We start from the raw sequence: 72,089 nt of genomic DNA, 5'->3' as shown, positions 1-72,089 counted from the left end.
GGACATGAGGGCAGTAGCATAAGGCTGCATGTCTTTAGCCCTTTGCCCTCTCTCTCCATTGTTCCCTGGTTTTAGGGTTGTTGGATCACACCTGGAATCCGCACTCGCAAAAACATCCAAGCAACGGGCTTTTTGGTTGTTGTGGGTTTTTCGGGCTCTTTGGCCGTGTTCTGAAGGTTGTTCTTCCTAACGTTTCGCCAGTCTCTGTGGCCGGCATCTTCAGAGGACAGAGTGCTGAGCTGGACCGGGCCGCAGAGACAGACCTGCCCCCACCCCTGCACGCACTCCCCTGCACAGCCCATTTGCACCAAACTTTCTCTTGGCTTGTCAGCAGCATATGTGGAAAACATTTAAGGATCTTAGTAAATCACAAACTAAACATGAATCAACAGTGGTCAGATATCACCTGAAACACTTGATTGGGTTCTGAATGCTGCATTTTGAGAAATACAAGGATGTGTTAGCATTGATGTTGGGTTCCTGTGGAGTACTCCTGAAGCCCTCACTAACTGTACAATTCCATAACGTTTCGCCAGTCTCTGTGGCCAGTATCTTCAGAGGACAGCACTCTGGTGAGACACTCCAGTATCTTTGCCACAGAGTGCTGTCCTTTGAAGATGCCAGCCACAGAGACTGGTGAAACGTTAAGAAGAACAACCTTCAGAACACATCCAAAGAGCCTGAAAAACCCACAACAACCATTAGCTCCCGGCCGTGAAAGCCTTCAAGAATATAATGGGCTTTTTGTTTGTTTTGTGAAGAAGGAAGAGTGCACAGGCTAGAGCAGGTGCCTCGACCTGGGTTGGAAAAAGAAGCACCAGACTTTCTCCTGGCTTGTCAGCAGCATATGTGGAAAACATTTAAGGATCTTAGTAAATCACAAACTAAATATGAATCCATAAGTCTATGAAAATAAATTTGTAATAAAAAATTGCCTACCTATTACACTATTGTCAAGGAAAACATTTAGTCAATGTTCCCTCAGGATCAGCACAAGGAAAACTAAGACTTTGACCCACAGACACACACATTCAATGCTGAGACAAATCAGAAATTTAGAAGGAGGGTTTGCCCTTATTTATGCACAATGTAAAAATAAAATTATTTCTATTCATTTGTAAAAAAAATCATCCCATTCCATTTGTATGATATAGGACAAAGCAAAGTGTGCTGCATATGTGCTATCCCATAATGCTTAAAGCACTCTCTGGGCGGTTTACAATCTATTTACACAGGCTACACATTCCACACACACCCATGACTACTCAGTTTACTTACTTGGAAAGGGTGGAAGGTTGAGTCAACTATGAGCTGGCTGCCTGAGCCCATGGTCAAACTCAGGCAGTGTGCAGAATCTTCGCTGCACTACTGGAGTGTAACTATTGCAGCATGAGACTCCTTCAAATCATCCAGTAACTGGTATTTAAATTTGTAGTTGTTATACAGTTATGAGTTGTATGCAGTCTATCTGCTGCCCTTTTCTGAAGCCAACTCTTTATATCCATGTGCATGGGCTGTGGGCAATTCCTCCCTAAGCATGTTGTGATATATTAAGAACATATTTACAGATACACCTATGCATTAAAAGTCCACTATTCTTACAAATAAAATGGACAGTGTGTGTATGTGTTTGTTTACATCTTGAAAGCAGGCATGAAATTTTCATTTTTTAAATGGCAACTCCCAGAATTTGCCTAAAATTCCCCCAGCCAGAATGCTGGGAGATACTATAAAAAAAGGAAGTTTGCAACTGAGGACTCATCAACTACATGTGGGTTTCCTGTCCATTATTCAGCTTTCAAGTAGGGCCTTGTCAACTCAATGTAGGTATAATTCCTATATGTTATAATTCAAATAGCGAATTGTATATGCAATTGAATTATATTTTATTCCAGAGTTTTTAAGACTCTTCATGTGGAACTGATTCTTCTGTGTAATGAATGCCTCACCTTGTTGAGTAAGATATCTTCTATCTTTTGTCTGAATTTGAATTCAGAAGGACACTTGAATGTTGCAGTTCTACAACCAACATCTTTATCGGTGCTGTTGCCACGGTCTTGGGTGCAAAAATTTGTAGAAATCTGTTGTTATAATTGTTCGTGTTGTCTGTTATATAACTGAAAATAGGAAGATATTCATTTTGTGAAATTGTGTTTGCAGGGTTCATTAATAGATGAAGCAGGACTGTGATATCTGGAGGCATAGGTTCCAAGCCCCCCTCCTGCAGATATAGAAACCCTATACAGCAGTGGTCCTCAACCTTGGGCCTCCAGATGTTCTTGGACTACAACTCCCAGAAGCCTTCACCATCACCTTTGTTGGCCAGGATTTCTGGGAGTTGAAGTCCAAGAACATCTGGAGGCCCAAGGTTGGGGACCACTGCTATACAGTATATAGCATAGACTCTTGTTCCCTCTAGTGGCCACTTCTGGTAATACAGCTTGGAAGCATGTATTTCTAGGTTTTTTCATTTAATGAAAAAACAGGCAGTGGATAAGTGGAACTGTGGGTACTGATCCACAGATACAGCAGTCCTACTATATTTAAGTAAACTAATAGACCCATAAAACCTAAAAGTGTTACACCGTAGAAACTGAATCTGCTGCACAACCACATTATAGGAGCTTGACATTTGATGAGTGCAAATCTCTTGAGTATGGCTCGATTCAGTCTTTAAGCCAAAGTGTCCTTCCATTGATTTCCCGATTTGACTATTAATGGCCTTGAATAAGTAGAGATCCATAAAATACAAAGGAATTTTTCACAGCTGGCTTCTGTAACAAAACCAACATGTGTTTTCTTCAGCACAGTGAGTGTATCTTGAATGAATGACGAATTACATTAACCATGGTGTTATTGTTTAGAGCTGTAACTTTCATAGAGCTCCAGCTTTCCCAGTAATCATTTTGGTTGCAGTGACATTGTGTATTATAAAATGATCCCGTTTTGATTTACTTCTAGATATCCTAACGAGAACGCCCGCGCTGTGCATTCATCTCTGGCTGAAATACTGGTCTGTAGTAGGGGTACAGAGAGGATGGTTTCATTTATCCTGGGCCGTATAAGAAAATAAGAGGGGAAATCCCCCACTTTCCTTTGTCTCTGAAATTACAAGTTGCCAAGCATTTCATCTCTCTTCCCTCCCCCCCCGTCTGTGCTGCACACTAAATGCTACTTCTGAAAGTTTCAAAGGCTGAACGTATGACATGCGTCTATTTTGTCATTAATAATTCATCACAAAGCATTCAATTTGCACAGGGGGGGAAAAAGGAGCTCGCCACTGGTTTGTAAATTACTCCAAGGTACCGAGCCTGATTAGTTGTGAACTGGCTTGATCCAATTAAGACCCAGAAATGTATTTCATTGCACTTTGGGTTGGGGAAATGGGAAAGCATTGATGGTGAAGGATGCTAATTTCTGTGTACTATGGGAATGCTTCAGCTTTACTGAGCCACACCATCTCACAGCTTTAGTGGTTCTGAAATATTTTTTTCTTGAGCATGTTGAAGGAGTAGTTGGAGAAAAGAAATATATATAAGTAACAATTTATCTGTATTGACTGAAAATACACCTCCTCTCAGCCAGTCTTAAGAGATAAGGTGAGAACAAAATAGAACATTCAAATATTGTAGTACTTGGTGTGAACTAAGGGGGAGTGGAATAAGACATTTTCAATCAGATTATTGCTAAATGTTTTACTCTAGATACAGTAAATTCAAAAGGAATTGCGTGGTGCCAAAACTCATTGGCTGAAATCTTACTAGTGTCTGCTGATGGTTTGCGGAAGGTACTAAAGCTGACGGCAGCTCATTGGTGAGGTGCCACAGCACATCTCTGTTGCACAGTTGGACATGTGATCAGGCACATGATCAGTCTGTTCCCAGCATCCTCATCGATTAGCTGCAGCAAGTTACACAAACCTTATGGCAAAACATGGGGGATTTTGATGGCTAAATACCTCTTATTTTTCAATCTAGGCTGTTTCAGCGTGGGACATTTTGAAATGGCAGTTTCAGGCCTCATGATGTTTCTCATGTCCTACTGAGAGTAAGATAATAAAGCTCCTCTCTTTTTTTATATATTTATGGTCTCTTAAAGCTGGGTGCAAGGTCTCTAGTGTCCTTTGCTTTTGCGAAGCAAAATGCAGACACACAGCAAGCACAGAAGGACGGACTAAATTGTTAAGAAAGTTCGCCCATCTAGGGCTTCAATGACTTAATAGAGGAACAGGTTCTCTTAGTTTAAACAAAGTAGTTTTGTGCAAATTTGCCATTGCCTTTTCTTAAATAAGATACACGGAACAGCATTCTGGCCAACATAATTCGTTTTGGGGTGGCAGAAAATTCCTTGTCAGTGAGAGGAGGACTACTGAATTCCTTATCCTTGCCTCAGAACACAAGACAACCAAGAGTTTGCATTTGTTTGTTTGATTGATTGCTTGTTTGTTTGTTGAGCTTCTAGACCACCTGACTTCATGAAATACTGCTTGAGCAGATTACACAAGTAAGTAAAACATACAAACTAAAAGAATAAAAAAATGCATAGGTAATAGCACAAAGAAATAAAAACAAAACCAGGAAGGCGACCGAGGACTGCCAGCTGGTGGCTTAGGTGAACCAAATTACATAAACCATAGCATAATAATAAACACCCAATAACATAATAAAATAATCAATCGCTACTCATGTCTAGAAAGACACCTGAAGACACCTGGAAGGACAGATCTCTGAAAAGAATTTGCAGCTAACCCCCACCAGGCATGAGAACCATGCAAAACTTTTAATCTAGTCTGTACAATAGGACCCCTGTATTTGTGAGGGATCAGTTCCAAGCCCCCAACCCTGAGGATGTTGAAAAACACAGATTATAGTGAACACTGTTTTAATAAAGAACACTATACATGGCATGGTGTATGGCTCCCTCTTGTGGCCAGCTCTGGTAATTCAATCTTTAGAAATACATTTTTTTTCAGGATTTTTCTTTTAATATTTTATATATTTTCAGAACATGGATAAGTGAATCAGCAGATACTGTTCCTGCAGATAAGGAGTCCTACTGTACTGATAAATAAATAGAGGCTTGTAGATATGATCTTGACTGATAACCTGGCTTGAACTCAGCTCTTCAACCACTGTTTCCTCATTCACACGTCACAAGAAACTGTGGTTGGATTACAAGAACAGAAGCACCAAACCGAAGAAGTCTAGGAATGGAAAGAATGTATCAAGAAGAAGCATATTACCCCTGTTTCCACTACTTTTTCTAGACAAATGGGCAGTAACTAAAATAGGAATGGGAAACAACTAACGTTAATAGGGAGGAACGCACATTAATGGTAGCATAATATTAGACAAGAAATGAATGTATGAGATAAGAATTCAGAAAATCCTACTCTTGCAAAAACAACATATCTAAACAGATCATAAGCATATGGTTACAAATGGGGGTATTTGTATATGAATACGGATATCCCCAGGCAGCTGGATTTAACAATATCCCCGCACAGCTGGACTTAACAAGGGCCTGGCCCCTGGGGCCGGGCCATCCATTCATGTGCCCGGCGGCGGCAGCAGCCTCGCTCATCCTTCCAGTTCCTCCCAGAGCACTGGTCTCTTACAGCTCAGCTAGCCACTCCAGGAAAGGGAAGGGAGGACAAGTCCCCCTGCACAGGTGCCGAGCAGGAAGAGAGTAGGGCACCAGGGGTGATTGGAAGGATGAATAAGGCTGCCACCACTGCTGGACGCAAGAGTGGATGGTCCAGCCCCAGAGGCCAGACCCTCATTAAGTCCACCTGTGTGGGGATATTCGTATTTGTATACGAATACCTCCATCTCTACCTATGGTGTTACTTTTTCAGTGGAATGCAAAAATATCCATAGTCATAATATAAGAAGACACAGCTTTGTAGCTAGGAAATTTTCATTGCATAAAACCAAAGAACACATGTAGCTATCTGACTACGCACACCAAAGCCACATTAATTAAAATCTATCTTTTGAATGTGTGGGGGAATTGTACACACACTGTCAGCTGGGGAAAATACCACTGCAGAAACTGTGTAAATGAATTTATACAAAGGTAAAGTGAATGTCCAAAAGCTGGAATCGGCAGGCACCTCAAATTGATTCACTCACTATATCACTCAAGAGTATGAAAAGGAGCAGATCTTGTATTTATTAAAGGCTCCCTCAATCCATCACTGAAACTCCATCACTGAAAATCTGTGATACAATTTTGCATTATTTTTTTTTTGGGTAGACAGATATTATTCTCTTTTCACTCTGTCTGACTCCTGCCTTCACTGCTACCTTCATGAGTCACACTTCTTACAGTGTTATTACAAATTATGATATCACTCAGCATGGCTGTAGTGCTTTTTCAAAATGGTGTGAAAATCACTGAGGTAAACTTAGTGTGTTATCCATTATTGTTGTTCTTATTTCTGTTTTGCTCTGTGTTGGGTCAGAGCTCATAGATAATGCAGTAAAACTGATGTCTTTGTTCGTTACTTGTTGGGTTTTGAAGTTATGAGAAGCAAAAACATTTTTCAGATTAAGGGAATGAATTGTTTTGGTTTAATAATTGCTGGTTGCACAGAGGAATTCAACCTCATAGTGTGCTATTTACACATTGCATTGAACATTTAATTCTTACTCTATGTATACTCATTAAGACAAGTTCAAGATTATAGCCCTATACAGTTGTCCTCTCCACTTGTGAGCCCTACCATAGCAGAAGAGGAGTGAGACTAGGCATCCTAGGTTGTCAGTCATCCTTTCTGTTTTCAATAGGATGTACATATGTGGGATGACTTTCTGCACAGGAAAGTTTGTCTTACCCATGGGACATCTTCCTATGTTAGAATTCTGCACAAATCTCTTCTTTATATGTAGGATTGACTTGTGAAGAGATTGACTGAATACAACTAGACTCTTACAGCTGTCCTAGGAAGCTCACCAAATATGGAAGAACATGTTCATTGAAATATGTGAATACCCTACATGAGAAAGTCTGTTCATAGAAGTCCTTCTTGTGCACAAGATTGTGCCAAGAACTTAACCACATCTAGCCAAACACAGTTATTATTTCTCTTCAAACCTTTTGTTACTACATGGGGAAGTTAGAGATGGCAGCTCGGAGGGGGGGTGTAGAAATGTGAAGATGGCTACACCTTCACATTTCTCCTCCAAGCATCCGTGTTTTGAATTCTTGAATACACTTATTGCCTCCTTCCATTTCTGTGTGATTGCATATGTGAGCTGGAATCCTTTTTAATCCTGGATACTGATTCTGCTTTGCATTTCTTTCCTCACACCCCAAGCACTGCAATTATGTATCAATTTCCTCTTGAAAAGTTAAGAAGATGCCATGATTTTTAAACCCCTGCACTCTTGTGTTAGCTCATGTCATAAGGCCAGGAAATGGAAAGTGACATATCTTGCTTAAGAACCAGAAATGATTGGTGAAGAAAACAGCCTGGATGCTAACGCGCTGCAGCTGAAGTGAAAGATAAAAGGATTAAAGACGCTGTTCCACTCTCTTCCAGCAACCCACTGCATTTCGACTTGCATGTTTCACATACCACTTTGCAAAACAAATGATAGGTGAGATAAAACTTGGGGGCTTCGTTATCTAACCAGATAATAAGTTGTACAGAAGCACAATAGATGACATTGTGCAGCGTCAGCTGTGATCAGGGGCCCTTTAACAGATACAGATATAGGTCAGTCCTAAAGGTTCAGCTGGCAGGTATCCAGATCAAGAAATGTGTTTTATATCAGAACTATTTTGGTACATTCTGATTTTTTTTAAAAAAAAAATGAACTGTAAGGCAATTCTTATCCTACAATCACCACTGATACCTTTAAAAGGAAGTTGCTATTCAAAAGAAGGGGTGGGGGGAGCCAGCTAAAGTCCAAGTCCTCAGGCAACAGGGAAAAACCAATAGGCCTGACTTCAACTGCCTCACTTTTAGGCCAAATGTTTCCTCATCATCTTCAGAAAATGAAAGCTAAAAAAATTGCCTCAAAAGAATTACTCTGACTAGCTGCCTCTGTAAACACTGGTCTCCTCTTGACCTGCCAGATTCTCAGATTTTTTTTAGCTTATTTGCATCTGTCTCAGCCTTTTGTTCCCCTATTTCAATCCTAAAGTCTTCCTAAAATGGCAGCAGTTTTGAAATCAAACAATTGGTAAAATCAGAGACAGGTTCCAAACAACAAAGAAGAAGACCAAGAGATGCCTTTTTGCTTCTGTTCAATATGAACATTTGTTCTAGGATTGTCTTTTAAATAACACTGTATCTTGGATTGTTTTGGTTTCCTTCCAGATTAAACTTCGTTGGCAGCCAACATTCAACATTTTGAAAAGGCACTTACTAACTGTAAATGCAGTCATTACAGATTCTGGCCAAGAGTACTCAAACACTTTGTTTTCACCTTTTACGACTAAAAGTTCTCCAGTCTTCTTGGATTCCCAGTTTTATGGTGCAATTAAACCGTGGCACTGCCATTTATTGGTTTCTGTGTTCCATTTCTGTCATTTGGAAGCAAGTTTGCAATTAATATTGGTAGTAAAGATGTATAAGGCAGGGGAACAGAAATTTGGCTTCTCACCTATAAATCAAAAACCATTTACCACTTCTGCAGTTTGAATTTCCATTTTATGCCAACAGTCCCCATACAGAGACAGGCTATCATCTTGTAAAATAGCTATACCTGTGGCATGAGAAATTAACAGAGTAATCCCATACATGATGCATTGTTAATTTTTCAGACACATTAAAAGTTCTGAAACAGCACAGAACTCATATCTTTGGCGTCTTCTTCGTCATTATAACCTCTTTAAACAATCTTGTGTTGCACCTATTCTTATCTTTGTATTAGTTTCGTACTACAGCTGAATTGTATGTCCTTAAAGAAAACTGGCCACTGCATCAGAAAACTGTTCTTGGCACAGTTTATTCTAATAAGAAGTCATACCCTGAACAATGAACCTCACATGGTAGATGTGTTTTGTGTGCTAACAATAAGGTGTTAAATCTCGGACACCTGCTGAAGTCTCAGAGGCTAGCTCTACTTCACCATGTCTCTAAACAGAAGACAACCTGAGGGTAAAAGAAGAATGTTTGATTTTTATAGGAAAGGTGTTTTTAAAGCCTGGGCATCTCTCTCCATTCATTCCCAACTGGTACAAGAGATCACTGGTTCAGTGCAAAGGTGATTATATTCGTGTGTGTTTTGTACAAGATTAGACCAACAAAAAGCCAGGGGAGGAGGGAATTTGTGCCATTTGAAGTACAGCAGGGAGTGGAGCACTAAGATCATAATGATGTGCGGTTCTTCTTCTTGTACGAGTCTTGACAACTGCAAAGTGGAATCAAGCGGGGGAAGGGACCCTTCCCATTGGCTGGTAGTGTGATTTCCACCAAACACCAAGAAAACTCCCCCACAAAATGTGTGCTGTTAGTAAGCACTTTGAAGATGCCAGCCCTAGCAGGCATAGCAGGAAACATTGCAGCTGGTTGGCACATATTGCCACTTGGTTGTCCACCCAAAATTTGTTTTTACCCTTGACTCTGCATCTTAGCCAGTCAGTGTGCTTTAATCCGATTCCCTTCCTATCCATTCCACAATCAACTGATCTAGGAGCGATTCTGACCCTCCTCCCAAGCCTTGCCTGTCGCTCCTCTCTGACATCATAATGACCCACTTTTAGGTCCTTGATTTTGGCCTTGAAATCTGAGAGAATGGGATGTGACTGCCATGGCAATCCTAGGTAAAAGTGAATCTTTGGAGTTGGGGTGGGGGAGTATAATGATGAAGTTTCTACTATGTCTTAGCTATAAAGTTTGGAAGCCACAGCTTTAGACAGTAGCCAGTGTCTTTGCTTCCACATTTCATTGTTAATAATATACGTGTGAAGTGAGAGTTTGCATCCTTAGATACAGAATGGATACATTCCAAGGGCAAGCACAATATGGAATTTTCATCACATTTTCTTCTACGTTAGGGACAACACATATCTATCAGTAGATATTGAATATAGATATAAAATGTCCAGTAAATATCCACAAACATATAGCTCCATGGTCTCAGAGCACTCCCAGGATGAGGGACTCCTAAACCACAATTAATTCCGACATACCTAGAAAATCCTGAGAAGGGTCGCCAGAAGATGGCATCAACATGGTGGACACATGAGTATAATTACTAGGGTTATTTTATTGTATAGTAAGTTATGTGCCATCAAGTCAGACCCACTTATAGTGACCCTAATTAGGATTTCAAGAGAAGTGAGATATTTAACAAGTGGTTTTACTAATTTCCACTGCCCCAGTGAGTTTCCACAGCCAAGTGAGGATTTAATCCCTGGTCTGTCTTTCTAGTTCATCACTCTGTCCATTACACCACAATGGGTACCTATTTTATTGTATATTTGTTGTCATTTTGCGATTAATACAATAATTCCTTGATAATGTGATATACTGGAACTGTTACTTTTGGGAACTACAATTCCCAGAATTCCCCAGGTAGTTTACTATCTACATCAGTACAGGAGAAGCAATAGAGCAAAGGTGGATAATAGAGCATATTTGGCCTAAGGGTCAAACAAGTTATGGGCAAGCTTAAAAGGAGTCATATGCCAGCAGCAGCAAAGTCACATCTCTAAATAGTGAGTCCATTAGTGTGTAGCCCCAATATTACTGCCTGGATTCCATGCTCTCCCTCCTTCATAAACAGGCACATACACATTGCCTTCCCTTTCTTAACACCTCTATTGGTGACTCTGTAAGAAAAATTTAAGGTCTTACTGCAGAAGAGAGGGAGAGGGAAGAGGAAAATCCCTGTTAGAACAACTAGCTATTTAATTAGTTCCTTTGCCTGCCCAGCCCGGAATAACAAGACAGATACAGGTATATGGGATAACAAGGGCCACAACTTTATTAACTTATTTATAACCCAAACCTTCCCTTTCCACAAGGGGGCCTACCATAGTGCAAAAGATTTGGTCAAGTTCCTGTAATGAAAGTGCACTGTCTTACCGTACAGTATGCTTCCATGTATCCCAGCTGTGGTACCCCAAGTTTGCCCCATCCGGGTCTCAAACCCTCGCTGCTCCACATCCCCTGGGGTCCCAGCTTCCCCTCCTCTCAACTAAAGCTCTGCTGGTGCCCTTCTGTGAGGAGGGATGCTTAGCACTCTCTATGTGCTTTCTTGGGAACTGACTAGCCCCTTATCCTTCTGCACTCCCCACTGTTGTGACCTATTTAAAAGGGGATGTTAATATTTCTCACATAGCCTCAAAACCACCCTCGCAGGAAAGAATGGGATGGGTGAAAGAACACTCACACTCGGTGCCAATTTGAGTGCAAGTCAAAAATTACCATCTGGCCCCTAAGCGACCAGCTAATCTCATTCTTACCATAAAAGGGTGGGTGGGAGGGCCATCGAAAAGGCAAGGGAGGGAGAGTTGAGTCTGGGTAGCCTTTTTTTAAGGCTCCTCTCTCGCCCAACCCCTCGCCCGATATGACACAGCTTCTTGCTGCTTCTGCCTCTTCTGGCTGGGTGGGCAAAGGAGCCTCGCCCCAATAGCTGCACACCTCACAAAGAGGCACTTCTCAATAATTAAGGTATAACTACATGACATTATGATTGTGACTTAGTAAGGTGTAGTCACTGGTTATGTGGTGCAAGTGTACAGTTCTAAATTGTTGTTGTCACTATTGAGAGTGTGGGATTCAAATCCTGGTCTGCAGAGTCCTATTAGCCTGCTAGAGGTTAGAGGACGAATACTATAAGATTTAGCTGCTGCTTCATGGCATTTTGTGGGTGTTTACATGACAGTGAGGCAGGGGATGAAAATATGTTTTGTTTCACAGGCCAGTGAATTGCAGCATTCAACATGGTTTTTTAAAAATTAACTAAAAGAAACTACTTTTTAAGTATTTTTGAGAAATATGGAAGCAAAAAGCCAAAGACAAGGTTGGGTGATACCTTTATGAGACCACTAGAATCATCCACAATAGGACCTTCTTAGAGATGTAAGTTAAAAGTTTCACCTCTGGCAATGTGGCTTAAAATGCCCCAAACGTGTTGACATAAAACAGCCAGTCACTAAGTTTCTCACCTCCCTCATGGCATTTATGGAAGCACATGGTTCGTTTCTGGCTGGAGGTGGCAGACCTTATATCGGAGAAATTGGGATAAAATTTAGTCCACACACCTGGTAAGCCACTTGCAATCAAACTAGAAGTATTACCTCATGGTTTGAGAATACTTGGACACTTGGACAGTATGAAATGCCCTTGCTGGTCTGTACATGGCGCTTTGCTCAGCTATGAATTGTATCTTGCATCCGTTATTAGACTACTAAAATCTCACACAGAGAAGCTAGCATGAGTCTTTATCAGGGTGTTAGAGAGCTGAGGACAACATCTCCCTCTGACCACCGAACTTGGTGTCTCCCATATTCAAAGTTAAGTGTTTTATCACTAAGCTAGATCTACTTATGATAAGGATCTAAACATTTATTACCTGAAAAAAGAGATGTATATGTGTTTGGGATTAATTATTCAAATTTAAATGATTATTTAATGTACAGCTCTGATTTGTAGACTTTCATTTCTGTGGATATCCAGCATGATGTAGTGGATAGAATGAAGAACTACAACTCGGGAGGCCTGGGTTTGAATTTCCACTCAGCCATGGAAACTCACTGAGGGTGTGGAACTGGTAAAACGGTCCTTAAATATCTGCTTACCTGATAACCCTACCAGGGTTGCTATAAGTTGGTTCTGACTTGACAGCATATAACATACATTTCTGTACATGTAGATTCCATTAGATTGTGAGTATATTTTACAGAATATATATGTATTAGCACATAATATTGTAGCACAGTGAAAATAAATGTTGAGAAGAGTTTGCTGTTTTCATTTTTTAATTTATATGCAATTTCCTTTCAGGTTAATTCCACAATGCTTAGCATATTCTTGACTATGAAAATTAAAATTTAAATGAAGATTGTGCATGTTTGTGTGTGTAAAATGTATTTGCAAAATTTTCTGCTTTCTTGTGGCTCATCCTTGAAAGTGAGACTAATATTCTTTTTAAGCTGTTGAGAAAAGTAAACCTATAATTTGCATGCTAATTGTTATACTCTCTAGTCAAAGAAGCTATAAACTGTTTCCAGTTCACTTAGTCCATTCTTCTCTTGAGTACAGATGTGTCAGATGTTTTGAAAGACTTTTAAAAACAGTTTTGCAGGCTGCCCACCCACCAAAGAGCTGTAAAGCTAATTTATTGCTGAAGTGTTCCAATTGTTTTCAAGATATGCCTCTGTTTTAGATTAGAAACCATTTGGAGTCCACGGAAGATGAGAAATAATTATATGCCAGTGAAGCTAGTTTCTGGTTTAAAACAATGAGATGGAAACAGATGAAGGCATGTTGCTAGGAAGCTCAGAAGAGATGAAAATATGTGGATTCCTCCAGACAAAGCATAAATTATATAGGAATGTCACTGCCCCAAACTATAGCAATGGCTGCTAGCCCAATGTGTCTTTGAAAATGACTAGATTAATCTATGGAACATGGAGCTTTGAAATTGTTGGCCAAAATGGCAGAGCTGATTTGTGGGCCAAGCAGGAGGGGGGGGGGTCCCTCAAATACTGGGGCACTTGCCCATCTAGTGGCTTTCATGATACAAACTTTCATAGGGAACACATGGCGTTACCCTTAAGTCAAGCTGCTATTGCTGACATTTTTTCTTCCTCTTCACACTCCTCAAGTCTTTTATGATTTTGCTTTGCCATATATTTAAGTATTTGCTTTCAAACAGGGTTGTGTCCCCCCACCCCGATTTAAATATATGTGTTACTCTTTCTGGATAAGAATGCCCATATCCTCCATACTGAAACACCTCCTTACAATGTCACAGCAAATATGGACCAGTGAGTATATTTATCCCCACAGGAACATGGCGTCTCAGCAACTAAGAATTTTTTGAACACCAGCATTTCTAAAACATGACATGGAAGACTTCATTACAAAAAAGCTTATATGATAGAATATTTCTGGTTCAAAAAGAAGTCAGTAGTGCCCACTGCTCCATCCTCCTAACCCATCTGCTTGACCAGCCCGGTTCCACCTGATCAAGATTGAGGCAAATCCTTAAATTGTATAAAAATCATCTTTGTCATACATGTTCAATCCTAGAAAGAGCCTTCTTCCTAGTTCCTATGGCTGTGTGCACACCGGGATTTCTAGTGGGGATGTAAGGGGTAATTATGGAAACTGTTATTTATTCAAAGAGGGTTGTTCTCTAGGAGTAGGTGTTTCTAATTTTTTCCCTAAAAAGTGACAGATTTGAAATGAAGTGATGCAAAAATTAAGACTATGGAAAGTCAAAACACACCCACACACCCCTTCATTAGAACTACTGTATGTTGTCAGGAGTGAGGAGGAGGAAAAAAATGGCATGCATGCTGGGGAGATGGGGGGAGGGAAGTAATTTGACCTTAGCTGGAGAAATGTATTACTTTATAGGTATGAGATGGCCTGAGGGCTTTTCACCTATTTTTATGAAGTTTTTTTTTTAAGGGAAATCTGCACCGAGCAGTTGGAAGCCCATGGACTGAAGGGTATGTGCGTGAGAGAGGCAAACATGTTGCTCTCTCTACACTGGCTTAGGAAATGATCCTTCATGGTCATGAAACAATATTTTCCCTCCTCCTATTTTTAATGTATGCAGTAAGGACTATATTCCCCAGATAAAGTTTTTTTAAGTAAAGAAAACATGGGGGATATCAGAAAACATTGTATTACTGCAAGCTAGATAGTACCCTCGGGATGTGGTGGTGCTGTGGGCTAAACCGCAGAAGCCTGTGCTGCAGGGTCAGAAGACCAGCAGTCGTAAGATTGAATCCACGCGACAGAGTGAGCTCCCATCTCTTGTCCCAGCTTCCACCAACCTAGCATTTCAAAAGCATGCAAATGCAAGTAGATAAATAGGGACCACCTCGGTGGGAAGGTAACAGCATTCCGTGTCTAAGTCGCATTGGCCATGTGACCACGGAAGATTGTCTTCGGACAAATGCTGGCTCTATGGCTTGGAAACGGGGATGAGCCCTGCCCCCTAGAGTCGAACACGACTGGACAAAAATTGTCAAGGGGAACCTTTACCTTTACCTAGGTAGTACCCTACACACCTACAAGTCCATCATCTCCATCCCAAGGTCAACCTTCTCTAACTTGGGATGAGTTTTCTCTTTCCTCCTGAAATTGTTCCTGACATTCCACTCTCAGGATGTTTGGATCAGCCCTGTTCATACTCAACAGGTAACAGTTTTGAATAATAAACCCAGTGCCAGGATTACCTGCAGGATTACCTGTGTTTACAAAGAAAAGGTCCCTGAAAAACATTCACTGGGGGCATGGGATAGGAAGCAGAGAGAATTAGGGTGTGATCAGATATTTTGAAAATAACACACTTGATTGCACCAAAAACATAGCTTTAACGGGACCTGCTTTGGGGGAATCCGATGTCCCAAGTCCAATCCTTACCAAACTTGGAGGGAGTGGGGATGAGAATCAGCCAAAGACTTCCTGTGAGTCTGCCATTGCTAACATATGTAGGGGGCCATTCTACCACCCTCAGAAATCCCAAATCACACAAACAACAAAGTGTGTGTTCATTGGCAAGGAAATCTGGCTCCCACCTAGTCTTTCTAGACTGAAAGAAATCTCACTGGTTTTACAGTTTAATTTTTAAAAAATAAATGCACATTCTGCATATGTGTGTACATTTATAAACAGGGGTAAAATGAATCACGTGGGTAAATACCACTTGTGTCAAAGTAGTATCATTTCAGTCCAGCAACCCACTAGCCAAATAAAAAATGTATTCACTTCTCATTCACTCCATATGCCCATGTTCTCACTGTGGCAAATCATAATCAGCCTCTACTACTCTGGGCATGGGTGTCACCCAAAGTATTTTCTCAGGTAGCTTTAGGGAAAGAACAACAGTCATGAACATCCATTCTCCCCTAAAAGTGGCCTGTCATAACTAAGCTATCTTCTGACTTTGCACAATGGGAGAGCATGGCTCATTTCACAATAAGAGGCCAGTTCGAAAAATTACTTTCTGGAAGTAATTTGTTTTGGAAGCACTTCCAAGGGAAACTAGTTGTGTTTATATTATATCATGTTTTAAAACAAGTCTCAAACTGTACCATGTGCTGTCTCACCATTCAAGAGCAACTAGAACAGACATTTTCAGTTACTTTAAAAATACATTGAAGGAAATAGAAAAGACCCAAATGAGCTTGAAACCAGAGCCAAAATTACACATAATATGGTGTATTCCCATTCCTGGTCTATGGACTGAAAAGCAGCTAATGAAGAACGTTGGCAGGAGGAAAAAATCTTTTAAAGTGTGTTGTTGAAGGAGACTTTTATGCATACTCCAGATATCCAAAAGGTAAAGAAGTAGGTTCTAAACTAAATCAAACTTGAATTTTCACTAGCAGCTCACGTGACTTAACTGAGGTTATCATACTCTGGGCATATTTTGAGAAAACAATATTCAGTGGAAAAAACAACACTAGGAAAGGTGGAACACAGTAGGGACCAGGAGGATCTAAAATGAAATGGATTGACTCAATAAAGGGAACCCTTTCTCCTAGTTTGCAAGACCTGAGGAGGGCTGTTGATGACAGGACTTTTGGGGCATCATTTATTCATAGGGTCCATGTACATCAGAAATGATTTGATGGCAAAAGCATATAGTATCAGCAAATTGCCATTCATTACTGTGGTGCAGGTTGCATTCCTAGGCACATACTCAATTGTGCAACTCATACTTCATTAGTGAGTGGCAATTTGCTGCCAAAACTTACATGATTTCCCTCATATTGGTGTAAATTAGCAACTGGATGCTGTCCCCTAAAAATATAGCTTTCTACTCATCACTAAACTTGGTCCATTTTACAATGTGTGTGATATCTGGGAATGGACCAAAAACAAGCCTTCCTGGATGTCAAGCCTCCTTCCAGTTTGAATTTCTGATTTAAAAAAAGGGCAGGGGGAGAAATATCATTATTTTTTGTTTCTCTTCATTTGGATTCATTTGTGGGCAGTTTATTGAGTGGTCCTTTAAGAGAAAGCAAATATTTTTTTAATGATGCAGCTCTACCAGAGTCTTAAATAAATTTTGTTTTCTCTGCCCCTTTGACGAGGAGCAGAGGAAGTGTTCAATTGCCGCTATCCTGAAGTGGCTCCTTTATTAAGCCACTTCATGATATCAGAAGGAGCCAGATCAAATAGAGCCACTTGAACTCCAATATGCCATTTGGATGTGAGGATCACACCAAAAGGCATATTGCACCTCCATATGACCCCAAGCGGTCCTGTTTGGTCTGCACCAGCCCATTCCAAAAGTGCAGTAAACTATGATGCAGTTCTACTGAATGTGCAGTGAGCACCTTCACAATGTTGAACTTTCCATCTGTGCACAATCATAGCACACCATTTGCTTTCACCACAGAGTGGAGTCTGTCTTTTTAGTTCTAAAGTTTTCCATTACAGACATTATGGTAATTGCTGCAAAACAAGGGCTACAATCTGGTTTGCGCCTTTCTCTGTTTGTATCAGAAGTAAGGTAAAGGTAAAGGTTCCCCTTGACATTTTCAGTCCAGTCATGTCTGACTCTAGGGGCGGCGCTCATCCCGCTTTTCAAGCCATAGAGCCAGCGCCTGTCCGAAGACAGTTTCCATTGTCACATGGCCAGCGTGACTAGGGAACATCGTTTTTACCTTCCCACCGAAGTGGTACCTATTTATCTACAAGCATTTGCATGCTTTCGAATTGCTAGGTTGGCGAGGAGCTGGGACAAAGCGACGGGAGCTCACTCTGTCACGTGGATTCGATCTTACGACTGCTGTTCTTCTGACCCTGCAGCACACAAAGGCTTCTGCGGTTTAGCCCACAGCGCCACCACGTCCCTTTGTATCAGAAGTATGAACATACAATTAATAAATATACTTTTAGCCCAATAGTGGGAAGTAGCACTGACAACATTTAGAGCAGCTAGCATCAAATCTTCCATAGCACATGCTTAGGAGTGTAAGCAATTGCATAAAAGCAATCACATGACCAATGAGAGTTCTCTTCCCAGCTGGCCATTATGCTCCAACTCTTCTTCTGGATGGGCAACTGATTGTTCAAAGGACAACCTGCCAAATGTGAGAAAAGCTTTGGCAGATGCCCATATGAAAAACTGCAGCTGGATTTTGACCAAGGATTCAAATAGAATCTTAAGGACTGGGCTTTTTCTTCCCTTTTGTATCTGAAGAAATGAGCTACAATTCACAAATATGTCTGCCAAGTAAAATGAGTGCTTCAAATGTGTGTACTGAATGTTACTTTCAATGGCATGCACATACAGCTATGTATCACAAATACTTAACACCCTGGAGAGCTTCCACATCTGATATGTAACACCAGACAAAGTGGACTGGTCGGAAAGGAAGTTGTTTTAGTGATAATTGCCCACATGAGCAGAATTATAATATTTGCTTTGGGAATGAAACCTACCGGGTGACTAGCATACCTAATTCCAGAAAAAGAAGTCAGACAATAACCCAAAGCCTCCTATTCTGAGCACATTTATCATACAAAAAAGTACACATGAATTCTCAGGAATTTACTTCTGAGTAAATCTGCGCATCATTCCGAGACCCATCCCCAAATGATCTTCCACTATTTGTCTCCTGCTACTTCTTAGCACTGCATTCTTCTATCATAATCACATTATTTATCAACTCATCAAAGAAAGAACTCATTTTAGTAATATATGCAGTATTACACATTCATTTTAGGCCAACAGTTTTCAAAGGCAATATACTGCTCATTTGTTGAGGTTTGTTACAGAGCACATGTAGCTTTAAACATTAAAATGTCATTCTTTGGAGGGGGGGGTGGTCTGGAGGAAATAACCATATAAAATGCATTTTCCAAAGGGTGAAATGGAAATTTCTAAAAAAGAACAGACACAATGTGTACTTCTCCTAAGCAATAATAAATTGCCCATCTAGAATTAATGATCTTCCAACATTTCTTTTAAAAGACTTGAAAAGAACTAATTAATGGAGCACATTTCAGGCTAAGCAAATTGCAATGATAAATGGGATTACTAGAAGCTATGAATACAATTCGTAACTGAAGGAAAAGAGCAAACCATTACTCAGGACATTAAGGAATGCAATTAAGGAAAACATTTGGAGGCACTTAATTACATCTACAGAGGACAGTTAAGTAAGATCTTGAGCCTTGTTGTAGCTGCAAACCAAGCCCGTCAGGAAATTACTTACATATAATGAGAGTAGAATTGTGCTTGACAGGAAGACACCTGTTTTGACATGCAAGCAAAATATTCTTATTATGAGAGACTGAATGTGTACCTCAAGAAAGAAAAGAGATTGTTGGTGCAATTATGAAACTCATACACAGAAAGGAAAATATATGAAAATGTAAAACATCTAGTTGCATCATGAAAATGCACTATGAGAATGCTGATGAGGTCATCACACAGAGATGGAAATCATTAATTCAATTTAAAACTTCTTATCCCCCCTCCTCCTTTAGTTTCTGAAAGGGCTCTTAGGGATCCCTTGTGTCCTTGAGAAATCTTTGGGAAAGTCAGGATGGAGTGGCAAAGCCTTTTATATTGTGATATGTATGGTTGGTGAGAAACTGTTTAAGTTGGTAAGTAGAGACGAGCATAAGCTGAACTCGGAACCAGAAAAACCAATAAACTTGGCCGGTTCGTGGTTTGGTTCATGACCCAATTTGAGGACCCCATTTTGCCAAAGCAAAATGAAATGCTAGACTTCTTCCCTTTGGCGTTTTGTTTGCTTCAGCAAAAGGGGATACCCACCCACCCCTTTCCTGCCTTTTCTGCTGCCCTGGTTGCCTGGGCTACCTGCTCCTGCTGCTACTTCCACTGCTACTGCTGCCACATTCTCCCTGGGTGTCTGGGAGCCATGCTCTGAAGCAGCGACTGGGCTCCTTGCAGGAAAGCCAGTTCCTGCCTCTGAACATGCCCCCTCCTCCCAGCTGATCAGGGTGCATGGCACCCAGGAAGGAAGAGGAGGCACGATGGTGGCGGCACAACAAGAGCAGTTAGGCCCCCCCCAAAAAACCAGGAACAAAACAAAAACCGAATCACAAACTGATTCAATTTTCTCGTTGGTTTGTAGTGGGTCAGCATTTGCGGTTCATGGCTAACCACAAGCTACAAACCATCATGAACCAACATTTTTCATGTTTGTGGCCATCTCTACAGGTAAGATATACCTCACCACCTCTTTTTTACTTTGGTTTCTACCCATGCCCTTGGCCCCATATCTATGTCTTGTATAGTGAGACTTTTCCAAATCTGAATTCAGCTTGCCAGCCAAAAACAGTTCCTGACCCTGCTATATTGTCTTTTACCTTTAAGTATCCTTTTAGCATTTGAGGAAACTCCAGGGAGGCAGTGGAAGACAGGAGGGCCTGGCGTGCTCTGGTCCATGGGGTCACGAAGAGTCGGACACGACTTAAGGACTAAACAACAACAACAAAATCCTTTTAGCAACATTTTAAAGACAGAAAACTGAGTCTGCAGTTTTCTCAATACGATTTCTGTTGGTGAAGATCAGGCCAGTGATTTGGATACAGCTTATTATTTCCTAGGTACATTTTAATTCTCATAATATCTGCACGTAGGCCAGGTACTGCCTGTTGAAACCTCTGAAAGCTGTCTCCGAGACAGACAGATAAAGCTGGAAGGGAATCTCAGAGCTAGTCTCTGGCACTCTCATTATCTCTTTTTTAGCTTCTGTTTCTCCTCAGTGATTAGAAGAGGAAGAATCAGAAACAATTAACTGCCAAGGGGAAGTAAGATAAAAATAGAGAGGTGCTATAGGTGGTCACTGATCTATGAATACCATTATCAGATCTCTGTATTCTGCTTGCCATTTATTTCAAAGTGGATGTTGCCAAGTCTGGCAATGAAACAGTAAATGAGTGCAATTATAGCGTAGTTGGAGCATTCTTTGGCACTGCCCTTCTTTCGGATTGGGATGTAGACTGATCTTTTCCAGTCCTCTGGCCACTGTTGAGGTTTCCAAACTTGCTGGCATATTGAATGTAGCATCTTAACAGCGTCATCTTTTAAGATTGTAAATAGTTTGACTGGAATACCATCACTTCCACTGGCCTTGTTGTTAGCCATGCTTTCTAAGGCCCACTTGACTTCACTCTCCAGGATGTCTGGCTCAAGCTCAGCAACCACACTATCTAGATTGTCCGGGACATCCAGATCTTTCTGGTATAATTCCTCTGTGTATTCTTGCCACCTCTTCTTAATGTCTTCTGCTTCTCTTAAGTCCCTACCATTTTTGTTTCTTATTATGTCCATCTTTACACAAAAGGTTCCTTTAATATCTCAATTTTCTTGAACAGATCTATAGTTTTGTCCTTTCTATTATTTTCCTCTATTTCTTTGCACTGTTCATTTAAGAAGGCCCTCTTGTCTCTCCTTGCTATTCTTTGGAAGTCTGTTTTCAATTTTCTGTAACTTTCCCTATCTCCCTTGCATTTTGTTTCCTTTCTATTCTCTGCTATTTGTAAGGCCTCATTGGACAGCCACTTTGCTTTCTTGCATTTCCTTTTCTTTGGGATGGTTTTTGTTGCTGCCTCCTGTACAATGTTACGAGCCTCCAGCCATCGTTCTACAGGCAGTCTGTCCACCAAATCTAGTTCCTTAAATCTGTTCTTCACTTCCACTGTATATTCATAAGGGATGTGGTTTAGATTATACCTGACTAGCCCAGTGGTTTTTTCAACTTTCTTCAGTTTAAGCTTGAGTTTTGCTATAAGAATGAGTTTTGCTATGATCAGAGCCACAATCAGCTCCAGGTCTTGTTTTTGCTGACTGTATAGAGCTTCTCCATCTTTGGCTGCAGAGAACATAATCAATCTGATTACGGTATTGCCCATCTGGTGATTTCCATGTGTAGAGTCGCCTCTTGTGTTGTTGGAAAAAAGTGTGTGTGATGACCAGCTTGTTCTCCTGACAAAACTCTATTAGCCTTGCCCTGCTTCATTTTGAACTCCAAGGCCAAACTTACCTGTTGTTCCTTTTATCTCTTGACTCCCTACTTTAGCATTCCAGTCCCCTAGAATGAGAAGAACATCTTTCTTTGGTGTCAGTTCTAGAAGGTGTTGTAAGTCTTCATAGAATTGGTCAATTTCAGCCTCTTCAGCATCGGTGGTTGGTGCATAAACCTAGATTACTGTGATGTTGAAAGGTCTGCCTTGGATACGTATTGAAATCATTCTATCATTTTGTGATTTTATCCCAACACAGCTTTTTCCACTCTTTTGTTGACTATGAGGGCTACTGCATTTCTTCTATGGGATTCTTGCCCACAATAGTAGATATGATAATTGTCTGAACTGAATTTGCCCATTCCCATCCACTTTAGTTCACTGTCGCCCAGGATGTCAATGTTTATTCTTGCCATCTCCTGTTTGACCACATCCAGCTTACCAAGGTTCATAGATCTTACATTCCAGGTTCCTATGCAATATTTTTCTTTGCAGCATCGGACTTTCCTCTCACTTCCATGCATGTCCACAGCTGAGCATCCTTTCGGCTTTGGCCCAACCACTTCATTATTTCTGGAGCTACTTGTACTTGTCCTCTGCTCTTCTTCTGTAGCATGTTGGATGTCTTCCGACCTGAGGGTATCATCTTCCAGCATCATATATTTTAGCCTTTTGTTTCTGTCCATAGAGTTTTCTTGGCAAAGATCCTGGAGTGGCTTGCCAGTTCCTGCTCCATGTGGATCACGTTTAGGCAGAACTCTCCACTATGACCTGTCCGTCTTGGGTGTCCCTGCATGGCATAGCCCATGGCTTCTTTGAATTACCCAAGCCCCTTCGCCATGACAAGGCAGAAATCTGTGAAGGGGGCCTTGGTGCTACCCAGCCTGAAATGCTTAAAAGGGCCTTTGCTTGGAAAACTGACTCAGTTTGGTTTGGCTTTGGTCACAGCTGGTCAGTTGCCCAGAGGGGATCAACTCCCAGGGTGCACTTGAAGATAAATGATCAGATCACAGTCAGGCTCATCAGAAATCCTATCCTTCTGTTGACCAGGTGGGAGAAAGGCAAGGGACAGGCTTGGTTGCTATGCAGACATTTGAGCAAGTTTCAAGCAATGCAGACAAAGCAGAAGAGTGTATTTACTAAAGAACGATGTTCTGGCTGAAGAAGGAAAACCAGCTGTGATGTCATATATATTGTTTTTTTCCAAGGGAAGTGAGACCCTGAATTTTAGTTTTGCCCCAACTCTATGAAGTGTTTTCCTTTCTCCTTTCCTTCTCCAAAGTCTTTTGTTCTAGCAGTGAATTTTTGCAATTTATTGGGAACTTCCTGGTCAAAATTCCAGAAAATCTTTAGGACTTTTTTGATATGTCTGAAGGTTGACCCTTCACATTCATTTAGTGTATTTCTTAATCAAACACATGGATATTGCTTTCAGTTTAGTGGATTGTTTCAAAGCAAAAGGAATAATTTACACTCTTGTTATCAGGACATGCCTTTCTCTGGCTCCAAAGGATTTATTAATATAGCATAGAGAAAATGATGGAAACCCAGTCATGTACCCAATTTATGCTTCTAGAAGATTATTCGGCATGGCCTCTTTTTGCTTCATGCAATGGTGGACCATATCAGGCACCTTTCATCAAGCAAATATTAGCTCTACCCCTCTCTGTCATGGCTTTAAATATAGGAGAGTGATAGCCTGAAGAAGAAGAAGTTAATGAACCTGTGTACAATCCCCATATTAGCTAGTATCTGAAAAAAATGAGTGGTTGGCTCATGTGGGAAAGCTACCTACATTGGACAGCTTCCGTCTCTTCAGACTGTCACTGTCAGATGTTGAAAGTGACAAGGGGTAGGAGGACTGACACACACATCCTTCTGTGTGTGCCTCCACATGCTTGTCTAGCAACTTATTAGAGTGATAAGCTTGTTTCCCTTTCAGAAACAGTTACTGCTAAACAGGCTAACAACATTTTTTATTTGTTTGTTGTTTATTCGATTTTTTTGTACACCCATGTATACACTGGAATGCATACAACAAAAAATATATAGAGGAGATGGAAATCAACTATGAAAACACAAAACTATCCTTACAAATAAACCAAACAAGGCAGGCAACAAAATAACAGTTTTACCTCATACAATATTATTTTCCTTCTTCCTCTGTCCCAATTAACTGGGGAGATCCTCCCCAAAACTTCCCTAAGTTATCACTAGCTTTTTAAAGGCACAAAGGAGGGTGACTTGTGTAATGCCTGTGGGAGAGCATTCCATAAGGAGGATGCCACTGCTGAGAAAGCTCAGTTTGTAGTTGACATTTTCTAAGCTTCTCAAAGTATTCAACACGTACAGGCATGAGATCTATGAGGACCAGGTCAGACAAACAGACAAACATGGTAGAACACATTGTGTGAACACAAAGCCTCCAATCTTAACAATTACAGTTGGATATCCAGGGTAAAAAAAAAACGCGTTACAAAACTGAAAATATAATAAAATGTTATAAATAAAGAATTTATCCATATAAGATCAATGGTTGTGGATGGCACATCATTATAAACAAGGGACTTCCAATCCCCCCACACCTTTATTTCTTGATTCAGCGCCTTGAGGGTTCTTGAAAAAATTGTAAAGCATCTGGGCTATTCTTGCGCTTAGGAAGTACTATCTGTTACTTTTAATAGATGCAAAATGAGACATGCATCCAAATGTGCTGATCAAGAGGAGGAGGAATCCTGAATTCCTCAGCCTTCTTTGCATTACCAAGATTGTTATGATAGCCATGTTGTTCTGTACATGACAAAAGGATGAAATGTGGGTACAGAGATTCCTGAACAATGTTTCTCTGTTGTCCCCCTCCTCAAAGCCAGAGGCAAAGATTTATAACTGCCCTGTTTCTTTAGAAGAGATCACCTCTGAAGAATTGGACTTGATCCATGAAAGTTCATATTAAAATAAAGCAGTTAGTCTTTAAGGCACCACTCCATTTTTGTCTTATTTGTTTGTTTATTTTTGCTTGAACTGGCTTTAGTCTGCTCTCTTTCACTAGCACACGGAGGGCCAATGTTTGATTCTGAGTTAAACTACTTACCTCAACTGGCTCTATTAACTAACCCTATTCATTCACTGGAAGGAACTGGTGGTTAAAATTGCTGTGCAGAAAGAAAATTCAGTAGCTGCACTCCTGTCCAAACCATATAATTCTATGGTTCCTGAGATTTCAATCATGAATTTTGTCTTCTCATTTTTATCACATCATTTACAGAGCTGTGGATTTGGTGTTTAATTTATAAATAATGAATATTGATTGGTATTGTATTGCTAGTTCCAGTCAGAGTAGACCTATTCACTCAAAGGGGTTTCTGCGAGTGTTCACTTACCATTCCACAATTGATTCAATTGGTTTATTCTTAGTAGAGACTAAGAGTACAATACTGGTTGTTGTAATTAACCAAGTAGACAATTATGAAAACTGTGAGTTAAAGTCATTGGGAAAGTGCATTAACTATCATGGATTTCTTTTTCTTTATTTATTTCAGCAATTACAACTCTGTTGCTTAACTAACAAGTCACATTTATTTGAAGAAAAAGTTAATGTATATTGATGATCACCGCAAATAATTTTAGATTAGATTCAGTGTATGAATAAAACAATTAAGAGGCAAAACCATGTACAAGTTTCTTATTTATTTCCTGCCATAATATAGGTCCATTCAATAGTCACATTATTATTTTTCCTTTGCTCTATTTCCCCCTTGCTGAGTAATTAAAAAAATCATTATCTTTGTTCACCACTATACAAAACCTTTAGTTTTGCTAATCTGGGCAAACAAATTGGGTCAAAGTCATTTAACAAATCATGATCATTCTGGAGAAATCTTAGAACGTGACAGACTCACAAGTGCTTTTACGTTGCTTTCCTGAAATTTGGAGACAAACATCTGGTCTGCGAAGGGATTCTCCATACCTCTTCTGTTTGTTAAAAAACTTGGACTATACCATTGGAAAGATGAAATGCCTATCTTCTATCACACAGTGGATTGAGGATCTCATAACCATTTTAATGGAGATCTGTGTAACATATAAGTAGATGACAACTCTGGATGGATCAATATTTTGATATTTGGTCACCTGTTCTGGAAGCTAATTGTTTTCTCTTTCCTTTCTTTAATTATGGTATTTCTACTTTAACTTGTATCTTTATAGCCTTTTGAATAATATATTAGCTGCTGTTGCTATGATTTTCTTGGGCCATCAAGTCTCATTCAGATTAATAGAGTCTTCAAAGCAAATGTGATAATTTAATCATTTATTTCTTCCTTTCTTTTCTTCTTGTAGAAGGATTCAAGATATTGTGAGCAGCTCTCCTAGTGTCACCACTTCCAGAAATTTTCCATGCCTCCCAGTGGGAAACTTGTTATCTGAATTCATTGACTGATTCAATGAATCAATTCATATCAGACTAATCAAGTCAGTGGACTCTCCTGATCAAATAAGTCACATATGCCCAGCAGTTTTCCTTTCAATGTTGTGACATTAGAGTAAGGATATCAAATCAATCACTCAGTGAATAAAAGTGAAATAAACTGTCACTGAGAGAGGTATAAAGTAATTTTGAGAGGCAATCAGTCTTCCTAATGGATGGGTAGCTAATGAAGACATAGAGAGAAATAGAAACGGTGTGCTAGAATCTGATGCAGGCTCTCTCCAAAACTAGCCTGGTGCAACCAATGTGCAAACAGGTTTTTTTCAGTTGGTGTGGCACCCTTCAAGCACCTCCCCTTAGCATCCATCCAGCCCAAATGACTATAGGGGCATCTGGGACCAGGGAAGCCAGAGGCTATCTTGCCTTTTGGCTCTTTGACCTCTGTGTCCTCCTACATATCCTCCTACAGTACATATATTTTTCCACTGCTATTCTGAGGGTTTCCTATAAGGCTCATTTTCTTGTCTCCGCCTCGACCTGCATTTCAAAGGAAAAGCGATGCAGTTGCTCTTGTCTCTGTGTGACTTTTGGGCACATATCTGTTTAGTTGGAATTAGGGTTTAGGCTTTTCTAGCTTAAAAACAAATTTCTCAGTGAAGATTTGTGATTCATTTTTAAATGCTTCTCATGTTTTGTTGTGGGGCTAATAGTTCAAGTGTCTACTCAGTCCGAACACTGCTATGAAAAGGAAACTGATTAGTTCCCCCCCCCTTCCCTTATGAACATTCACAACATTTACTACATAGATGAAAAAAAAAATTATAAGACAGCAATTTAGTAGATGCCCATTTAGTGAGAATGGTATCAAATGAGCCTTGTTAGTTGGTGTCAAACAGAACAGTAGAGGCAGAAGAACAGAGAAATAATGTTTTAAAGTAAATTCTGAAAAATGACAAGGGACGTTAGAACTCTGAGTGATATAAATTATAATCAGGTTACTCAGACATAAGCCCTATTGACAAAGCTAAACAAGATTATGGTGCCATCTCCCAGTGATGACTTTATTTTGTGGAACCCTGATGTCTGGGTACATAATCATTCCTAAAGGCTGATTCAATAGAATTTTCTCTCTGTGTTATTCCTATTAAAACTATATTCTGCTACTATATATTTGATCTCCTCTAAGTGACAAACATGGTTGCCTATATTTATTGTTTTTTGATATGTTCACCTGACAGCAAGAAGTTCGGCATGCAATTGAAATGAAATCATGATTATCATTATCTCAGTTTGTATAATTCCCTGGATGATGTAGACTGACTTGCCACAAAAGCTAATTCAAATACTTTGGGGAGAAAGTAAGGTAGAGAATACCCTAACAAAAGAAGCAATTTTCAAAAACCATTCATTCAGTATGGTGAATGATAGGAAGAATATTGTTCATTAACCACCACTGAATTTCAGTGAGAAACAAACAAGAACAACTTTTCCCCTTAGAGTAAGACTAAGTGGGGTTTTTGGTGGGACTAGTTCTAGAAGACATCCTGATGATCAGCTAAGACGAGAGACAGTGCTAACTGCTCCAGAGGGATTGGGAAGGCCTACAGTTCGCCACCTTTTAAGACTGCTTTGAATTGTTCATAGGGCAGGAATTGCATGTTTGCAAACAACCCACGGTAAGTTGCAAAACTACCTGTTTTACATGTCCTGTCTTAATGTGATTCCTTATATTAAAGCGGGATATGGATCAGCTGTGAGCCCACCAGTGGGGTGGTGCTGGAAGGTTGCCTCCCACTACTGATAGCACTAGAGACACAGCCAGGAAGCCTTCCAATGCTTAATATCCATTGTCCGCTGTTTAATTCAGGGGCCCAACAGGGTAGCTAGAGAGTACTCCTTCTTCTACATAGAGGCAAACTTGTAATGGAGCAGGTATTTTAGCTCAGTGGCCAAGGCCACCTCTTCAGGCTGGAAAAAAATGCAGTTCTCCCTGTATGGAATTGCCCATCTGATTGGACTGCCCTCTCATTACGCCCTCCATTATCCCAACCAAGCCCTGGGACATTGGGATCCCCTGGCTAGGGATGGCTTTCTCCCCAATAAGGACATGTGTTGCACTTCCAAAGCTTCAGAGAACATAGACAATGTCCCATTCTTTTCTGGTCAGAGGAGGAGCCACACCAATGGACATCATCAGTGCCAAATCATGGAGTGCCCTTTGCAAGTCAGCCTTCAGGCTCTTTCCAGTTCGCCCCAAGGATTTCAAGCTCTTGGTTTTTCTTTTTCTTTTGAGAGCCAGTTTTACATGGACAAGACGCTACCCATGGGATATTCCATGTCATGTTTGTCTTTTGAGTATGTTAGTTCCTTTTTGGAATGGGCACTGAAGTACAGAGTAGGTCTGATACAAGTGGTCAATTATTTGGATGACTTTTTGTTTTGTGGGAAAGAAGGCGCTGCACAATGTCAGGTTCTTATGAAGGCATTTCAGGAGCTGACTGGAGAGCTCAGTGTGCCTTTAGCTGAAGAAAAAAACAGAGGGTCTGTGCCCAATTTTAACTTTTTTGGGCATTGAACTTGACACCATCCAACAGTCCAGCTGACTGCTAGAGGCTAAGATTGTGGAACTAACCCAACGTCTTAGGACAATGTTAGCACAATCCAAGGTTACATTGAAGGAGTTGCAGATGCTAGTTGGGCACCTGAACTTTGTCTAAAAGGGGATAGCCCCTGGCAGAGCTTTTCTGAGAAGGCTGTGCGGTGTCATGAAGGGTTTCACTGAGCCACATCACAGACGTCGGCTTTCAGCTGGGATGAGACAGGATTTGGCAGTATGGTTCAAGTTTTTGGACAGGTTCAATGGATCTCCTTTTGGAAAAGTGAACTATGGCTAGGATCAGATTTCCAAGTACAAACCAATGCTTCTAGCTCCCTGGGGTATGCCATATACTTCAGGGGTCGTTGGTGTGCTGGAGGGTGGCCGGCAAGTTGGCAGGCAGTTGGCATCACAAGGGACTTCACATTCTTGGAGCTTTTTCCAATCATGGGGGCCATTTTGTTATGCGCTGAGTTGTGGGCCAACTTGGTGGTTACCTTTTGGTATGAAAACCGGGCAGTTGTGCATCTAGTGAATTCACTTATGTCCAGATCCCAGAGGGTAATGATCTTTGCTTGGGCCCTGACATTATGCTGCTTGCAATTCAACACAGTATTCCACACAAGACATATCCCTGGAGTAGACAACACTCTGGCTGATGCCCTGTCCTGTCAATAGATGGACCAGTTCAGGGCGTTGGCACCAGGGGCACAGGCTCACCCAGACATCCTGCCAGATGAGGTATGGAATCTTGGAGGGCATAGGTCAATAGAGCCATGAGCCTAGTAGCGGCCCCCAGCACTTGTCATAGTAATGCCACAGCATGTACATAATTTTTCTCATTCCGGCAGGAGGAAAGGCTAGGGCAGGTGTGGCCCACCCCAGTTGATCATTTGGTGCAATTTTGTGTATATTTGCACCAGAAGTGATTGTGACCCAGATCAATACAAGGGAAGATGTCTGTGCTGGCATTCTACACTAACGTTCGAGGATACCAGGGGCCTTCCGCATTAGAAAAACGATAGAAGGTTGGTACAAGGAGTGGGCTGGCGCCAGAGATACCCCCCCCCCATTTCACCAGACATTATTAGCAAGGTTAGGAGAAGTATGGGATATGGTGTGCTCAGATCACTTTGAGGTCTTCCTTTTTTGGGCAGCAACACTCATAATCTTTTGGGGGCCCTCTGAATAAGTGAACTGGTTGCAACAGGAAAAAGTGATACATCTCTGTCCTCTTTGCAAAGGAAGGAGGTGAGGGTTTCTGAGGAGCAAATAGTTGTATTCAGTTGCAGAGATCCAAGACCAACCAATTGGGGAAAAGATCAGATCATAGTGTTGGGAAGATGTCCGAGAGCCGAGATTTGCCTTGTTAAGGCAGCAATGGAGTATGTGAGGCTTAGAAGAGACGAAGACAGGGGTTTCCTGAGGCATGAGGATTCATCACTGCTCATAAAATATCAATTCTGGAGGGTCACTTCTCAGGATTTACAAAAGACTGGGATTCAAGGTTGGCTATTTGGCACCCATTCATTTCGTATGGGTGCTGTGTCTACAGTGGCTGCTCTAGGTTATAGCATAGAGGACATTAAAAAGGCAGGGAGGTGGTATTCCAACAAGTACTGTGGTTCCGTGCGGCACCTACCACAGTTGTAGGTGCTGGCATTTTGGTTTTGTTTTCTTATCATTGCAGGTTCAGGGATGCTGTCATCCCAAGTTCGAGTTCGTCTATGTGGCCACAGCTATGTGTTCTGGGCAGCCAAGTATGCCAGTTGGACCAGTTGGGGTCGAAGCCTGTGCCTTGGTGCATGGGCTGTACTGGAGTGGTGGGAACGGAGAGGCATGCTCTGGGATAGGTTCTTGGAATTGGTGTCCCAGAGTACTCTGGATGTGCCCTCTGACATTGTGTTGATCACCTCGGTGGCAATGACTTGACCCAGCATGGGGGCAGGTCACTGATATTGCAGATCATTGTGCACCTACAGGTTTCATTGAGTGCTTTCCCAGAAAACATGTAATGTTGTCTGCGATCATACCACGAATGGTGTGGAGGGCCAGGTGCGATCCTAAATGCATCAATAGGGCCCAAAAAGGAGTGAATCAAGAGGTTGGAAGGGCCATAAGGACCGGATTGGGATCAGTGATTTTGCATCCTGACATTAGAGTTAGTCGTCCTGAGTTATACAGCGATGATGGGGTGCATTTATTGGATTTGGGGCTAGATTTGTTCCTTCAGAATTTGCAAGGGGGCCTTAGGGCCAAAATCTTTGGCTTGGTGGGGGCCCCTGGAGCAGACCCCCCCCCCCGTGGTGAGTAGTGCAAAGCAAGATAGGTTCAGGGGATTTCCAGGGGAAACACACAGCAGGTGCAAGGCACCCCTCCTCTCAGAATTGCAATAAAAGAGGTTCAGCAAAGGGAAAAGGAAACAGAGGACCCCAGAGGTTGCTGTGCACTTAGGGTCTCAAGGCTCGGGTGGGGGGCGGCCTCCATGTACTCTGGCACAGATGGCCAAGACAGTGCTGGGCTGTATGACAGCACACTCTTGGTGTAGGAACTTGCTGGGAAGGGGTCTGGACAAATCAGTCAGGAGTGACACTGGATCAAGACTTGTTTTGCACTGTGGCAACCCCCCTTGTGAAAGGGGATGTTCAAGTTTTAATAAGTTAATAAAGTTGTGGCCCTAATTTAACCAAAATACAGTGGTGCCCCGCATAGCGACGTTAATCCGTTCCAGGATTAACATCACTATCTGGATTAGTCGCTATGCGGGGGGGGGGAAACCCATAGGAACGCATTAAAATGGGTTTAATGTGTTCCTATTGGGGCGAAAACTCACCGCTATGCGGGGAATCCTCAATCCAGCCGCCATTTTCGCTGCCCGGTAAGCAAGGGCAGGGCGCGAAAACACTGCGGGCGGCCATTTTGCGGATGCAGTGGTGATTTTGGAACTGCCAATCAACTGTGTAAAAAACATCGCAATGCGAAGATCGGTAAGCGAAACGCTTACTGATCATTGCAATGCGATTGCATTAGTGATTGCAAAAAATGTGTCACTATGCGAATTCGTCATTAAACGGTGCGCTCGTTAAGCAAGGCACCACCGTATTGTGTCTCATCCCGTTATTCCGGGCTGGGAAGACAGAGGATTCAGATAAGGACACAGAGAAAACCGATAATATCAATATAGTCTAAAAATGGAACTGGAAAGGAAAATACACAAGTACTGATTTTATGTAGGAAAGACTGTAGGATACAAAGGCTGGGAAGTGACAAAAATCATTCTACAAGATAAATGACTGATTTGTTTGACTGAAATGGAAGAGCCCCTCTCATAGTATTTGTTGAATAGTTCATGGCTGCTAAGAATATGTGCTAGAACCAATATCAAACATCAGGGTGCATGCAAGAAAGACAATTAAATGTTCTTTTGTACAGAGAAGAGGCAGTGCAATGATTCCTAACACACAAATGCATGAGACAAAGAAAAATCCGGCCCATCTAATGTATTCCCTCAAGAATTCTTAGCAGCACAGTCTTATATTTCCTGTTGAATGCACTTGTCATGACAATTCTAAAGAAGACAGTGTAATAATTTGTTTTCCTTCATTTATATTGCAAAATACTGGTTCAGGTTCTCTAAATAATGTTTTAAAAATGTGCAGAACCTTGAAGCAGCAGGTATTCAAACCCACAGAATGTAATTATACAAAGTTTTACTGTTGTATGGAAACTCATAGGCCTTAAGAGCTCTGTGCTAACAAATGAACAGCAAACAAAAACAGGTTATTTGTCAAATCCCGTCTTGCAGAGCACCTCCAGGGCCCACAGCTATTTTTCCTAGGAACATAAATGCAACACAAGCTTTAGAAAGTACTATTCTTGCAGTTATCTGTGATAGGCTATCAGTAACTTTGTTTTTGAGGAAAACATTTTCTCTGCAGCTGCTTATCCATTGATTTGTCCTTAAAACAGCCATAAATTTCAGAACAGCTATAGAGATGGTGTTGAGCAGATTTCACTGCTGTTCTTTCTCAGTTACATTTGGGTCATTCACACATTACTCAGCAGAGAAGATACCTTCAATAGCCAATCTGACAAGTATGCCTATATGAGTATCCACGGATGTCTTAGACTGCAACTCCCATGACCATTGTTATACTAGTTGGGGCTTACGGGAGTTGATGTCCAAAATCTCAGGGAAGTAACAAGTTGCCTACAACTGCTGTATGATCACCAAGTAATTTCCAAGCAGCTGAGGTAGACTTTGGCCATTGTCCTGCACACTGCTACAGGGAATTCTCATCAGACAATAAGATCCTGTGAAGTCACACAGATACACAAAAAGAGACAAAGATAGAAATTATGGAATAACATCCCTCCAAAATTATATCCTTAAGGCCTCCTTGAAGGTTTGCACTACAGGGATTATGAGTACTTCAACTGAGATAGTTTCCTAATTGTGGGACTTTCTCTGAGAAGGTCAATCTAATTAGGGTTCATGCACTCTCAGAATATCAGCTGAAGTCTCAGGAAAATTATGTGCTTCACTGGATCTCCAGACAGGGAGACAAATCTCAGGAACAGTGGTGCTTGAGAAAGAAAAAGGTTGACTTTTTTGGGGGGAGGTGGAGAAGGGAAAGGATGCCAGCCCTAGAAAGAATGGCAGCAACTGTGTAGTTGTTGGGTGCATTTGGCCAAAAGACTTTAGTGGCTCTGGAGTTCCATATTAACTCATTAGCCATTTCCACAATTAATTGCCCCTTAAGCAGTTCCACTTCAGCTCTGAACTCTTGCATCCCTTGCCTATGTGACATCAAAAGGGCCCACCCCAGTGATGTCAGAAGGGCCCATTCCAGAGTTTCAGGCCATATAATCTTACGGAACGGGATGGCGTTTGTCAGGCAACCCCACTGATCTTTGTCCCTGGCAATGTAATTGACTGTACTAATGTATTGGATCCTCAGATATATTTATAGTAGCACGATAGCCTCCAAATGAACAACACCAATATAGAAAGAGTAGGCAGGCTTCATGCATATTTATAAGGTTTTAGCTGTCATTTCAGAATAGGAGAAGAAATCAGAAAAGTGGTGGGCTGGATAGGAGGAAGCTTCGCATGAGATAGGACCAAAGTGTTGTCTGGTGGGGTGAACCCATAATTATTCATTGGCAAAAAAAACACCTCTGTTTGAAATCTTGCCAGTTCATAGAAAAGAAAATCCCCAATCCATGGTAAATTAATCATGTTATTAGGACTTAAACATTAAATAGTTTTCTGGATAGCGCAGTGACTTGGGCATCTGTCTGTGGAGCCAGAGGCTTTGTGTTCAATTCCCCATTGTGCCTTCCAGGAAAAAAAATTCAGCTGTGCGACCTTGGGCAAGCTGCAGAGTTCCAGGACACCCGCAGTAGAAGTGAATAGTAAACCACTTCTGAGTACATACTCTAGGCCTAGAAAACCTTAGGAAGGTTTGCCATATGTCAGAATCAAGTTGGCAGCATGTAAAAATAATTTAAATCTCACAATGCACTCAAAATTTTCAAAACATCATGGATAGAGGTAGAACCTTAAAACTACAGAGCTGGGAGGTCCCCCGTGGATCATCCATTGACTACCTGTCAAGGAGGCACAGTGGGGAACTGAATACCTAACCTTTGGCTCTGCAGCCAAAGATCTAAACCACTGAGCTATCAAGCAGCTGTATGTCACAAAATGAATTATGCATATTTGATTGGCCTCCAAAAAGATTATTGTCTGGTGATTGATGATGAGGAGAAACATTTTATTAAATACTTTGAAGGAAGTGTTAAAATGTTCTAAGTGCTATGTGTCTACTGTAAAAGAGAGACATCCATGTGCATGGCTTACAATTGAATGCACATACAGTGGACCCTCGACTTACAGACGGCTCGACCTACAGACTTTTCGAGTTACAGACTTCTCTGGCTGCAAAATTTAGATTCGACTTGCAGCCGGAGAATCGACTTACAGACCAGAAAAAAGCCAAAATGGAACAAAAACGGAACAAAAACAGCCGGTTATGGATTAATCGATTTTCAATGCATTGTAGGTCAATGGAGACTCGACCTACAGACTTTTCAGCCTGCAGCCACCATTCCAATACGGATTAATTCCATAAGTAGAGGGCCTACTGTAATGGAAGGAGGAACGGAGAGGAAAGTAAACAATGGAGAAGCAGCCCTTTCTCTGTCTGAAGGGAGGGGACATGTTCTCCACTTTGCCCTGCTATACTTTATGGGAGGTAGGAAGTACCCTTGATCTCCTGTCCAAGAGCGGGTCTACTTTACCTAAGTTCAGTGGTTTCTGGAGGCAAGAAAAGAACTGGCCAGAGCATTGGGGAATAAATCTGCATGTTCCATTTCATTTCAGCACAAACCCTGGCTGTGGCGTTTCAATTTTCACAGTGTCTTATGCAAGTTTCTTGACAAGATCTGGCACTGTTTTCCCCATACAGTAACCTCTGCGGTGATCCAGTTTGCAGCCATTTTGCTCCTTTCAGTTTAACAATTTATTTTTTTGCCTTCCTCTTTGCCTTCATTTTGCCCTTTTGAAGCCTGTGCTGAACTTACTTGTTGAGCAACACCTTTCAGACAATTACACTGTTGCACACAGAAACATGAAAGAGCCAAAATTACAGTATAATCAATGTGCCAGAATTAAAACAATCAGTGACTCACTAATGTAAATTCTTGTTTGTTGCATTTAAAACCTATTGACCTTAGTTCTTCTTGTTCTGTAATGCAAATTTGATTACTCATTCTGCTGCTGCTGCTTTAAAGACAGTCCAAACCACCCTCAGAATGGATTTTAGAAGTCATTACTATTTATAACAATTAAGATAAAAAGAATATAATGAAATAATTCTAAGCATATTTTCAAACGGTATGTTAATTTTTTTTTGCATTCATTTTTTTGGTGTTCTTTAGTAAAGCATAATGTTTGATTTAGCGATCAGCATTAGCTAGAGATGTCAGCTGCATCCTATTCCTTGATATTTCAGGACAAATAACTGAGAGGGGCATGCGGCTGTATTTAATATCAGAAGATGAACCTTCCTAAAGTTAGAGAGGTTAACAGGCATTATTTTGGAACCGAGCCAGCTGGCCAGATGATTGCAGCATGATGAAATCAGGTAATGTGGTCACGTGGCAAGGCAGAAACTGTGTGTGTGTGTGTGTTTGTGTGTGTGTGTGTGTGTGTGCGCGCGCGCAGGGCAGGAAACCATTTTCAGTGGCTAGGAACTCACAGACATGCTGCCAAGGCTATCATTGCAATGCATATGATCACTGTTGTTGGTCCAGGTCGCAGAGAACTGGCAGTGGCGGCAGGGAGAAGTGACAAGGTAAACATGCTAGCAACCAGTCCTGACAATCCTGAGGAGCAGAGGGAAAGAGAAGAAGAGGAGCCCGAGTGTGAGTGGATAAAAGGAGGAGGCATTGGAGAGGAAAGGGGGAAGAAATGTGGAAATCGGGTAGAGGCAGATAGACATAGGAGATGGAAGAGGTTGAATGAGGATGTGACAGAGAGAGAGAGCATGAAGGGAAAGCCTGGACAGGGGGATGGAGAAGGAAAAGAGCAGGTAGGATGGAAGGCATTGGTATAGCAAGGCCAATGATGTTGGTTTTACAGGTTGGTCACCCTATTTACACCAACAGCTAATGTCCTGGACTACATCCTGAGGCCTCAGGAAAGGGTAACCCAGCATTGAACCCAAAGAGAAGCCAGATACCCCAAACTGGCAAAGTCCCAAAGGGTATTCTTTTCCGTGTTGAGCAAGACAGGTATGGCTCCCAGTCAGATAAGTTCTAGACCTCTGATTCACCCCTGTTACTTTTGTCATCCACAAGCTCAAGCTCATGGCTCCCCCAGGATCCAGGATCTGTGGGACAGGCAATTTTTCTTCCCTGCTGAGTTCTGGAGTCTCAGCTTCGTCATTACTGGAAGACTTCCAGGGACATGACACTCAAAGGAGGTGAGAGGAAAGACCTATAGCAACTTACTCCGCCTAACAGTTGCCATCTGCCACCACTTACTAGCAAGGGAGAATAGTCCCAAAAGCAACCCTCTCAACTTGACAATATGTGCCTAGCAATGCTTACCTGCAAATAGTGCCATTTCCTGAAGCTACTTACTTGTCTGGAACATCTCTGTTTGGCAACACTTACCCACTGAGAGGGCAGGTCCCTGAAGCTAGTTATTGAGATAGACGGTCTTTGCTTGGCAGCTGTCATTCATGTGGGAGGCTGGTCCCTGGAGCCACCTTCCCTACTTGGGCATCTGCCCCTGGCAACACTTACCTGCAGGGAGGGCAGGTTCTTGAAGCTACATACCTGGCTTTAGCATCTGTGAGTAGAACTACAGAGTAAGGAATTAAATAATGCATATTTTGGTGTATGAACCATTTTTTAATGCTAAGAAAACATACATTTTTAAAAAGCCAAAATGAATCACTATATATAAATAAAAACTCATATATGCGTATATAATATCAGAAAAACAATGGATGATTTAGAGCTACAGAAACAGTACCTTCTGTTCTTTTTGTTTGCTTGTTTGTATTTACCTTGGAACAACTGCTAATAACTTCCAGCTCTGTTTAATGTGCTTTTTATATCTGCTTTTATACAGGTATGTTAAATATTTCAGTTGAAGATTTAAAAGAGGCAAAACAATGGGAATCCATGATAAGGAGCCATTTATTGTCCTGACATTTTTAATGGAACTTAAACAGCAAAAGGAAAAGATGGGAATATGTTATGACTGCATAAAAAAAGGAGGCAAGCATGGGAAAAATAAACTTCAAAAATACATCTTCAAAGTGCCATTTCTTGGTCACTGCTTCTTTAAACTCTTTGACATTGCAGCGATGGAACTTAGAGCCTTGATGGTACACAGGGCCTTATTAAGAACATAGCCTGAATAATATGTTAAAGCAGAAAAAACAACCTTTAATCAGAATGGGAAGAAGGAGAGAGATTGGCTTCTGATAATGCCTGTATTATCTTCAAGGAGCAAAGTGTTTTGGATGCACTCAAAAGGCTGAGAAGGAATAGAAGAGAGAACGGAATGATGGGTTTAGGTCTAGCATAAATGAGGCCAAAGTAGCAAACTTTGTGGGATAGAGAGCAGGGACTGGTTAGACAGCAGGGATTGATGAAATGGAAGAAAATTAGGCCTTAGACAGGGGGAAGAGCGAGAGTGCGGGGAACAGAGAGCCATAATGGTGGATCTGGTACTTACCCTGAGCTGCTTCATGTGAAATGTGGGGGGGGGGGGGGCTGAGAATGAGAGAGAGTGAGAGCAAGAAGAAGAAACACAGACAGACAGGGGGGGGGGGGGTCCATAAAGGGGAGATGGAGATTTTGATGGCCAGAGCAGGCTTCAGCAAAGTAATGGGAAAGAATGAGTAGGGAAAAGGAAAGCTTTTCTAAAGGAGAGTTTTGGGTGAACAATAGCAGATCACAAAATATGTGCGTAGTTTCTCTGGATGGTTGGAACATAATGGTGTTTATTCCAGTCTGGCACTGAAAATATAACTGGAACAGAGATCACTGTTGTTACATTAAATAGTTCCTCTTGGGTTATACAATATTTTTTTGATAATTTCCTATTATTTATTTTCATCTAACATTTATTATGTCACCAATCCAAAGGAGGAATCCCCCACCAATATAAATTATTTTCAAGATATTTCTCTCTCTCTTTCTCTCTCTCTTTTACACACACACAAACACACAAACTTACTGTGTATGACCAAAGGCCTATGCATATATAGTAAATAAAAGGACAAATTCAAGTCACTCAGAAAAATACAAGGATAGAACTTCACACATTCTTTCAAATTCCATAGTACAGAACTGTCCAAGCATAACAGGGTGTATGTAATATCTATTTTAAGGGTGTTTATTTTATATCAGAGATTGCAAACAATAACCATTCTATAAGTAATTTTTAAAAAAAGCTTATCAGCTAATGATTGTATCACATTCTCATATGGTGTATATTCGTTAATATTGAGAGAGGATATACAACAATAATCTTTCCCTTTTGTTGCTGGGTAGAATAATAAATAATAAGATTATGTCTTTGATGGAGTTATATCCTCTAACACAATTCCTTCCTATTGCTAAATACCAAGACAGCTTCCATTGAGATACGCAGATGACATAATCTGAAATATGAAATCCATAAAAGCTCTACACAATAGTGGAAGGAGGAGTCCGTGTTGGATTATAAGCTGTCCTGTTGTGCTCTTACTTGATTATAGCATACCACTGATGGGGGAAAGTGTATATTTAATGACCTCATTATCACACTGTATGTCACATTAAAAAAATCCTTTCCCTCAGGGCTTGATGGTAGTCAACTTCTGGAAGATTTTGCTAACCATATCCTCACCAATTCAGTGGGCCTTCTCTAGTGCATCTTACGATGCTAAGCAACAGGATGTCAGCCAATGATGTTTTGTGGCATCCAAACCAGTCCCCCAAGTTCTGTAATTGGGTGGTATAATTTAAAGGCTTGTTATATTATCCTTATTTTCTAACATCAGCTATTTCTCTACAATAACATTATTTTCATTATTCAAGGGCTTAAATTTTTGGAGTCTTTCAGGTTCCTGAAATAGTAACATTTTGTATAACTTTGAGAAATCCAGAAGACAATGAGGCCCCTATTTTGGGGGTCTTTGAGAGACTATCTTTTAAAAAAATGGACACAGTTTTCCTAGATTGCCTGCAGGAATGGTGCCACTTGAGCTTCTGTTATTAATAAATTGACAATTGACTCCTCTTTTGAAAATTTCAGGAGGGATTGGAATTATGCTGGAACCTAGGGATAGGTTAGGCATTTGTTCAGTTTTAATTCCAACCTGAAGTTCTTCCATGCTTCTTGAACTTAAACAAGGACTGGAATGCATTTAAACCTCAAAACCTGTACTTTGAAATGTAGCACACAAAAATGTGTAGAAATATATGTACTGTATATCTGAAACAGGGTGCAGAGAAATGCATTGCATTCAAACATATGGACAAAATCCATTATTCAGTGGAGAAATCATTTTGAAAATTCCATTTAAAATGTAAAAAACAACAATAACGCGCACATTTCATGCATGGACTGTATCCTCATCTGGAAATTACACTTACAGACTGACTTGCCAGTTGCTCTGGTAAAAGCCAGTTGGAAATTATTTAAACACATTCAATTAGGTTTCTCAGAGAACTGGAATATAGCAACCTGTTAGTTTTATTGTTGTTGTTCTTGTTACTGAAGATGGCAATATTATAAAAATATCACATTGGGTTGGTCAGGTAGGTAGCTTGACTTTGTCTGGTGCCCCCATTGCTACAGTTCTATGTCAAAAAGAGCAGGCGTGGCATAAGTCCTAATACTGCAACCTCACCACCACCACCAAGACTTGTCCCATGCCACAGAAATGCCATCATACCTTCCATTGGTCTGCCAAAATGTAGACTGAAAAATCTGCGAACTAGTGAACCCTGGCTAGACTGGTCCATTCAGGTGCTCCTGTACTAGCTACTCTCACATCGAGCCAGAGAAAGGAGGAAGAGGATGCTGAGGTAGCCACAGAGGCCCATCTCCCCATCTGTGCTGGAGTTGAGGCCACACCTTGTTTTCTCCACCTGCAGTCTTGTCCTTGTCCTGAGCTAACACTGGAATGGGTGAATGATTTTATGCAAGAATAAAAATCTCTTCTACAAAGGAAGCTCAATATTTCTTTTTTTTATTGCCCTGCGTAAATTGTGCAGATCTCATTCTATAACGTAAGTCTAGACTCCAGGTTCTTTATTTTTTTTCTTCATGCCATTTCCCATTTTTCATATATGCTCATGTTTCCTAGCTGGAGATATTGGCTGTATCTCGCAAATTTAAATGTAAAAGAGGTTTTTTCCTCTGCAAGCTTCACAAATTAATGTTGATTTCTTTGGATAACAACCTCTGAAGTTTGCAACACATCAGACGTAATTGAACAAAAAGATTTCTTATTGTGTGCTGACATGATTAAATTTATCCATTAGCCCTTGTCTAAAATCATTGGCATGGAAGAGGACTTACCCAAGCTTCAAAAAGGAATTGAGGGCTGTTACAGATAGAAAGTAAAAAGCTAAGTAAAAAAAAAATCACCTGTACAGCCATGTGATCCTGAACATGTTTCAGAGAATCCTTTATCAAGGAAAGGAAAGTTCCTTTGACCAGTGTCATGTTACGTTATCTAGTAAAGGAAGGGTGATTGCTTAAGTATTCCCACACACCAACCAGTGCCTTGTTTTATGCCCTGTCTCACACTGGTTGCATGATCAGTCATGAAAAGAGGGTCTGTGGGAGTGAAGGATGCTTAAGCCATTTGCCCCCTAAACAGGACAGTAACCTTTATTCATTAAGAATAGCAAAATAACTTTTGCATGACAGTTAAAGTACAAGAAGTTCTGAAGTATTGCTAAAAGCAGCTTTAAGAATGGAAGACAAAATGCTTGCCTTAATGAGAAACTTTTCAATATGCATTGGGATTTATGCCATTTGTCTTTGCACCTGATAATAATACTGTCCTGGTGAAGGGAAGGCAGCCTCTGTTCTTTGTCTTTTCTAGAGAATAGGCTGGCAAGGGCTCCCAGGTTTGTTCCAGGATGTGAATTTTCTGGGATCTGTGAGGGGTGAACTAGACATCACAGAAAATGTGCTTCTTCTGATTAGAATGTTTTTCCTCTAGTAAAAGAATTTCCTCAAAGAAGTGTGCCTCAGCAACCAGACTTGCAAATTGAGCCTTGCAATCATTAATTATAATTCAGCTCTTCCAAAAAAATTTCCAGTTTATGAATGTGGGATATAGTGCTTCTGTACCCATGATTCTAAATACTAGTAAATGGCCTGATATCATGGCACAATATCATGCCAGCATAGCCAGCAGGAAAAAGAATGCCAAGCTTTAAATAGCAAAGGACAGTCTGAATGTTGACAACATGACAGTGGTAGCAGTCAGGATGCTTTACAGGATACCCTCTTCTTCTAACTATCATTCATACTTGTTGAAAAACAGTCCTGACAACTGCTTTGTATTTGGGTGAGATGTAGCCAGTATCTGAAGTCACATCTATACTTTAAAAAATCATAAATTCAAAACTATTTAACCAAAATGCTGGTTAAATACAGTACTGTGCAAAATTTGGTGCTAATCTAAAGCTCAGTTTAAAAGTTACAACTTTTTATTTGGGAAGCCCCCCCCCTTTTTTAATTGCCTTGTCGAATGTGGTTTTGCTCTGCCAGCACAAAAACCTCACTGTACTCCTATGCATTGACAATAAAAAAAGCATACTAAATGCACGATACTCAGGTGAAGAAAATCATTTATTATGTTACATAGATGCCTGTTACTACTGAGGCAACATCTTTCTTAAGAATGTGCTAAGGGAATAATTTCATTTGACCTAGTGGACAATTTATTTTAAAAAGTATGCTGTAATTGCTGTGTAGTGATTTTGTGCTCTTCCGTCACCACATGCTGTGATCACCACCACCACCTACAATGACAGTAACTCTCTGGAAAAACAAAGCTCCCATTAGTACTGTGACAACCCCAGACCTACTGGAGTATGCCACACTTTAACTATGCTGCCACCAACCATTCCCTATAAGAAGTCACACAGACCAGGAATGGATTTTTAACAAACAAAAGAACAAGGTTTATTTAAGCAACAAACAGGGTAAATAAAAAGATCAGGTAAATAAAATACTGTAACGTGGCTTAGTCTCAATCATATACATACAACAAATTGGTTCACACAGAACACTTTAAAGTAAAGCACAGACCCTGAACCTATCAGTTCTGGCTACCCAGATAGAAACCTGAACCTATCAGGTATGTACTAACTGACACACAGTTGTACTCAGTCTGACACACAGACTCCCACTCCTCACTCTCCACACAAGCTCCAAATATATATACAGTACAGCTCCTCCCCCCTGATGTCCCGCCTTCCACTCCCCATAGGATGGAACTTTCCCTCCAAACCCATGACAGACAGGTACCATCAGTGCTGTATGTGACACCTCCCCTCTTTATAAGTTGTTTTGCAGGGGAAAAGCTAAAGTGCTTTTCTCCAAAAAAACAACCAGGATCAAAACACACAAAAACAGTTATACAATAACACACAATCCCATACTTACACTCTAGGTTAAACATATCAATTAGGCATTTAAACATTAACATTTACAATACATTAAGTTACCTTTATTAATACAAACCAAGCCTGTTCAAAAAAAAAAAAACAGGTACATTTAACTTTTGGTCACCAAAATATACATAGTCCATGGTTTCTTCGCCGTCTTCACTCTTCGGGTCTTCTTGACAAGGCGTCAGCAACACAGTTCATTGACCCTCTGACCACCTTCACTTCAAAGTCATAATCTTGCAGGTTTAAAGCCCACCTCATAAGTTTACTATTATGGGTTTTCATTGTCTTTAACCACTGCAGTGGTGAGTGGTCAGTGCACAGAACAAAATGTCTTCCCCAGATGTAAGGTTTGGCCTTCTGAATCGCGTATACTATGGCCAGGCACTCCTTTTCCATGGTTGCCAAATGTCTCTCACCTTTCTGGAGTTTCCTACTCAGGTAGGACACTGGATGCTGGTCACCATTTCCATCCTCCTGGCAAAGAACTGCTCCTACCCCGCTGTTAGACGCATCGGTGTAGATGATGAACTCCCGGTCGAAGTCTGGAGCACGCAGCACTGGATAATGGATGAGCGCCTCCTTCAACCTCCGGAATGCCTCCTCACAGTCGCTGGTCCATGGGATGCAGTCATCAGTCTTCTTCCGCGTCAGATCGGTCAGCGGAGTCGCTATCTCGCTAAACCTCGGGATGAACTTTCTGTAGTAGCCCACCAACCCAAGAAATGATTTGACTTTTTTCTTGGTGTTGGGTCTGGGCCAATCACGAACGGCTTCTATCTTGGCCTCTAGGGGTTTGATCACTCCTCCCCCTACTATGTGACCCAAGTATTTTATTTCTGGGCTACCCAGCTGCAGTTTGTTCTCTTTGCAGGGCCTAGGCCAAAGCACTTCCTCCCCTGGGTTAAAGTGCCTCTCCCTGGCTTTCTGGTCATACCAGGTTTTCTGTCTGACCTTCTGAGCTTGCAGGTTTTCTGCTGCTAGCTCTAGGTTTCTCTTCAGGTCATTCATTAAAGAGTCTATATATGTCACAACATCTTGTGGGTCATCCTGGGTGATCTGCTCCCAATTTTGTTTGATTAAATCAAGTGGCCCTTTCACCCTTCTCCCAAACAAAAGTTCAAACGGACTGAACCCGGTACTGGCTTGGGGCACTGACCGATAAGCAAACAAAAGGGATTGCAGCTTCTGGTCCCAATTGTTTGGATTCTCTGCCAAGTAAGCCCTAATCATGCGCATCAGAGTCCCATTGAACTTCTCCGTTAGCCCATTACTTTCGGGGTGATAGGCAGTGGTTTCCTTGTGTCTAATTCCACAGATTTGCCATAACCGTTTCATGAGCTTTGATGTAAACGATGTGCCCAAATCTGTGATTATTTCTGAGGCAAATCCCATCCTGGACATATACCCCACCAAGGCATCTGCCACTGTGTTAGTTTCGATGTTAGTCAAGGGTATGGCTTCGGGGTACCTCGTGGCATGGTCCACAATGGTGAGAATGAACCTGTTCCCCCTCTTTGTGGCCTTGGGCAAAGGTCCCACAATATCCACTCCTATACATTTAAACGGGGTGTCAATCACAGGCAAAGGGCACAACTTTGCTTTGGTCCTGTCACGGTTATTCCCCTGCCTCTGACACACATCACATTGTTTACAGAACTCCTTGATCTGCTTTCCTATTTCAGGCCAGTAAAAATTTTGTGTGATTCTCTGCTGTGTTTTGTTCACCCCTAAGTGCGCAGCAAACATGTCAGAGTGCCCCCTTTGTAAGATCATGGGGCGATACTTTTCAGGTACCACTAGCTGACTTCTGATCCCATCTCCCCCTTTTGAGATATTCATCGGGGTCTCTCTATATAAAATTCCCTTTTTCTCACGAAATCTCTGTGGTTTCAGGTGTTAGCTGGGTGTCTGTCACCTTTTCAAAACACTTTCGGAGAGTGGCGTCTGCCTTTTGCTCTTGGCCAAATTTGCTGTCTGTGGTTAAGGTTTCCACCACAGCTTCGGAACTACCCTCATCTGCTTCCGCCTCGGGCCCTTCAATACCCCCCTGAACTGTCCCCGTGGTAGCTTGTGAGCGTGTAATCACTAGCACCCGTTTCACATGTTCAGCCAGGTCATTTCCCACGAGCACGGCTGCTGGCAGAGTCGATGAAATCGCTAGCCGCCAAACTCCCCTCCAGCCTTGAAAGCTCACAGGTACCTCAGCTACTGGCAGGGAGATCACCTGCCCCTCAATCCCTGCCACCTTCAAGCTCTCATTTGGGATTATATACTCCCTAGGAATAATGTCTGGATGGCACAGGGTCACCTGGGAACAAGTATCCCTTAGCCCCCTATACTGATGGTCAAGTATTCCTACGTCCACCCCTGCGGTCTCAAACAACTGCGAATCTGTCCTCACTAGTAAGCAGCGCTTGACCTCCACAAGAGGACCATTTTCCCCAGCCTGATCAGCAGATGTAACTGTTCCAGATTGAGTAGCCATGGCAACAGGCTCCCTCAGTGGCAAGGAGCTTTGCTCTTTCTGGACACAGAACACAGCTTTTGGCTTGGTTCCACTCAAATCATGAGGCAAATTTCCCTTTAGCTGCTTTAATTTCTCACACTCTGAGATTAGATGGCCCTTTCCTTGACAGAAATAACATTTTCTGCTGTACTTGGAGTCTTTCTCATCTGGTTTTGGTTTTCCCTCCAAAATCTGAGGTCTTGGTGGTTTCATGTCTGAGGGCTTCCCTTCAACATGGGCCCCTCCCCCTTGCTGGTTTTTCCCTGGTCCCTGAGAGTACCTGCTGTAGGTTTCTTTGGGCTTACCCACAGATTTCCCCTCAGCACCTAAGGGCTTCCTTATTTGGGAAATAAAATCTGCGATCTCTGCCGCTTCTGCCACAGATTTAGGTTTCCTCTCCCTCACCTGGAACTTCAGTTCCCCATGCAGGACTGAATAAAACTGTTCCAGCGCTATCAGGTCTTTGAGCTGCTGGAAGGTCTCTGTCCCCTCCTGAGACAGCCATTTCTCTAGCAGCCTCACCAGTTGGGCCCCCACTTGGGTAAAATCTGCTCTGGTTTTTTGGTGAGTGACCTGAATCTTTGCCTCAGCTGTTCAGCATTTATCCCATGTCTGGCAAACACCAGTTTTTTAAACTCAGCAAAGTCTTTCAGCAGTTCCACTGGCATCTCTGCATAGACTTCTGCCAGGCTGCCACTGATTAAAGATCGCATAATGGTCATCTTCTCAGTTTCCCTTACTGAGAAGTCCACAAACGCTCTTTCCACGAGGGAAAAGAACACCTCAGGGCAATCTCCCTTGTGGTACACAGGGAATTTCTTCAAGTCAGTTTTAGACAATTGGCCCACCTCAGAATCTCTATTGTTATTATTGTTCTGATTCATCATTTCCAATTTTCTTAACTCAAACGCCATTTTCTCTCTCTCCAATTCCATTTCAAATCGTCTTTGTTTCTCCCTTTCCCTTTCCTGTTTCTCTTCCTTTTCCCTTTCAAATTGTCTCTGTTTCTCCCTTTCCTTTTGCTCCATCTCCCTCACCCTCAGTTCATGCTGTTGGGCTAGGAGCATTTTTCTGAGTTCTGGGTTCTGTTCTCCCTTGCTCTCATCCTGCACTGAGCCAAATTCCTCCTCAGAACCTTGGTCTACCTGTGGTTCTCTCACTTCACCCATTTCTGCCATTTGGCTTCGAGTCAAGGGCATAATCCCCCCCAGAACAGGCTGCCTTCAAAAGTCAAGCCTCAAAATAAAACGACGACTTTTTTTCCTTTTGCCTCAGAACAGCCTTCTATAGATTGCTGCTGTTCCTTCAGCACTAACTTGCAACTGTTGCCAGGCAGAATTCACCCCCTCTGCTAGGCCTCTCAGCAGACAGGCTAGATCACTGTTACTTCACACAGCTTTGCCTCAGCCTTTTCCCGCCAAAACGGGTTGCCTCAGAGCTCCCTAATCTAGTCTCCCCAATCTGAGTTGGCACGTTCTTCCACTAGCGTACCTCCCTGTGAGGTAAGCCTAGAAGATTACCTACGCGCTCTCAGATTGTCCCTGACTAGACCCCCCTTGCTCTGGGCACACTTGCCAAGGCTTTGCTGGACCACTGGACAACTGGACCAGTCGTATCCCACACGCTGGACACCAATCAATGTGACAACCCCAGACCTACTGGAGTGTGCCACACTTTAACTATGCTGCCACCAACCATTCCCTATAAGAAGTCACACAGACCAGGAATGGATTTTTAACAAACAAAAGAACAAGGTTTATTTAAACAACAAACAGGGTAAATAAAAAGATCAGGTAAATAAAATACTGTAACGTGGCTTAGTCTCAATCATATACATACAACAAATTGGTTCACACAGAACACTTTAAAGTAAAGCACAGACCCTGAACCTATCAGTTCTGGCTACCCAGGTAGAAACCTGAACCTATCAGGTATGTACTAACTGACACACAGTTGTACTCAGTCTGACACACAGACTCCCACTCCTCACTCTCCACACAAGCTCCAAATATATATACAGTACAGCTCCTCCCCCCTGATGTCCCGCCTTCCACTCCCCATAGGATGGAACTTTCCCTCCAAACCCATGACAGACAGGTACCATCAGTGCTGTATGTGACAAGTACCAATGGTGACATTTCAGAATACATCTTGTGACATAAGGGTTAACGCTCATCTTCCCCATTTATTCTAACCCCCCAATGTTCCTGGTGGAGTAACTAGTATTCTAAAATGTTTCCACTTACACCAATGAAGTACTGTTAAAAGCATAATTTTTGTGTGGGCTTACAGCTGGAGAGGAAGAAGACAGCGAGAAAAAGACCTTTCTTGTACTTCCACAGCAACAAGACTTTGTCGAACAGCTTCTATTAGCTTCATATGAAAGAGGAGTGAGAGCACAAAGGGGAAAGGACAAGACATGGAATGGATGAGAGAAGGAGTGGGGGGTTATGAATTGACATCACATATAAAAAGGAGTGGTTTGTGTGTGTGTGTGTATATGTGTGTGTGTGTGTGTGTGTGTGTGCATGTGTGTGCGTGTGTGTGTGTGTGTGTGTGTGTGTGTGTGTGTGTGTGTGTGTGTGTGTGTGTGTGTGTGTGTGAGAGAGAGAGAGAGAGAGAGAGACAGACAGACAGACAGACAGACAGACAGAGACCCCGTAGTGCACACACTCTCTGGGTAGTTTACAACAAACACCCAAGAATAAACACAAAAAATAAATAAGAACCTGCCCCTAGCTAAAACCTAATTTTCAATAAAAATAAGCAAATTAAAACAAATATGAGTAGCTGAAACAGTTAATAAAAGGCAGTGTTGAATAATACAGTTTTTGCTAATTTATTTAAAATAGGGAGGGAAGACACCTGACAAGATTCTGTTAGAAATTTGTTCCAAAGGGAAGGGGCCATAACAACAACAAAAAAAGTATGCTTCCTTGTGTTGACTCTTTTGGCCTTTGGTGTCACTATTTTTAACATCATAGACTATGAAGAGTAGGTGGGATGGGTAACTGTTTTGTGGGATGAATATTTGGACAAATATTGAGGTCCTACAAGTGATTTCAATCACTTCTGTTCTGACCTTGGCCGCAGCTAATAGGCAGCATGATCAATTTTGTCCAAGGGAAGATGGTGCAGAGGTAGGGTTCTGTGTCCATGTCTTAAACTATGAGGGGTGAATGAGAGAAATTTATGCTAGAGATGCACATTTGTTGTAACCCATGCTCAGGTATTACAGTGTGAAACCAGGTACAGCTTAAAGCATGATGGGGATGAGAACAAGCACATCTCTGCCTTGCCCATCCCCATCCCAGCTGTATGTCAGCCAAACTTTGTGTGTTCACAACAAAGAGCTACAGTACTGTCTGTAAACCTGTTTTGCTGAATATGACTGGGAACACTACTTTATCTGATATCCCAGTCATGGAAGTACTGTAAACACATTGAACACATAGCATTCACAAGCACTGAGGCATATCTTTGCTGGGAACACACAAATGTTTGTGTGGCTTCCTGGTTCCCAGATCACCACCATGGCAGCCTCTAATCAGTTTCAGACATAATGGCTGCAGAGGCCTATTGACGTATATATATCAAGGAGTCACAACTGGCCGCAGCTCATTCTGAAGTACATTCAGTTGTAAAAAAAAAAATTGCTATCATGCAGCATGTGCTTTTCTTTCTTCAGTTATCCCACAAAATGTGTGCCTGCTAGTTCATACTCCCAAACATTTTGAATGTTCAATAGCGCAATCTGATCTGGATGCACTGAAAAACAACCGTACAATCTAATCTTTCAAAGTATTTTCATTCTGTTTGAAATTTGGTTCTTTTCAACTCTGCTGTAGATTTGTCTACAGTAGTCTTCCTAATGTTTTGAACACCTGCAAGACATAAAATGCAAGCTGAACTTCAAGCTTCATTTTAGTACATTGTGAACACAATCTTCATTTGAATGAGCCTTCTGTATCTAACAGATGTTTGTTTGCATAGTGAAGCTAATGCTGGCAGTGGTGATAGTAAAAGCTAGAAATAACTCTTAGAGCTTATATCAGAATCAACTCTGCCATCGCCTGAATAGGGATGTAAATCCTCACTTGTGTTGTCATCATTCTTGAGGATTCAGAACTGCAGCATTCTTGTCACCTTCACTGTCATGCAAAGATGATGAGGATGTGCTTGACAATGTTTATAGAGGTTTTGCATTGAAAAGAATGATGATCTGCTCAAAAATGTATGTTTTAGTTAGTTAGTCAGTTAAAATATATTTTTAACTTGCCTTTCTCCTTAAAAAAATGACTCAAGGCAGCTTACAACAATCAAAAAATTGCAAGTTAGTAACAATGAATATATGATACTAAAAGAATCAATTAATACAAAAGCAAAAAAATATAAACATCAAAATATGTTCAATGCAGTGAGGTGCCACAATCCATTTTTTAAAAAAAAAACAATCCAGCAACCATTTAGTCAGGAAAAACTTGTCCTGAAGAGAAAGGTCTTCACCTGCTTGTGGAAGGACAGAAAATATGGGGCCAGTTTAGCTTCCTGTAGGGACGTGGTGGCACTGTGGGCTAAACCGCAGAAGCCTGTGCTGCAGGGTCAGAAGACCAAGCAGTCGTAAGATCAAATCCACGCGACGGAGTGAGCGCCCGTTGCTTGTCCCAGCTCCCGCCAACCTAGCGGTTCGAAAGCATGCAAATGCGAGTAGATAAATAGGTACCATCTCGGTGGGAAGGTAAACAGCGTTCCGTGTCTAAATCACACTGGCCATGTGACCACGGAAAGATTGTCTTCGGACAAACGCTGGCTCTATGGCTTGAAGAGCGGGATGAGCGCCGCCCCCTAGAGTCGGACACGACTGGACAAAAAATTGTCAAGGGGAACCTTTACCTTTACCTTAGCTTCCTGTGAGAGGGGGATCCAGCGTTTGGGAGCAGAGATGGAGAAGGCTCTTGCTTGTGTCCAGGGCCAGATTAAGAACTTTAGTGGCCCTAAGCACATAAAATATTATGGTGCACCCTACAATTATAAAATATGGCAGGTCCCACAGTTTGAAAAAAAACACACATAATGTGCACATTATATGCATGAAATGTGTTAATTTAATTGTATAGCATGTGGCAAAAAAGAACCATGTATTTTACACAAAATTATACATACAATTAAATTACCGGCTTCTAGCCAAACATTGTCCTTTTACACTTTGATTAATGTAGACAGATTTTGTCAGAATCTGTAAACTGAAAACCATGACTCTGAATTCTGCCCAGAAATGGATCAGTAGCCACTGGAGCTGCTGTAACAAGGAGGTAGTGTGAGAACTGTGTCCAGCCCCAGTTAGCAATCTGGCTGCTGCATTTTGGACCCACTGAAATCTCATGACACTTTCCATAGGCAGCCCAACATAGAATGTATTACAGTAATCCATCTGGGATGTAAGTAAGGCATGTGTCACCGTGGCCAAATCAGACCCCTCCAGGACCGGGCACAGCTGGTTCACTAGTTTTAACTCTGCAAATGCTCCTGGCCACAGCTGAAACCTGGGCATCCAGACTCAGAGAAGAATCCAGGCATACCCCCAGGCTGCACACCTGGATTTTCAGAGGAAGTGTGACCCCATCCAGAACAGGCTGCATCCCTGTTCCCTGATCTGCCTTTTGACTGACCAGGAGCACCTCTGTCTTGTCTGGATTATTCACCCTCATCTAGTTCATTACTGACACTGGACACAGATCTAGGGCCAAACTGCTTACTCAGATTTAGATGGCAAGGATAGAGTTGGGTGTCATTTGCATCTTAGTGACAGCAAACCTCAAAACTCCAGACAATCTCTCCCAGTGGTTTCATGTAGATGTTAAATAGCGTAGAAGACAAAACAGAAGCCTGAGGAACCCCACCGGCCAGTGACCAGAGTGTCAAACAGAGATCCCCAAGCACCACATTCTGAGTTCTCTCCTCCATGAAGGACCTAAGCCACTTAAATCAGTGCCTCTGAATCCCATCCCAGAGAGTTGGGCCAGAGGACACAATTTTCAATAGAATTGAAAGTTGTTGAGAGGTCCAGTAGAACCAACAAGGACACACTCACCTTGTCCAATTGCTGGCATAGGTCATCGACCAAGCCAACCAGAGCAGTCTCATTCCATAACCAGTCCTGAAGCCAGAATGAAATGGATCTAAATAATCAGTCACAACAAGGAACCCCTGGAGGTGAGAAACCACAAACTGCTTCAACACCTTGCCTGAAAATGGAATACACATTCCCATTTTATTTTCACAAAATTGTCCATTTTTGCACAAGTATGTGTATCTTGAGAAAAACTGCAATTAATTACATGTTGTGCAAATTGCCTAAAACTGGAATAAGTACTGTTTCGTTTAAGATTCTGAAGCACTAAATGGTTTGTTTGCATCTTTCGTAACTATCAGTCAGTCTTTCTTTGTTCTCTCTCTCTCTGTGTACATGTACTTTGCTTCTCAAAGGGAAAGATCACTGGAGACATTTTTAAAATTTACAGAGATCTTGTGGAGGGAAAGTGCTCTTTGTCTCAATTTTAGCTGGAGGCATGGAGACTCTTACATCTTCGAAACTTGCATCAAGATGTCTCATCCTGTCAAGGCAGAATATACTCACAAAGTGAGGAATTTAACAAGTTTCCCCCCCAGTGCTAAGGCAACAGACTGGGAGATAAGCCTACCATGTACTATCTACATGGGTGTTCTTAAAAGATAAACCCATTAGTCATTCAACCCCATTCCTATTCTTCTCTCCTTATTCATCTCTGGGGGGTCATGAAGACAGTGAAACCTAAAAAGATCCGATTTTGGTATACATAATCTCTGTCTTCACAGTGCCCCAAATTATGCACAAAACATATGCAGTTCCATATTCAGTCTTGGCCACTTTGGAGGAAAGCCAACGCTACCTCAGGAAGCATTAAAACGAATGTGAAGTGGCCTGATTCAGGTGAAGATGCAGCATTTGTCTAAATCCAATACACATGCCTAATAAATATTAGCTGCTTAAATAGAGTTAGTTATAAAATATTTAAAAGGCTGCTGCCAATGTACAGCTTGAAACTACAGCTTGAATTGTAAATATTTAATATATAAGTAAAGAATGCAGAAGAGTTTCAAGACAAATAAATAGTTTTTAATTGTTTTCATTACAGTTCAATGGCTAACTGTTACACTTGTACCAAATAACAGAGTACCCGTAGGCTGCAGGAAATTTAATAACATGGGCAGTGTTTGTTCAATACTAGTGACTGTCCTGAAAACTTTTATCAAATTTTCAAAGGGCAGCATTAATATGTAATTAATCATATGTCTCAGTCTTTTATCAAGGCCAACCAGAGCTTCTTTAAATGCCATTAGGATGGAGACAGTTCCAGAATGAAGCAGCTTTGGGAACTTACTTATTTACTTTTTACTTTAATTCGATTTATACCCCACCCCTCTAGACCAGGTCTACTCGGGGCGGCTACTGATGCCCCAAGACAGCTGAGAGCATGCCACTATTTTTACTTCACATGGAGCTTTCCCGACATTGAGGGGCAGTAGTAGAGGTTTAGATCTCAATATTTTTAGCTCAGGTCAGTACCACACTAGCTGCATATGTTTGTGTCAGTTATCCTGCATTATTTTTCTGAAGAGACCATGGTGGCTGCCCAGAGTTGTGCTGACATATTGTCTTTTTAATGATGTGAGCTGCCTTGGGTCCTTTTGGGGCGGGGGGGAAGGTGGCATAGAAATATTTTAAATAAATAAAAATAAAAACCATGGTCAAGTAACAGTAATTTGACCTTCTGATAAGAACTCAGTAAGGATGAAAGCAATGTGCTTTCCTTTGAGAGGATGTTCCACCATGAGGGTGCTGCTAGAGGAAAAGCCCTTCTCGTGGATGCCTCAGCCTAACCTTTGCAAATATCTTCTGAAAACACTAATCAACTAGAATGTGAGGGACGTGCTCACTGTGTGTCTTCGATTTGATGGAAGTTAAAAGCACCAAAGCATGTGACAAGTGAGCTGAATCAAGAGAGGAGGGAAAAAGACAAATAAAGGGCCAAATGGACTCTACAATAACATGGGGATGAATTTAAAAAATCATGATATTCATGAAATAACACTGATTCATGGGATATTAATTCCTTCGTATTCATCAGGTCTGGAGACCTGGACTAATACAGAGGGATGAATATTCTCCCCATTTTTATTTGTCTTTTCATGCAGGCTGGCTGCAGAAACATGACCAGGGATTCACCTTCCTGCAGCCAGCCTGCTTGTCTATTCATTGCTAAACATTGGAGGTTTGTTGATTTGTCCATTCATCAACTTTGATGTATGATGAATCACAATGAATCACAATTTTTTCTGATTCATCCCAATCTCTACTATAGAACAGTAGTTTAACTAATGGAGCTAGTGGTTGGGAGTTCAATTCCACACGGTGCCTCCTTAACAGGGACTGGACTCCGTGATCCACAGAGTCCCTTCCAGCACTTCAGTTCTAAGATTATTTCTTCATCTTGTTTCTTCACATCTTTTCTAAAGAGCCATCTGTTGATATGGCTGTCTGTGGATTGCTGCTTTCGAGTTTTACTTCCTCCTTCTTTTTAGAAGTGAGTGCAGATGCTGTTCTGATGTTTTTAGAGACAATGGGGATCTCTCCTCCATAATACCTACAGACATACCAGCACATGTAGGAGTCAGGATGAAGGGCTTTCGTAAGGAACTTGATAGCTGAGTTTGAGATGAGCTAGAAAAGGAATAGAGATGGGGACTGTAACAGGCAGCCCTGACCTCACCTGTCTGTCACAGCTGGGCAGTGAATCATCAGCCAATGGGGTGACGGAGGGTAGAGCTGAAGAGGGAGGAGCTGGAAGAAAAAGGGGTGTGAGGAGAGTGTGTGAGATCACATCTGGTGTGTGTGAGAGAAAGAGCTTGTTTAGAGGTCTGCGTGCCTAAGTGGTCAGTGAGGGAAGTCTGTGATTGATTAAATAAGAAACAGTGATTGACATTGTGATTAGCTACTTGTGATTTACATATTTTATTTTGTTATTTTAATAAACCTGCTTTGTTTTGAAGGAAACCTTTGTCCTTCTTAAATAGTCATTACAATTGTTGGCAGGGAGTGTGAGGTAGTGTGGTGGTCATTCTGAGAAGCCTGAGTTGGCGATGACATCAGAGTGGCCTGCCACGTCACAGGGACTCACAAGTCACAAGTCACTGTTGAGTCCAACTTAAGTTCCACTGGCAACTCAACTCAACTCATGACTTGGAATCATTTTTTCGAGTGTCATTTCAAGTCCCTATTAGGGATGGTTCTCCCTACATGCCATCACTACTGCCATCATCCTCTGAGGCAGCAGGCCTGGGCTTCCCTTCCAGGAGCTGCCTGTTGCCTGTGCATGCATCCACCACCCAGCTGATAGGCCAGCACACATGTAGAGGCAGGGGCTGACTCCAGGGAGGGCCCACTGTCTCTGCACATGCACCAGCCTATCATCTGGGTGGCACACAGACAGTCTGAGTCTTTGGATCTGAGTTCTGTCCCAAGCCTCAGGGAGGTGGGCAAATGACTCTGGACTCAGACTTGAGGATTGAGACTGGGGATTCAGTTACAAAGACACGGGCATGGACTTGGGCCCAAAGACTTGCCAACATCCCTGGTAAAGAAGGAAGAGAAAGATAGTCCAGGCAATAGTATCGAGGGCACTTCCTGTCTGAGAAGCAGAGCAATTCATTGCTGTTCATACTCTGCCACTTGAAGTAGACGCCTCACTGTCCCTCTTGTGGGAAGCACAAAAGAGTGGTGAAGAGTGAAAGAGGAGGAAAAAGGGGGAGTTGACTGAGAAAGATGTTAGTGCTGGTGAAGATAAAAAGGAAAATCACTCTTGGAAGGCAGAGGAAGGGAAAGTAGCAACAGAGACCACTAGATAAACAATGTATGAGTGCTATCAAGGTGAAAATACAAATGCTCTTGATTTTTCCCTCATTTTTCACAATCTTTTCTGTAGAACATTTCCTCATTTTTAATCTGGGTGCATGAAAACTTGAAGCTAGAGGTAAAACTGATTGGCTCTCCATTCTTCCCCTTTGTGAATTTTGATGCTGGATATCCTCAGAACATTCATGAAATATTTGATTTACTAGCTGCAATTTTTTCCTTCTTATCCTTTTGAGACGGGCTGTGCTCCCCAGGACATCTGTATTGTGACTGACTATTTCTCTCATGTCATCCATTTTACAGCTCTATGTATGCAACTGAAAATTTCAATGGTTTCTAAGAGTCCCAAAATGATGGAGGCTGCTTGTTCAGATTCTTAATCTGAGCAGCAATTCCAGGGTTAAGCACATTTCATAGCTAATGGCTGTGTGGTCAACCTAGCTCAGCCTTCCAACATATCATAGATTTTGATGGCGAGATCACTATAATAATATATATCATATAATTAATGTACAACCCGTTGTGTTTCTGACTATTTCAGAGATTTCTCAATTGTAAGTCACAAGACTGAGGTACCCAGAGACATACATCTACCGCATTGCCCTGAAAATAAGGCAGGATCTTATATTAATTTTTGCTCCAAAAATGTATTAGGGTTTATTTTCAGGAGATGTTTTATTTTTTTTCATGTACAACAATCTACATTTATTCAAATACAGTCATGCCATCTTCTTCTGGTGGCTGCACAATAGTGGAGGGCGGGGTTTCACTTAACGGGCTTATTTTGGGGGTAGGGCTTATATTACGAGCATCATACTAGGGCTTATTTTCAGGGAAACAGGTTACTGACATTTTTTTCTCTTGAAGATATGAACTACCAGGACAATATAAAAATGGACAGGAAACAGAGCAAAGGCTGATGACATACATACCCATCAATGCCTTTCTCCCACAATTATTGAGATCTGTGTTGTAAACATCACAGATACACTCTGCAGATACCTGTTTCCAAATACAATGTCAGTATGTAGGAAGTTGTAAAAATAGGTGGGAAAATCCTGTTTCCACATCTCACACCTTTATAATAATTAACTAGCTATTAAATTATATTTATTCCCTGTTTCATGGGCCGTTGGTACATTGACAACCTCAGCATGAATCATGACCACAGACAGAACAAGATAGGAGTTATAAACAATCTGCAGAAAACTCTTTTTGGTGAAGGGCAAAAAGAAACACACATAAAAACAATTGAGGGGTTTCTTTCCATCTTTATGGATCACAAAAGAACCATAAACCTGTTTATGCTGCAGTTTTATTTCCTCAGTTGCCTATACCAGATTAATTTGTAATTTAACTTGATATAATTTATTCCTTTCTGTAGACATGGGCATAGATACACGAATATATATATATTCATGTATCTATGCCCATGTCTACAGAAAGGAATAAATTATATCAAGTTAAATTACAAATTAATCTATTAGCAATATAGATATAGAATTTGGTTATGTGGAGTCCAAAGGACAGATGCTCTGAGACACTAATAGAATTTAAGTTTCATTAGAGACTCGTATGATTATTGGATTGTTCTAGGGAACTATCTGTTAGCTACATTGACTATAAGGTTCTCATTTTACCAATGAGACTTCAGGGATATAAACATCAAATGTTTCTCCAGGATCATTATAGAAACATTTTCTTCACTTGTTCATGAGAGCAAATCACCCTTTTGTGATTCATGTTTGGATTCAGTCACCTTCTGGCTTGCATGGCATCAGTTCTCAGAGCAGTACATTCGGAACATCCATGTCTATAGACTTTCTTTCTTTCGTACATCCACATGCAGGTCATGCCTGGTTCCATTACATTGGTATGTAGTACAGTAGGACTGCCCCTTCATGGATTGCTGCCTTGTCGTGGCGAAGGGGCTTGAGTAACTCAGAGAAGCTATGGGCTATGCCGTGCAGGGACACCCAAGACGGACAGGACATAGTGGAGAGTTCCGACTAAACGCAATCCACCTGGAGTAGGAAATGGCAAGCCACTCCAGTATCTTTGCCAAGAACACCCCATGATCAGAAACAAAAGGCTAAAAGATATGACGCTGGAAGATGGGCCCCTCAGGTCGGAAGGCGTCCAACATGCTACTGAGGAAGAGTGGAGGACAAGTACAAGTAGCTCCAGAGCTAATGAAGTGGTTGGGCCAAAGCCGAAAGGACGCTCAGCTGTGGACGTGCCTGGAAGTGAAAGGAAAGTCCAATGCTGTAAAGAAAAATACTGCATAGGAACCTGGAATGTAAGATCTATGAACGTTGGGAAGCTGGAGGTGGTCAAACAGGAGATGGCAAGAATAAACATCGACATCCTGGGCATCAGTGAACTAAAATGGACAGGAATGGGCGAATTCAGCTCAGATGATTATCATATCTACTACTGTGGGCAAGAATCCCGTAGAAGGAATGGAGTAGCCCTCATAGTCAACAAAAGAGTGGGAAAAGCTGTAATGGGATACAATCTCAAAAATGATAGAATGATGTCAATACGAATCCAAGGCAGACCATTCAACATCACAATAATCCAAGTTTATGCACCAACCAGCATTGCTGAGGAGACTGAAATTGAACAATTCTATGAAGATTTACAACACCTTCTAGAACTGACACCAAAGAAAGATGTTCTTCTCATTCTAGGGGACTGGAATGCTAAAGTAGGGAGCCAAGAGATAAAAGGAACAACAGGGAAGTTTGGCCTTGGAGTTCAGAATGAAGCAGGACAAAGGCTAATAGAGTTTTGTCAAGAGAATAAGCTGGTCATCACAAACACTCTTTTCCAACAACACAAGAGGCGACTCTATACATGGAAATCACCAGATGGGCAATATCGAAATCAGATTGATTATATTCTCTGCAGCCAAAGATGGAGAAGCTCTATACAGTCAGCAAAAACAAGACCTGGAGCTGATTGTGGTTCTGATCATCAGCTTCTCATAGCAAAATTCAAGCTTAGACTGAAGAGAGTAGGAAAAACCACTGGGCCACTCAGGTATAATCTAAACCAAATCCCTTATGAATACACAGTGGAAGTAAAGAACAGATTTAAGGAACTAGATTTGGTGGACAGAGTGCCTGAAGAACTTTGGATAGAGGCTCGTAACATTGTCCAGGAGGCAGCAACGAAAACCATCCCAAAGAAAAGGAAATGCAAGAAAGCAAAGTGGCTGTCCAAACGAGGCCTTAGAAATAGCAGAGAGGAGAAGGGAAACAAAATGCAAGGGAGATAGGGAAAGTTACAGAAAATTGAATGCAGACTTCCAAAGAATAGCAAGGAGAGATAAGAGGGCCTTCTTAAATGAACAATGCAAAGAAATAGAGGAAGATAACAGAAAAGGAAAGACCAGAGAGCTGTTCAGGAAAATTGGACATATTAGAGGAACATTTTGCGCAAAAATGAACATGATAAAAGACAAAAATGGGAGGGACCTAACAGAAGCAGAAGACGTCAAGAAGAGGTGGCAAGAATACACAGAGGAATTATATCAGAAAGATTTGGATATCCCGGACAACCCAGACAATGTAGTTGCTGACCTTGAGCCAGACATCCTGGAGAGCGAAGCCAAGTGGGCCTTAGAAAGCCTGGCTAACAACAAGGCCAGTGGAGGTGATGGCATCCCAGTTGAACTATTTAAAATCTTGAAAGATGATGCTGTTAAGGTGCTACATTCAATATGCCAGCAAGTTTGGAAAACCCAACAGTGGCCAGAGGATTGGAAAAGATCAGTCTACATCCCAATCCCAAAGAAAGGCAGTGCCAAAGAATGCTCCAACTACCGAACAATTGCACTCATTTCGCACGCTAGCAAGGTTATGCTCAAAATCCTCCAAGGTAGGCTTCAGCAGTATGTGGACCGAGAACTCCCAGAAGTACAAGCTGGATTCCGAAGAGGCAGAGGAACTCGAGACCAAATTGCTAACTTGCGCTGGATTATGGAGAAAGCCAGAGAGTTCCAGAAAAATATCTACTTCTGCTTCATTGACTATGCGAAAGCCTTTGACTGTGTGGACCACAACAAACTATGGCAAGTTCTTAAAGAAATGGGAGTGCCTGACCACTTTATCTGTCTCCTGAGAAACCTATATGTGGGACAGGAAGCAACAGTTAGAACTGGTCATGGAACAACTGAGTGGTTCAAAATTGGGAAAGGAGTACGGCAAGGCTGTATATTGTCCCCCAGCTTATTTAACTTATATGCAGAATACATCATGCGGAAGGCTGGACTGGAAGAAACCCAAGCCGGAATTAAGATTGCCGGAAGAAATATCAACAACCTCCGATATGCAGATGATACCACTCTGATGGCAGAAAGTGAGGAGGAATTAAAGAACCTTGTAATGAGAGTGAAAGAGGAGAGTGCAAAAAATGGTCTGAAACTCAACATCAAAAAAACTAAGATCATGGCCACTGGTCCCATCACCTCCTGGGAAATAGAAGGGGAAGATATGGAGGCAGTGTCAAATTTTATCTTCCTGGGCTCCATGATCACTGCAGATGGAGACAGCAGCCCTGAAATTAAAAGACGCCTTCTTCTTGGGAGGAAAGCGATGACAAATCTTGACAGTATCTTGAAAAGCAGAGACATCACCTTGCCAACAAAAGTCCGAATAGTCAAAGCTATGGTTTTTCCTGTCGTGATGTATTGAAGTGAGAGCTGGACCATAAAGAAAGCAGACCGCCGAAGAATTGATGCCTTTGAATTGTGGTGCTGGAGGAGGCTCTTGAGAGTCCCCTGGACTGCAAGGAGAACAAATCTATCGGTTCTAAAGGAAATCAACCCTGAGTGCTCACTGGAAGGACAGATCCTGAAGCTGAGGCTCCAATACTTTGGCCATCTCATGAGAAGAAAAGAGTCCTTGGAAAAAACCCTGATGTTAGGAAGGTGTGACGGCAAGAGGAGAAGGGGACGACCGAGGATGAGATGGCTGGACAGTGTCTGCGAAGCAACCAACATGAACCTGACACAACTCCGTGAGGCAGTAGAAGACAGGAGGGCCTGGTGTGCTCTGGTCCATGGGGTCACGAAGAGTCGGACACGACTAAACGACTAAACACACACACAGTAGGACTGTGGTATCTGTCTGTGGGGGACAGAGACCAAATTGCTAACATGGATTATTGAGAAAGCCAGCGAGTTCCAGAAAAACATCTACTTCTGCTTCATTGACTACGCAAAAGCCTTTGACTGTGTGGATCACAGCAAACTATGGCAAGTCCTTAAAGAAATGGGAGTGCCTGACCACCCTATCTGTCTCCTGGGAAACCTATACGTGGGACAGGAAGCAACAGTTAGAATTAGATACGGAAGAACCGATTGGTTCAAAATTGGGAAAGGAGAACGACAAGGCTGTATATTGTCCCCCTGCTTATTCAACTTATATAAAGAATACATCATCCGAAAGGCTGGACTGGAGGAATCCCAAATTGGAATTAAGATTGCTGGAAGAAATATCAACAACCTCCAATATGCAGATGATACCACTGATGGCAGAAAGTGAGAAGGAATTAAAGAACGTCTTAATGAGGGTGAAAGAGGAGAGTGCAAAAAATGGCCTGAAGCTCAACATCAAAAAAACTAAGATCATGGCCACTGGTCCCAACACCTCCTGGCAAATTGAAGGGGAAGATATGGAAGCAGTGACAGATTTTACTTTCTTGGGCTCCATGATCACTGCAGATGGTGACAGCAGCCACAAAATTAAAAGATGCCCGCTTCTTGGGAGGAAAGCGATGACATACCTAGACAGCATCTTAAAAAGCAGAGACATCACCTTGCCGACAAAGGTCAAAGCTATGGTTTTTCCAGTAGTGATGTATGGAAGTGAGAGCTGGACCATAAAGAAGTCTGACTGCCGAAGAATTGATGCTTTTGAATTGTGGTGCTGGAGGAGACTCTTGAGAGTCCCCTGGACTGCAAGGAGAACAAACCTATCATTTCTGAAGGAAATCAACCCTGAGTGCTCACTGGAAGGACAGATCTTAGTAAAAGACTGTCACTGAAATTTTAGTCAAGTACAGGGATTTTTTTGGTCCGTCATGCCTTTGTATTTTTTAAAATAGACAATGGGAGGAATTAGATGAGATTTCCATAGACTGCTTCCTGTTTTGAAAGGGTCAAGACTGTTATGCTTTAGAAGAACAGAGGGTTGTACCGGAATAGCCTGTACAAAAAAAAAGACATACTTTTCATTTAGTTTTTTAGTGGGAAACTGTTCTGAAAATGTCCTAAAGAATGGGTGGGGTGGGGTGTTGATTCAATAGACCCTGAAAGTGCCATAAGGAATGGTGAAGAGTTTTCAATACAGTTTTCATTTCCATGTGGAACAGGAATTTGCTACCATTTGCGGTTTTCTGGATATATGTAAGGAACTATCATAATCAGAGTGGAGGTTTCTGGAGAAAGTCTGAGAACAGGAGCAAAGCACAAAGAGTTATGATGGGTTAAAATCAGTTTTAAGGTTATAAAAAGAATTTTGCTTCATTGGCAACAAAGTCACAGAAATTGCAGTAGGATGTGGTGAATTATGGATGTTGAGCACATGGTAAGTAAAGATGGAATAGAGGTGCATTGGATTTGATAGTTTCTATGAAAGCAGTGTTTCCATCACTCCTGAGATTTACTACGAGAAGAAATCCACCATGCCATGAAAATGCTTATATTTGTGAGGCCTAAGGCTGTGTTGGACACAAAACAATGGACATATGTTGATGTGTGAATGGTTCAAATGTGTACAGTGAAAATTCATCAGAAACTATGTACATTAGGTGAGATATCAGATGAAATGGGCAAAATCCTATTAAAGTTCATGTAAGGTTTGTGTGACTTGCCACACCTAATTGTGGCTTGGTGATGAGGTATTGGTGATCATTTCAGTCATGTTCCTAGTCTTGCACTCTGTTTTCTGACCAAGATACGACTCACCACTTCATTGGTGAGCTGCAATTAACTATGCCGTCACACAAACCTTAAACAAGTACCAGTGGGATTCTGCTGTTTCAGAATTTCAAACCTTCAGTAGTGGGACAGTCCAGTGGAACTGGACAGCTAGCATTGTCCAAGGAAGCACACAGTGCTCACCCTCCCAATTCCAAAAGACTCTAAAACAATTCTTTTTTTATTCTTCCTGGTTCTGGGAGAGAGAACTGGCAACAAGCCTTGGGCACTGCCTCAGTAGTGCAATATTTATTTATGTATTTAAATCTCCCTCCCACAAAGCACCGAGATTAGAATTATTCAATGTGATAAGTAGTTAGAGTTGCCCATCATAAAACTACACTCAACGTTTTCCCCATTTCCGCATCTAGATATTTTCCCCATATACTAAAAATCTGGAGACAACTGTATACATTTCTGAGGTTGTCTGGGTCTCTAGGTGTATATGAATCCTATTTACCAAAGTATTTTTGATTTCTTAGTAATGTAATTATTTCCTTTAACTCATAACATTGCCATTCAAGTTTTACAACAGGTGGGAGGATTTTCTGTAGAGCATGGGCCAGACTGAACGATCATCAGCTGTTAGAATGAATGGGATCACTTCAGCTATGGAGAACTAAATTTGAGGAGAACTAAACCTCCAGCTTGAAGGGACTCTGTGGGTTAAACCACAGAAGCCTCTGTGCTGCAGGGTCAGAAGACCAGCAGTCGTAAGATCGAAGCCACGTGACGGAGTGAGCGCCTGTCACTTGTCCCAGCTTCTGCCAACCTATCAGTTCAAAAGCATGTAAAAATGTAAGTAGATAAATAGGTACCACCACGGTGGGAAGGTAATGGTGTTCTGTGTCTAGTCCTGCTGGCCACGTGGTCACAGAAACTGTCCATGAATAAACACTGGCTCTATGGCTTGGAAATGGGGATGAGCACCGCACCCTAGAGTCAGACACAACAGGACAACCTTTACCTAAACCTCCACCTGGATCCCAAAGTTAGCAGCCTGATATGCTGCCAATCAACAGGCTAAGCAGATGGAAGTGTACCATTTCTTCTTCTAGACTACAGTTAATGAATTAGTATCTTGCAATTATGGTGTAATTATAGGTAGAAAGGGTTAATTACCTCCAATTTATTGTTTGTAACTAGTTATATGTAACTAGATATTTCAAAGATTTGTGTAAAAATAAAAAGACCTGGAAGAAAGAGTGAGTGAGAAAGAGAGAGAGAGCAAAACAGAAAAATATTTTTGAGACAAAAGTGAATGGAAATTTAACAATAATGGTTTTGTGAACTTCAGAAAGTTGGGAAGAGCCAGAAAAGTCCTAGAATTGGACAAGAGGATACTTCCCTGATAGTTGATAACTAGTTTATGTTGGCTTATGCAGGTGATGATGGACAGAAGCACTTTATATTTTCTATATCAATGTTTAAAAATGTTAAGTGTATCAACCTTTAAAAATGCAAGAAGTCTGTCTTCCTTGCATCAGTTGTATTGTTGACTTAAGCTTCCTTAGAGTGAGAACAATATACCACACAGAGGCATAACAAACAAACTCCTCTGGGGCATTTTAATTAGGGTGTCACACATAGTACATGATGTTGGAATTACTGATCTGCAAAATGTTTTTGTTGTGCACTAGTGGAATCTGCTGTATCCATTCATGTACATTTCCTCCTTTTATCTCTGCTAACTAGCCCACCAACATATGCTGATGTGCTGTTTTCATTTTTTAACTGCATCTTTGTTAAATGCACTTTGAAGTCATAATAGATTGAAGTCATAATAGACAGTAAATAGTTGTGTTAAAAGCATTCAAACAGCATTTAAAGTGCATTTTGGAAGAAATTAGAAACAATGTTTTAACAAGAACTTTAAAATTGGCATTCAGGGACAGTTTTGATGCTATAAATATGTTGATCACAGTCTCCAAAGGGGTAGATGATCCAATCCTTAATTTATTGGAATTCTTTTAAATGGATGTTACTCTATGCTGGAGTTCTTCCTCAACCCATTTTTTAAAAAGCTAAAAGCTCAATCCCAGAAAATATATAGTCCCAAAAGGGCTGGACTGGCTCTGTGGATTAGCAGTTAAGACATTTGTCTGCTTAAAATTGTCTTAGCACCTTGCCTATCTCCTTTGATGCTAACCTGACTGCCAGGCAGCAAACCTGTCATTGAACAGCTTATAGAATTCCTTCAGAAGGGTTACACTTAGACACTTGCACAGCAAGACCCTAATCACCACTGAAGGGCATGGAGCAAGTGGTGCCACAAATCAAAATTCAGAAAGAAGATGGTACTGGAAGCACATCTGGACCTTTGTTCAGTTATGGCATTCCTATCAAGCTGTCCTCACCTTTGTTTCTTTTCTCGGGTGGAAGCACACATTTTGCAACTAATTAGTTTCTCTGGGCAGCCTTATACAGTGGTACGAACGTCCCGATTTATGACCATTTCGAGTTACGACCAGCTCCGGCCGCAAAATTTTGCTTTGACTTGCGACTGGAGCTTCAATTTATGAACAGAAAAAGGCAGGGGGGGAAAGGTGGGAAATTCAAATTGCTAACTGTTGGTAGATGAAGAGGCTGCTTCTTTGTAGCTCTTTCGCCCCAACAGTTAGAGTGAGTGCAATCGGAGGAGACTTGAGATTGCCTGGTAAGGTAAGGTGCTGCATTTTGCTTTTTAAAAACTGTTCTGGGTGGGTTTTGCAGGGTGGGTTTGGGCTGAGGGTTATGTTTCTGTGCTGTGTTGTTGTTTTGCTTTTTGATGATTTTTTTTTTTTTTTGCAGCCCCAATGTGGGGCTTGCTCCGTTGTGTATTTTTGGATTTGTTTTGTTTTTAAGCCCCAGTGTCTTCAGGGCTTGCTCCATTGTTTATTGTTTATTTTTTTTATTTTTTATTTTTTTGCAGCCCAAGTGCATTCCTATGGGGCTTGCAGTGTTTTATTTTTATTTTATTTTTGGGGGGTATTTTTTTTTTCAGCCAGAACGGATTAATCGCATTCCAAAGCATTTCAATGGGAAATGGTGCTTCGACTTATGACCCTTTTGAGCTATGTCCCTCTTCTGGAACAGATTATGGTTGTAAGTCGAGGCACAACTATATATGTGTTTATACACTTCTAATGAAAGTATACATTTCATGTATTCCTTGCTCATTTTTTTAAGTTGGCTTTGTTCTAGCTGTTGTGTAACAGAATGAAGATGGTGTGGTAACAGAGAAGTACTCAGTATTAGGTTATGGAAAGACAATGTTTTGCTATGACTGAAAGATGTTGCTTACCAAGAATCAGTGTGAGGGGCCACCTCTGGCATCCCTGGTGGGTTGTCTGTTCTCGCCCCGTGCCTCCTGGATATCCTGTCAGAGTCTTCTTCTGCAAGGTTTTGAGTGCACACTGAGACCAGTCGGCTGTCTCAGGGTCAGGAGGGAAAACCAGACGACGAGAGCCATCTGGGTGACTGGATGGGGACAGAGCAATCCAACTAACTGGTGCGGGGAAAGGCAGAATGGAAGAAACTGGAGGGGGAGAACACAGGAGCATTGGAGATAGCCAGAGGCGAGGAGTTGGAAACAGGATGAACTGGTTGAGAGGACAAGAGCACTTGAGGAGATGCCATGGAGCAGCAGGAAGAGGCTTTGCTTGGAGAAGGTGTCTTTGACTATGCCGTTGTCGAAGACCTTTTGACTGGCATCCTTGCTTAGCTTCAGCTCCTGAATGTCCAGGGTCAAGGCAGAGGCTTTGAATTGATCCCTTGCTAGCCTCAACCTGGTGCCTGGTATCAGTGGAGACAATCTCACTTAACCAAGCTCCTGACACCCACTAGAAACCAGAAGAGGTGCTTGAGTCACAAGTGCCGGAAGGAAAACAGCAGTGCCTCTAGAAATGCTTAGGAGGACTTTCTAAATGATGAATAATAGAATCACAGAATAATTGAGTCAGAAGGGGCCTATAAGGCCATGGCATCCAACCCCCTGCTCAGAGCAGAAATCCAAATCAAAAAATCACAACATACACGAAAAATAACCTCTTTTGTGTTCGGGGTCTTTCATTTAAACATGAAAGGTTCATCCCTATTCACCATACAGTATTTGGTCATATGCAAACACACTAATCAAATCTTGGTTACTGGTGTATTTCTGAGGTGATCATGCCTATGGATCCTTCATGTTAAATCCACAGCTTGAGGTATTAATGATGCTATAATAAAAATACATGATGCAATTGAAAGCATAGAAAGGGGTGTCAGAACTATCAGTACCTTAAAAGGAAGGTGCTGTTCTCATGCCAAAGAAGGAAACTGACAGTTTCCCAAAGATGCCCACGACCTCTCTTACATGTGTGTGTGTCTGTGTCTGTGTGTACAGACAATGTCTGCAGTCTTGGGTTACATCAGAACTTCTGATCTGACTCTCCTCACCAATTTTTCTTTCCCCCTCCCCCTTGATTGCCATGGCCAAAGTTGAGAATCACAGTCTCCTATTTTTATTTTTCTTGTGTGCTCTGGACTGGATGTGGCCCATGTGCCTTTATTCAAACACAAATCAAATGGCAGGGGTGGAAGGGCAGAACATTTACCTGATTTTGATCCATAGAGCCTTGTAAAACTTGGCTCCCAGCGAATGGAAGAAATATATTCTATAAGTCTAAGGCTTGAGATCTTTGGGGGATTTCCTATTCTCTGTGGCTTGGACTTTAAAGTGCTATTTTTCCCTTTGCTTGCTAGCCTTTTAAATTCAAAGCCATGGTTTAGAAAGTCATTGGCTGTTGGCAGCACCCTGCGCTGAATCCAGGTTACGACCATGGCTTGCTACCCCCAAATTAGGATCTGCAAGATACCTATCATCTTTTCAGACACCATCACTCTACTATTATTATTTCCCACTATGATTCAGGCATGTTGTGTCAGAGAGGAAAGGCTCAGATTATGATTTACTTTGGCTTCTCTTTGCCTACGGGCTTGTGCAAGTCATTTGTCAGGAGCTGGGAAGGAAAAAGGAACAGTCTAATACATTTGTATGAACTTTTCCTTTCCTATCTCCCGTTCCATTCTATGCCAATTGCATGCAGGTTGTCTGATTTATTGATTGATAGATTGGGGGGGGGGAAATCCACAAGTATTTCTGTGTTAATGTTGAAAGGTGTTCATTAAGGAATGCATGGATGGAACATTCTGTCCATTGACTCAAACAGTCTGTGCCAGGCTTGTAAGTAACAAAGGAGGAGGAGGGGAGGCAAACATTGGTGGGATGATCAGAACTGAGCATAATTGGATATTCATTTCTGGAGATATTTTGAAAGATTTTGTTTCCTGTGCTGGGTGATCTATGACTAAGAATGGGACATTCATGAGAATGAATGGAGAAAAGCAGAGAAGAGGCTCTCTTTTTTTTATTTTTTATTTGTGTGTGTGTGTGTGTGTGTGTGTGTGTGTGTGTTCTTTCATCAATTTCTGAAAGAGACTCTTAAAAATAAATAATTCAGATTAAGAAAAATGGGGTACACAAAAATTGTTTTCTCCTGTTTCCCTCTTTTGTTTGACTTTTCTTTCACCCCTTGTCTGTCTAATAACCCAGGAAAATGTTCATCCAATAGTTTTATGAGGGCAGCTGTCAGCAGCAAATCAGAATGTCAGCAGGAAGCAGGGATTTTGAATCAATAAACAGGGTTGGTTAGAACTCAGTGAGAAAGAGTGCTCTGGAGTCTTTAGCTTGCTTGATTATTCCTTGTAGGTGGCATGACTCTGTGCTTTATGCTACTAGTAGTTAGCCTGCCTGGTCTGTCTGTTGGTCCCCTATGTTCTAGTTTGATTGCATTTTTTTCTTTTGTTTGCTTGCTTGCTTTTCTTCAATTTTGGAAGAGGGGGCTGTGTGGGAGTCTTCCCTCTTTAAATGGTTTTTTTAAATATGCCAGTTGTCTAATTTACTGAGTAGTTTACTCAATTTGTACATTTTGGGGGGCTGTTTGCTGCTGTAGGAACGTGTGAGCCAGAAGATGGCCTTTGTGTGCCTGTGCCAATGTGCCATTGGTTGTGTGGGTACCTGCATAGGTCTGAAAATGATTTTTCTTTCTCACATACTGTTGCCCCCTTTTGGAGCACGTTGATTCTCTGTTGCCTTGCTCCTTTTCTTCTGGAATAGATTTTTGGGGCTACTGCTGCCTGATTTTGGGATATATGGACTCTGCTGCCTTTCCCATGCTTTTTGGAGAAGTTTTGGGAGTTCTTAAGGCTTTGGGGCTATTAGTATTAGAAAGCACATTTGGGGGAAAACCAAAATGAAATGAGCCAAAAGAGGGGGCTTTTTTAATGTTTAATGAAGGGAACAGTGAATGAAAACATGAAAATGAAAGAGACACACTCCACCCCACCAAGAATCTGAAATACAACAAATATTAAAATTGGTTGTTGTGGGTTTTTTGGGCTCTTTGTTCTGAAGGTTGTTCTTCCTAATGTTTCACCAGTCTCTGTGGCCGGTATCTTCAGAACATGGCCAAAGAGCCTGAAAAACCCACAACAACCATTAGATCCCAGCCATGAAAGCCTTCACGAAATATTAAAATTCACTGTGTTTGTCCCTACCTGTGATCCCCCTCCCATCTGAGCACAAACTACTACTTCTAGAAGTTTCCAGCTATGGAATAAATAATTTTTTGCTCTACTTTTTCTGACACATGAGGGAATTGAAGACCCTTATGGGAACCGTGGCCTCAAAAATGGACATGGAGAGGTTGTGTGTACTTTGTAGGCCACATTATCCCATCCCTGTACTAGAGTGTGTTTGTGATTATTGCAGAAATGTATCCAGATTTTTTTTTCTTGGAGGTAATGCATTGCAGTCCTCAAATGTATAGATTTTTTTTAACCACAGTATGGTTGTATCTAGTTCCATGTTCAGTCCAGGATGTACAGAATCAGGTTAATACATATGCTTGGGCAAGGGGCATTGTGACGTTTGTCCCTTTGTGGCCCCTGTTTGTCTCCCCAAAACAGAGAGCTCATGAAGGCAAACCAAAAAAAGCACCTTTTCACACGCTGCCACCAGTTGATCACTAAATCAACGTACTTTACTTAGGAAAGACGAAGGTCCATTCATCACTGTCTTTTGAATAAAACAGGTTTACTGATTACAGATGTTTTGATAATAATTTATAAGTATCTTCTTCAGGTTCATCAAGTATCAATAAGATTCTTCTATATTATCTTACAGGTTACTATTCACTCCTCAGACTAATCACTCCTCAGATTCCCAAACTAACTCTCTCTCTCCCCCTTCAAACTCAGATCCAGACTCAGACTGCAAACTAAACTCCTCCTCTCTGGCTCCGCCTTTTAACATCTCTAGTGACCCCACCTTTCAACCACATAAGCATAAAACATGAATAATGCATAACCTATTCAGCATAACAAGGGTGAATGCCACAGGCATATTCACAGAATATACCCAGAATTGCAAACATTCACATGTAAATGCCAACATTACCAAAAGTGAGATGTTCCCTCTAATATTTTCACTAGCAAAGGAAATCTGGTTATTACAGTTTTGTAATCAATAGTTTCCTACCAGTCTCCCTTCTGTACAAGCTGGAGATTTTTCCTTTATTTCTGTATGGAATGTATAGCCTGCCAACACTTGCTCACCATTAGAGGCTGCTGAATGAGTTTTCTAAATTTAGAATTCAGTGGCACATACCCCTTTGTGAGAGGTTTGTCTTTCTTGTGTTATTTCTCAGAGCATACCTACATTTGCTGAAACATACTAATCTCAGATCAGCAGCCTTTATCACTTCTGTGCCCTTGTGCTTGACAAGAGAGAGAGAGAGAGAGAGAAATACAAATACTTACAAGAACAGCAAGTAAAATATGATGGTATTGATTGATTTCTTTCTTTCTTTCTTTTTCATGTTTCAGATCAAGTAACATGTGAAAACCAAAGTAATCAAGAAAAAAGGGTGTTCACTCAATGGTCTTCATTCATTTTTGAATGATGAACGGAAAAACACAGTATCTTTAAGGAAAAAAATATTCAGGTTCTCTGAAAGTCATCTGTTGTAAAAACATATTTCTATTGGGATTGAACTGAAGATCTGGGAGAAAGTTTAAGATGGATGAAATTCTCCCCAGTCTTTCTTTGCCAAGTCCTGTTTTGTCAGGCAGGTGGAAGAGAGGAAATGGGGAGCTTCTAATTTTGGGGTGAAGGGACCTACAGTTATTCCAGGGCACCTTCGCTCCCTCCACTTCTTTTCAAACCATGTCTCATTGGTGACAAGATTCCAAAATACTCTTTGCCACCACTTAGAGAAGCTTTGGTTTTGTTAAAATATGGGGTAGTGGGGGCGGGGTGTGAAAATCATTTTCAAATCCTTTGTCTTCAGAAGGAGTATCAGCCTCCCTATCCTCGAAAACCTTTTTCTTTTGGGGGGGGGGGAAATCACTTGGAGAAATACCAAATTATTTGACTGGCCTAATGGAAGTCATTACTTTGAATCTGATATAATACCATTGATCACTTGGAGGAATATTAAATATAATTAAATCTTATTAATCACTCCTAAGTGCCTTAGCTCCCCAATTCCATAGTTACTGCTTGTAGAAGAGCCCTATCTTAGTAGAGGAATATATGTTTTTCATGCACAAGGTCCCAGATTCAGTCCCTGCCATCAACAGTTGGAAAGGTTTTAATGAATAGGATGTCCAAGATTAAGAAGCACTGTCTCTGACCATCTTACACCTTGCTTCTATGGTGACTGGAGTATCTGTCTGTAAATTGGCAAATGCTGCTTATATGAATAAATTTGCAAGACTACATGCTTATGTGAAAGTAAGTGCCACTGAGCTCAGTTGGGCTTTCTAGAGTAGACATGTATAGGACTGGTATTTTGGTCTCCTTTTCAAAGGCACATTCATTCATTCATTTGATAAAATGAATATAAGCACTGTGTCCATGGGCAAAGGGTTAACTCCAGCATGACCCAGAAGAATATTTTTCACCTTTACTCCCTTCCTCTGAATAGCCTTTAATTTCCTTGCCCAATGCAAGACAGACAAACTGGGTGTCCAAGAAAATCTCTACTTTTCTTCCGTTATTGAATGGGCACATACAAGGAAATATGTATATATAGACAGAGATAGAGAATTCCTTAGACAAATACTGTATATATATTTGTCTAAGAAATTCTCTGTTTAATATGTATATACACATACATATTTTAGGAACAACAGATAACTGGGAGTTATATACATATGTGTACTCTAAG

General features: G+C 41.4%; 1 long non-coding RNA gene across 1 annotated transcript; it reads left to right on the top strand.

Annotated features, from left to right (window-relative positions):
- Positions 1-32,631: 32,631 nt before the first annotated feature.
- Positions 32,632-41,340, top strand: LOC144583581 (uncharacterized). Its single transcript, XR_013537459.1, has 2 exons — positions 32,632-37,169; positions 37,826-41,340. It is a non-coding gene; the product is annotated as an uncharacterized LOC144583581 (long non-coding RNA).
- Positions 41,341-72,089: the final 30,749 nt, after the last annotated feature.

The sequence above is a fragment of the Pogona vitticeps genome, chromosome 6 (assembly GCF_051106095.1).
Source record: "Pogona vitticeps strain Pit_001003342236 chromosome 6, PviZW2.1, whole genome shotgun sequence".
In the NCBI taxonomy this organism is placed as follows: Eukaryota; Metazoa; Chordata; class Lepidosauria; order Squamata; family Agamidae; genus Pogona; species Pogona vitticeps.
Note: the sequence above shows the minus strand (reverse complement) of the source record. Positions and strands in the feature narration are given on the sequence as shown.